This window comes from Protomyctophum parallelum (genome assembly GCF_964188405.1).
Source record: "Protomyctophum parallelum genome assembly, chromosome: 6".
NCBI lineage: Eukaryota > Metazoa > Chordata > Actinopteri > Myctophiformes > Myctophidae > Protomyctophum > Protomyctophum parallelum.
The window spans coordinates 19,946,105-20,016,892 of NC_139701.1; the positions used below are offsets into that span (position 1 = coordinate 19,946,105).

Genomic DNA, 70,788 nt, shown 5'->3' on the forward strand with positions numbered 1-70,788 from the left:
TGCACTTTTAAATACTTCTAAAAGCATGTAGAAAAAAGTACAAATTTGATAGAGAAACGTTCTTTGTAGTTGAGTAATATGTGACTGACTGGGAGTATCTGCTGCATACTTGGATTCAAGTACTGGGAGTGAGTACTTTATCCACCACTGGGTATTTCTCTCTCCCTTGCTGCAAACGTGGGTACAGTTAGTGTGAACAGCAGAGCTGTCATTCTCTCTTCCCTTGCTGTAAACGTGGGTACAGTTAGTGTGAACAGTGGCAGAGCTGTCATTCTCTCTTCCCTTGCTGTAAACGTGGGTACAGTTAGTGTGAACACTGGCAGAGCTGTCATTCTCTCTTCCCTTGCTGTAAACGTGGGTACAGTTAGTGTGAACAGCAGAGCTGTCATTCTCTCTTCCCTTGCTGTAAACGTGGGTACAGTTAGTGTGAACAGCAGAGCTGTCATTCCATCTCCTGTTTCCAGCTCCTTTCATTTGATTAATTTCAATCGATCATGCAGTGGTTGAAAGTAACCAAGTACATTTACTCAAGTACTGTACTACAGTATACACTACAGGTCAATTTACTTTACTTTGCGATATTTAAAAATTCTACTCCAACATCTCAGAGCCAAATTTGCACCCTTTTGTCTACTTCAGCTTGTCTATCTACAAGCTTGCAACTTGTATTTTCGAAATATTAGTACTTTTACTTTGGTACAGTAAGTATCATTTTGATGCCAGTACTTTTGTACTTTTACCCAAGTCAAATACAGTAATTTTACTTGTAGTAACAGAGTGTTTTTCACTTTTTTGTGGTATTGCTACTTCTACTTAAGTAAACATTACTTCTTCCACCACTGCGATCATGTCTCATGATTCACACCGCAAAGCATTGCACATCCATGCAGAAATGTTGTACATACACACTGCACACAGAATACCTCTGATACCCTTCTAGTGTGTTTGGAATGTGAGCTACAGTATGAAGATTGATTATCTGATTGTATGGGAGCTGTGGTTATCACAAATGGATTATATGTGTTTTTGTGTGGTTGGGGCAACAGAGAGGAGGCGACAGGGCAAATTCCAGCCCTTCAAACGTCTGTTTGGGAAGAGGAAGAAGAGGCAAGCGGAGAGGGGCTTCGATGCAGTGGAGCTCAAGGCCTGTTACTCCACCGGAGAGGTGTGCAATGGGGTCGTGTCTGACGACGAGGACACCAACCAGAATTTGAGGTAATCACCACAAGAAATGCACCCTTCTTTATAAAGGACCCCGAGGGGTGGTTCCATGGGGTTCCCAGCTAAATTACTGATAGCCTTTAACTCAAAGGCCTGAGTCACAAATGTTCAAATGGAATCAAATGGACCCTACAGGGGGAAGTGTCCATTTGGTCCCTACCCTGGACACTGCGTGGGGGGGCGTGGGGGTTGTTTATATACTCCACATGACATTACAAGCAAGAACTAATGGATATAACAGTGTTATTCTTAAAGGATCCTTCCCTATGTGCCCTACATTGAGCTGTTCCTACTGTGACTTCTTGTTTTCAGCTCATCTATCACGACAGATTCAGATTTCTCTTTTTTTTTTGCAGACGGGTTGCCAGATTGGTTTTCTGCTGATGCAAAGTACTAAATCGGGCCTTATCAATAATTAATTGTCCATACCTCGCAGAACATTTTGACCTTAATCTCTTTTTAGCTGATCTTATTCCAAGCTGGAGAAGCTAGTTCCCTGCAATCTTTTTTGCATTGGAGACTCGACTTGAGTGAGTTACACATTTTAGTTGGTTGTTTCCTCATGGGAAGAGAAGAGGGAAAGGCTCAGATCATAAAAGGCCTTGTCTGGATCGCAGCCTTTAATTGTCGGATTATACAATGGTGTTGCCTGTGCAGAGATTCTTTCCCTTTCTATTTGTGCAGAAATAATTTACAGAAGGATGCTTCCACACCCTGCTCAGAGTGAATGAATAGGTGGATGTGTTGGAAGAGATTTCTTAAATTGGTGCCAACTGGATTCTTATGTCAAATTGACAACTAATTTGAGAGCATTTAAACATCAGGCAAAGGCATGGCTATTGGAAAATGTTTCTTTGCAAAATAGGTTGAATTTAAGTTTTCTTGTTTTGTTCATACTGTAGGTTAATGTTTCTGTTTTAAATGTAGTCACTGCCCTGTTTTTCTGTTGCTTGTGAGAGGACCACAATGGGAAAAGTCCTGGACTTTTTGTGTTTTATGCTAAACTGCTATTAACCTGATGCTTTGTCAATAGAATAGATTGGTTATTACACTAAGCTAAATCAGCTGTCCTGTCCTGTCATTCGTTCTTCTGCAGGGAGTTGAATCCAATTGGTTCCAGAGCTCTCTCCCACGACAGCATCTTCATCCCAGAGGAGCCGGTGGCGGATCCCTGCCTAGAACAGACCATGTCCCAGGAGAACGTCTCAGATAAAGTCAGGAACCTTCAGGTGAGCTCGCTGTTTAGTTACTCTTCTCAATGTCAGGCCTTTTGCGTGCCTGTAACTCCTGAGAGTATACAAATGGGACCAAATGGACCTTTACGCACTGTGACTCTGAGAGTGTAAATGGGACCAAATGGATGGGACCATTTGGTTCCACGCATTTTATGGTGTAGATTGGGGGTCCCAGAGATAAAAAATGGTGTCATGGTGTCATCTCTGTTATCTCTCTCTCTCTCTCTCGCTAGCCTTTATTGGTTTTACTTGTCAATAGTGTTGCTGAAAGTATGACATATACCACAATACCTACTGTAGCAGAAAAACAAGACAAAACAAAAAGACAACTCAAAATGATGTACTCGATCATTTATTGCAAAATGAAGAAATAAATTATACAAATGACAAACATTACATGATGAAATAACAGTGTTATGTCCATCATCGCACAGAGGCAGATAGCACAGAACATCAAGTTTGGTCAGAAACCTCCGTCTCAGCGTCGGAGTGAGGGAGACGAGGGCAGCTCAGACGAGGAGGAGCTTCCACAGAGTCCTCTGAAGGTGGAGGCCCAGATGGAGGCGGCGCCGGCAGAACCCCAGCTTAAGGTACTGACTAAAGAGCAGAACCCCAGCTTAAGGTACTGACTAAAGAGCAGAACCCCAGCTTAAGGTACTGACTAAAGAGCAGAACCCCATCTTAAGGTACTGACTAAAGAGCAGAACCCCAGCTTAAGGTACTGACTAAAGAGCAGAACCCCAGCTTAAGGTACTGACTAAAGAGCAGAACCCCAGCCTAAGGTACTGACTAAAGAGCAGAACCCCAGCTTAAGGTACTGACTAAAGAGCAGAACCCCAGCTTAAGGTACTGACTAAAGAGCAGAACCCCATTTTAAGGTACTGACTAAAGAGCAGAACCCCAGCCTAAGGTACTGACTAAAGAGCAGAACCACAGCCTAAGGTACTGACTAAAGAGCAGAACCACAGCCTAAGGTACTGACTAAAGAGCAGAACCCCAGCCTAAGGTACTGACTAAAGAGCAGAACCACAGCCTAAGGTACTGACTAAAGAGCAGAACCACAGCCTAAGGTACTGACTAAAGAGTAGAACCCCAGCCTAAGGTACTGACTAAAGAGCAGAACCCCAGCTTAAGGTACTGACTAAAGAGCAGAACCCCATTTTAAGGTACTGACTAAAGAGCAGAACCCCATTTTAAGGTACTGACTAAAGAGCAGAACCCCAGCCTAAGGTACTGACTAAAGAGTAGAACCCCAGCCTAAGGTACTGACTAAAGAGCAGAACCACAGCCTAAAGTACTGACTAAAGAGCAGAACCACAGCCTAAGGTACTGACTAAAGGGCAGAACCACAGCTTAAGGTACTGACTAAAGAGCAGAACCACAGCCTAAGGTACTGACTAAAGGGCAGAACCACAGCCTAAGGTACTGACTAAAGAGCAGAACCCCAGCTTAAGGTACTGACTAAAGAGCAGAACCCCAGCCTAAGGTACTGACTAAAGAGCAGAACCCCAGCCTAAGGTACTGACTAAAGAGCAGAACCCCAGCTTAAGGTACTGACTAAAGAGCAGAACCCCAGCCTAAGGTACTGACTAAAGGGCAGAACCCCAGCCTAAGGTACTGACTAAAGAGCAGAACCCCAGCCTAAGGTACTGACTAAAGAGCAGAACCCCAGCCTAAGGTACTGACTAAAGAGCAGAACCCCAGCTTAAGGTACTGACTAAAGAGCAGAACCCCAGCCTAAGGTACTGACTAAAGGGCAGAACCCCAGCTTAAGGTACTGACTAAAGGGCAGAACCCCAGCCTAAGGTACTGACTAAAGAGCAGAACCCCAGCCTAAGGTACTGACTAAAGAGCAGAACCCCAGCTTAAGGTACTGACTAAAGAGCAGAACCCCAGCCTAAGGTACTGACTAAAGGGCAGAACCACAGCCTAAGGTACTGACTAAAGAGCAGAACCACAGCCTAAGGTACTGACTAAAGAGCAGAGTCCACCAGAGCTCTTGGGAGGCGGGGCACGTGTGTGCCTATGGTGTGTGCCATAATATCTATGGTGTGTGCTAGCAGCAGCCACCACCAGGCTCCGCCAAACTTCTCTCTATGTATTTATAATTAAATTTTACCCCTCTGGGCCTCAACGCAGTTGCGTTGTCTGCGTCACGGTTGTTACACCCCTGCATACAGTACCTACTTCAGCTCTATTTAAACTTTGACTATTTGAAAATAGCCAATCGACAAGCTTGCAGCGTGTTGTTGTGAGTTTGTAGATCTGCTATTTTCTCTATAAGCTCCATGGTAAAAATGTCATGACACCTAAAGGAGTAGTTCACCCACACAATTACTTATTTGAAATGAATTACACACCCCATGAAGCCTTGAATTCATGGAGCTTATTGGAGCCAGTCACTCAAAATTTGAGAGGACCTGTGATGTCATGAGTCATTTTTTATTTTTTTCTATTCATTTGGTCATTAAGGTCCACAGAATGAGAGGTCTGCTCTGCCGGCCAAGGAGTGTTTTTCGTGCAAAACTAATGCTTTAAATGGATTCAGAATCATAAAAACCCCTTAGTTTGACAAGCATGATGAAATTTGGAAAATAATTCCGTATACCGTAGGTGTCTATGGTGTGGTATACAAAAATGGCCGTAACATTTGTTCGTGATGTTTCCGGCAGAGAAGACCTCTCATTCTGTAGTGTAGACCAAGTGAATAGAAAAAACACAAATAAAAGGTATGTCATGACATCACAGATTAATCTCTATTCCTTGAGCTTTTGGGCTTGTGGCTCCTATAAGCCAATAATTGGCCGGCGGACACTGACTAAGTCTCCTATTGACCGATGACCCGGTCATCAAATAGTGAGAGAGTGTAAAAATCAAACCAAAGGGTCCATTTGGTTCCATGAGTACAGTCATGATTTGAGATATTGCGAGATAAAGATTCTATCAAAAGGGGGCTTAATGCCTTTCAAACTGAGAGGTCCTTGAAATGAAAAAGGATTGAGAATCACTGATAAAGATGTTATCCACCTCCTCTGAGAGCAGCGTCTGCTCAGTGCTGTGCTGTGGCAGAATGCCGACGTGGCAGGATGTGGTATGGACACATTATGACTCATGTTGTGTTTGTGTCCACCTCCACCAGGAGGTCCTGGCAGTCCAACCGCCCCCAGGAGCCCAGCAGCATGCCCACGTGACCCAGCAGGCCCAGGTAGGCCTATTAGGCCTAATAGTGTCGGGTGCTTTGTCAGAGTACCCGGTGTTGCAGTGGCGTGCACAGACATTTAGAGGGGCAGGTGCTCACGTGAAAAAAGGGCACCTTGTGGAACTGGCCGGTTGCCTTAATAGTGTGAGATTTATAGATTTTGGGGCATAAATAATAAATTAGAAGCTTTTTTTTAATTAAGAATTGATCAATGTCACCATGGTCCACAAACTGTACACTGTACAAAAATAAATTTAAGGGAAACTTTGACAGAAAAAGATTCGCTCACCGTATAGAAAATAGAAGTAAAACTCCTTGGACTGAGACTTAAGAAAATATTTTTTATTTTATTTTATCATGCTCATAAAGTGCTCTGTGCAATTCAAAAGCAAACGTTTCGGTCCTAAGACCTTTGTCAGTGCTATGATAGCACTGATTAAATAGCAAACGTTTCGGTCCTAAGACCTTCATCAGTGCTATGATAGCACTGATGGTCTTAGGACCGAAACGTTTGCTTTTTAATTGCACTTTGAGCACAGAGCACTTTATGAGCATGATAAAATAAAATAAAAAATATTTTCTTAAGTCTCAGTCCAAGGAGTTTTACTTATATTTTCTATACAGTGAGCGAGTCTTTTTCTGTCAAAGTTTCCCTTGTGTTTTTGAGACCACCGCTACCGTAGTCAAGTTTGGAAGAAAAAAAGGACGAAGAAAGGCGCAACAGTTTTCTCAGTGATTCAAAAATAAATGTGCCATTTTTTTCAAAAGGGCACATTGCTGTCCAGAGGGCAAGGGCAGGTGGTGCTCTAGCACCCCCTAGTGTATATCTGTGCACGCCACTGCGGCGTTGTACCCATCTGTCTGTGTCCCTTTTGTGCCCATATATGGAAATCTCTGTATCCGTCAGTCCTTTTACCACCATTATATGGAGATCTCTCATATCTCCCTTATATTGTCATTATATGGGAAAGTCAATATAAGGTATGCCAATATAACGTAGTTTATCCCAGAACACCAGCAGCGCAATTGCTTCCACACTATGCACAAATAATAATGCCATGTAATGGAGCCAATACACTACATTTCATGCTTTCATATTTACTGTACACTTTGTGTTTGTATGAAACAACATAATACTTATTGTGCAATACTTATTTGTGCTCCTACGGGATATGTGTCACAATCATCGAGTTACACAGCGCATGTGTCTCGACACTAATGAGACGACAGCTGCTGCATCAGAGATTTCCATATTTGGCCATATCAGTCGGATCAACTGTGTAACATACTGTACCCGTGGAAGGACCGCATAGTGGCCTGAACCTCTAGTTTGTTTCCAAAGCCTAAAAGTAAAACGGAAACATAATTTTTATTTATTCGTTCCAATGTTCAATGCCAAAAACACAAGTAAATGGTTAATCACAAGTATCCGTACGACAACTAATCGTCACCCCTATAGGTCCAGACTCCGGGCCAGCAGGTGACGGGGGCACACAGCACTCCGGTCCGGTCGCCCAGGTCCAGGCGAGTTCTTACACTCGACGGCACTATCGAGTCCATCAACCTGGACTCCGTTCCCCTGTCTGCCCCGCGCCTCGACAACACCGCCGCCAAGCACAAACTGTCTTGCAAGCCTAAGAATCAGAGGGTGTCCCGCAAGCACAGGCGCTTTACCCAGGTGAGTCCAGTAAAACTTTGATTGAATCCGGGGCTGTAAAGCTTCCCTACTCACAACTCATTTTCATGCTTCTCAAAGTGAGGATAATATAAATTGAGTTAATATAGTATCCACAATCAGTTTAACTACTAACCCTATATACATGATACATCAGCTATTTCAAAATAAACATTGTATGGAGGTCCTTGGCCCCCATTCAGGGTCACTTGACATGAAAAAGCTTTAGAACCATTGCTGTAAGAAGTAAAAGTGTAGAGCGTATTAATCCCACTGCAGGGTTTGAGCTTCATCCAGCTGATGTCTGCTTAGGTGGGCATATTGAGCTTTCTGGGCACAGTTGGGGGTTAATTATCTCGCTCATGGACACCTCAACAGATAGCTAGGACCGGGACTCGAACCTGGGACCTATACGTTTCCCAGGTGGCAAGTGTAACCTGGATTGTCTTTCTCCTAGGAACTCCAGGAGGTGTCTCTCCCCGGAGTCCTTCAGGAGGAGAAGGAGGCTGAAGAAGGCCAGCAGAGGACAGCCGCCGAGGAGCCTCCCTACGGGTCCCCGGAGACCTCCAAGAAACAGAGACTGCAGGAGGAGGAGAGACGGGAGTCCCGGCGGAGGAGGGAGCAGGAGGAGCACAGACTCCGACGGGAGGAGGAAGAGGAGAGGAGGAGGAGAGCGGAGGAGCTGAGAGCACGTGAACTCCAGGAGGAGAGATGCCGCAAGCAGCAGGAAGAGGAGCGCCTCTGCAAAGAGGAGGAAGAACGGCGACAGAGGGAGGAGGCGGAGAGGATGAGGAGAGAGGAAGAGGAGAGGCTGAGGAGGGAGGAGGACAAGAGGCGGCAAGAGGAGCAGGAGCGTAGACGGAGGGAGGAGGAGGCCAGGAGGAAGCGAGAAGAAGTGGAGGAGAGAAAGCACCTGGAGGAGCAGAGGAGAAAAGAAGAGGAGGAGAGGAAGAGGAGGGAGGAGGAAGAGGAGGAGAGGAGGCGGCTAGAGCTGGAGGAGAAGAGACTGAGAGAAGAGGAGGAGGAGAGACAGAGGAGGATAAAGGAGGAGATGGAGGTGAAGATGAAACTGGAGGCGGAGGAAAGGAGGAAAGTGGAAGAGGAGGAGCAGAAGCCCTCCCAGGAGAGGAAGAGGAGGGCAGAAGAGCTCCGCTGGAGGGAGATGGAGGAGAGGCAGAGACCGTTTTCCTTCAAGGTGTCCTCTGGAGAGAAACAGATCCTGTTCCAGAAGGTCAACCTGACGCCCGTGGCGGCACCCTCTGGACATCACAGCGGGCCCGCAGCCGAACTGATGGAGGGCGTCAAGACCTCCTCTTCTGAAGGAGGAGACGCCCACCTGCCGTCCTCACAGTATGTCCCCCACACAGCCATCTTGGTGACGGGAGCCCAGCTCTGCGGGACGGCCGTCCACATGGACCAGATCAAAGACACGGCCTGCAAGTCTCTGCTGGGCTTGGGAGAAGACAAGAGAGCCATGGGGTCTCCGCTGGCCACGGTCAAGATCTCACCCGACCGCAAGTCCGGCAAGACAAAATCGCTCACCGAGACCTCGCCTGCCACTGACCAGTCCAGCGCTGCCGTCCTGGCAGAATGGGCCAGCATTCGATCGAAGATATTCAAGGGCGCCGAGGAGGGCAAGTATGACGATTACCCGGAATCCGGACGGAACCAGACTCGGCCGAGCAGTGAAGACCTGAACCAGCCTCCCTTCTCCCACACCAACCTGAGGAAGACCATGTCTGCCAACGCCAAGTTCTCCATCACCCCTGCGAAGAAGAAGTTCGGAGACTCGAATCGCAACTCGGAACTGTTGAGTTTGGACGTTAGGGACGGCGGGAAGGACGTGTCCGACGCGTCCGAAGCCCCCTGCAGCTCCCCATCGGCCTCACCGGGCCCGGGCGGTAGGGCTCAGAGCAAAGCGGCTAAAACTGTTCGCATCGCAGAGAGAGGCTCAGAGGAGTGTATGTTTGCCAAAGACCTCCCCTCCTTCCTGGTACCCAGTCCCGGGTCCAAAGCTGAAGCAGCGGAGGTGAAGAACGGGAGCCAGGGGGAGGACTCAGATTACAACGAGGAGGAGGAGGAGGACAGAGGGCCAGAGGGAGGCGAGGACAAGCACTCTCCTTTTGGCATAAAGCTGAGGAGGACCAACTACTCGCTACGCTTTCACAGCGAACAGTCCACAGAGAAAAGGAAGAAACGGTACAGTGCGGGGGACAGCTTTGATGGGGTCCCCTCCCCACTCACGCCCATAGAGCCGGACTCCGACTGCTCCTCTGTGTTTTCAGATAAATCTAGCCCTGTGTCTCCTCATCCAGAGAGTGCAGGCAGCAGGCTCTCGCACGCCGCCTCCCCTGCCGTCCTACGGGCCAAATCGGGCAGGTCTCACAGCGCCGCTGCAATGCACGGCGAGGGCGAGAAAGCGCTTTCCAAACCGGCACTCTACCAAAGACCCACCGTGTCGCCGAAACCCGCCACCCCTCCCCCATCGCCGCTCCCCAAAACGGTGCGAGGGGTCTCCAGTGACGTTACAGCCCAGAGGGTAGGGGGGCCGTCAGAGTCGCCCGGCCTGGATCAGGCAGAACGGGGCGAAGAGTCCTCTTCGGCCGTGGCCCAGCTGCGCAGGAGCAGCCATGTCCAAGCGGATGAGGAGCCCAAGGAGAAGAAGTCCTTCTTCCCCTCGATCAACATCCCCTGGAGAGAGAAGACCGACAGAAAGACAGAGCTCCAACGTAAAGGTCAGTGTCCCTTTATTTAAGTGTGTTGTCATTTTCTGATTTAAAATACATGCAATATGCAAAAACATTTTTTAGATGTTTTTAATTGCATGACTTAATTGTTAAAGGTTCAATTAATAGGGTGTCATATTGAGCTGCACTAAAGCAAATCCCTTTCAGTCACAATTGATATTGCAATAAAGTCTATACGATACTTGAACTGAGCATGTAAAGATTGCCTCTAAATAAATGCTAAAATACTCCAGTAAATGAGCATAATTGAGCATACCATGTGGACAAAATTCAACTCAAAGGAGTTTTAATGTCATATAGGTTAGGCCAAAATGCTTTTCTCAGGATGCCTTTCTGACCTTGCAAAGAGAAATGTCCTAAGGAAAGTGTATACTCTCCAGTGTACACTGACTGAACTGTTTACTAAGCTGTTCCTAAGCTGTGGATCTTTATCAAGGTCAAGGACCTTTGGTGAATGAACACTTCAGGGCACTTCAGGTTCTAGGTCGTAGGACAACTTTTTATGCTACAAACATTATGCAAAGCTCGGCCAATCACAGCGTTAGGTAGGTTACTCCAGAAAAATAATAATAAAGTGTGACAATAATAATAATATAATACATATAACTATAGTCTGGTTGAACCACACTAATAGTACTACTACTACTAATAATAATAACTAGAAAAGTCACAATTTATGAAAGATTGCAAAGTGTGGTTGCCGCAGTCGCTTACATAGGCCCGGTCAATCACAGCGGAAGTTAGATTACTCCGGAATAGTAGACGTAATGAAGATATGTACCAATGCCGGGGTATAACTGGCTCTCGATGGTGACGTAATAAAGCTATGTTTCAGTGTCGGGTGGATTAAAGGTAATATTATTATTATTAGTAGTAGTAGTATACTGTATATAGGCCCTATGTTTTGTTAACTGTGTCATGTCATAATGCAGTAATAGTAGTATTAAGGTAAAGGAACGTGACACGGTCCACATTGTCTCCTTACAGAGAAGCCATCGTTACAGAGTAGGCACTCTCTGGACAGCTCGCGGGCCTCGGAGAAGGAGGTGGGGCCACTGTGGATCACGTTGGCCCTGCAGAAGCAAAAGGGCTTCAGGGAACAGCAGCAGAGCCGTGACGACAGGCGTAGCCAGAGAGAGGCCAAACTGGCAGAGAAACAGTCCCGAGACAAAGACGGTGTACGTATCTTTTATTTCACCTGAGTGAGGAGGAGTTCCTCCACCGTGGTGGACCAAGCTATGCAACCTGGTTCTTCTCCCTGTTTAACCCATTTTGACCTGAGATCAGATTTAAAAAATGTCTTCTACATCCTGACAGTTTTCTGAAAAAGCTATGTTTCTATGTCAGTCGATTTTTCAAAAATAGCAGACCTACAAGCTCGTAGCGCGCCACTCGGTGGCACGCTATGAGCTTGTAGATCTGCTATTTTTCAATAGCTAAAGCATAACATAATGCTAACACCAAAAGGGGTTCCCGCCCAAAATGGGACCAACCTGTATAGTAGTTGCTAGTGCAGTGACAGAGATGGTCCTCCTCACCTGGCTGAGCATGGCCAATTGTGTTTGCTGGTGCATCCGGCTTGGAGGATGTGGAGGATTCACACCAACACTCTCCATTAATTAATTATTCATTCATTGTAATCTACTTTAATGTTTTATTAATCTTTCATTAATCTGATTTAAGAAATCTTATCATTTGACAGCCCTAATATAATATATTTTTTTACTCTTGCAACATTCAGTGCAATGTTGTAACAGACCATGCCTGCCTAGTGCCTACCAGGACACTTAAAGTACATAATACCCAGTTCAGTTAGACACTTTCGTCAGCAATAACCATTTATTGCAATATTGCATTCAAAGTTTGGTGATGTGACTCCTGTGATATTACAGATTATCTGCACAAGCAGGACACAGAATCTGAGATCACAAAGCCCCAATCAGAGCATAATATACAGTTATGCATCAACACAAGGGTTAAAGTTCATATACTGATTAACAATACCGGTAATTAAGATAGGCTACACATCATACAACAAAATCATACATTTAACATAGATGGCACGCCACAGGAGGACAGAGTTTTATAACAGACATTAATTGTGTTATTGTGTGAACATTACTTATATGTATGACTACAGGCTACGCTGGGCAGTCCTACAGACAGCAAAGTGGACAGAAGCCCCAGTCCTTCTAAGCCCCGAACACCAGAGGAGCCCAATAAGAGACCTGACAGTCTCCTGGGGCGCTTTGACCGCAGAGACCCCCTGAAGAAAGCCAACACTCTGCCCAGCTCTGTCACAGGTACGATATGACAATGGTTCTCAAACCTTTTCATGTAAAGGACCCCCAAATTGACACTTATTAGCCTGTGGACACCTATTTGAAAATATATGCCCAGAGCCCCCAAGATTTATACGTCTCTAGCAGGGATCTTCCACCATTTTCATTTCAAGGACCCCCAGTTTTACATGCATTAGGCTACGGAGGTCTTTTTAATGGCATTTCCATCTGTCCATCCATGTGTCTGTAGTCTGTACGTCATTCTGTCTGTGGACAGCTAATCTCCGGCACTTTTTTTGGGGGGGCTTTCGCTATCGATAGAGGGACAGATGAAAGTAGGCTGACAGGAAATGGGAAGAGAGATGGGGGTAGACACGCAGTAAAGGCCGTCGGGATCGGGAGTCGAACCCACGACACAGTGCCAGACTGGATTACCAGCCAAGGTGCCCAGAGAGCTACACTAGCCGCCCGGGCCTCAAATCTCCGGCACCTTTGATCGCAGTGATCAAGTACACAGTGGCCCTTATTTATCAATTGAGTGTAAAAATCTGCCCAAATTTGAGTGTAGGTTTCGTAGTACACCCACGTCGCCACGGCATTTATAAAGTGATCGCAAACACAGTACGACCTTGGAAACCATAGTTACATGACGAAAAAATAAAATAAAAAAAGTTTCCCCCTGCCTTGCTGCCCGCCTTAAATGGAATACGTTTGTAGGCTAGCCTACTATATTAATTTTACCCATTCGTGCGCAGTGCACGGCGAAGGCGATCAGTGAGACTGCGCACTGCTGTGATAAGTGCTGTGGGTGAGTGATGCCGGCATGAGAGGGTGTCGTCAAGGCAGTCATAATCAACGTTTATGGGGTGATTTGATCATTGATGAACGAATCATAAACATATGGATGAAGGCTTGCATGTGTGCTGGTATGTGCTGGCGACGCACGCCGCGGTCCCATGACGTCCTCCCGACTCCCGAAAATGATCTCGCTTTTATCTGAATGATTGTCAAAGCACTTATTTAAATGGTGAATAATTAAGCCCCTTACGCCTTATATAGCCTACAATTGCAAATAGGCAAGCTGTATGCTTGTCATTCTCACTTAATAATAAAGGCGTGCAGTCCATTTATGCCTAAATATTTATATAGGCATCTGATGTCACACTCATGCGATCCCAAATCATCTCACAAGTGCGGTCGCATATAACCAGGCCAGTAAAGCACTGTTTGATTAAGCACAAACTAGTACATTGTAAACATGTTATATTGTTTTCAATTGCGCAATTTTAATTGCTTGTAAAGTTGGAAATCTCTCTTTTTCTTTTTACATGTATATACATACAGTTCTATATTAACATTTTAGGAGTGAATACATATGCTTAGATGCCTGTGACAGCATGTCAGCTGGTCAAACAATGCTGCTCCGCTTGTGTACGACAGAAAATAGCTGAGGACAAAGCCTACGACAGCTCCCGACCTAACGTGATTTTTGTCCTGGCTCACATTCAAGTTCAAGGTTTTGCGGAAATGGTAAATGCCGGTAATTGCGGTAATTTCGGTGTGCACCCATATTTTGGCATACGCCGAGTTGATAAATGAGGGCCAGTATCTCTATAGCCATTAAACGAAACTGGTTGTTCAGATTTTTCATATTCCATCCTGATTGGCTTCCAAAGTTTGCAGGAATGTTCGTTTGGAAAAAAATGACTCAAATCATGAACACAGCGTGCAGTTTTAGTGAAATTTTGCACGCATGTGACATTCCCACTAGGCAGAGGAAGAAATGCCAATGGCAATTTTTGAGATTGTATCTAAATTTCACACAAATCGGTACACATGATCTCTATTAGTCATGTGTTCAAGACGGATCTGTTTCATTTGTCATATTCCATCCTGATTGACTTCTAAAGTTTGTAGGAGTGGCCCGTTTTGAACAAAATGCAAAATGCAAATACAAAACACAAATCATGAACGCAACGTCCGATTGCAGTGAAACTTTGCACGTACTTTCGCACTACATTGAGGAACAACATTGAGGGACAGACCTGGACGATTTTTGAGGGGCGCTAGCCCTTCCTATATACAGCTTGTCCACGCACGTCTCAAATTTGCCATTGACAATGAAAGAAATTAGGTCAAATGTCTGCCAAATATGACTTGCAACACAAACATTAAATGCCATTAACAATGAAGGGAAAATGTACGTCCTATGTAGACGAGCAAATCGGCTAACCAATCACATAAACTCAGTTGTTCATGAGATGATGTATAATGATAAGAGCGCCCCTCACTTCACACAGGTGTGATTTTTCATATTCCATACTGATTGGTGAATTACGAATATTGCTGGCCCACAATAACCTACCTGACCTGGTGGAGACCTGTGCTCCGAGGAGCACTTTTCCTAGTCCATCTCTATTTTTGCAAGTTTTCCATATAATGATGGGGACGCCAGGTTGAAAGTGGTTAAAAGTCATTTTTGTTTGTCATTTAGTTCTGATCTTGACTGACGCTCCTCTTCCTGCGTTTTAGTTGAGATATCGGATTCCACGCCATCACCCAAGGAGGTCTCCAAGCGCTTCCCCTCCACCGATTCACCGCAGGTGTCCACGGAGCCGGCCTGGCTGGCCCTGGCCAAACGCAAGGCCAAAGCCTGGAGCGACTGCCCGCAGATCATCAAGTAACACCCCCCAAACAAACTCCACCCCCCCTGGACTCCCCCCCACCACCACCACCACCACCAACCCCTGGGCTTCTACCCAGACTGCACACTGACCCACACGTGAACACTTTCATCAAACCCCCCCCCCCTTCCCAAATTCCAGATCTGGGATCTGTGGAACAAAGCTCTCGTCCTCCAGCAACCCTGTATCCATACACTGGCTGTCATTATGTACTGTATTATCAAGTTAAAGTGAGCTGCACCTATACACATGTATACATAAGCAAATACTGCAAGCATGCACTTAACTGTATACAAACACATTAAAGCATTACGTCCCAGCAGGACACACATTAAGACGTAACTAAAGGTGAAGGCTGTCGACACCAAAACACGCTGCAGTCAGGGACAGCGGAACCCTTTCAGCCAGCCAATGACGAGGTGCCGTGACTGACCAATTGCAACAGCCAACAGCCCAACCCCCACCCCATTCCTCGCTTTTGTAGCCAATGGCGATCACCGTGGTTGTAAATAGGTCATGCGCGAAAACACAACGCAGTTATGAACATGCATTCAGTGACAGAGAAGAAGATATTTACTAAGCTCTGGGTTTATCTGACAGAGTAGTTTGCAGAGCAGTGTTGGAAAAGGGCTGACAATAACCCGACACCACAAACCACCCTCAAAGGGGCAATTTAGACTTACTTTAGTTGCGTGCCAGTGTCGCGTAACGAAAATAGACTATCTACAAGCTCAAAATACTGCAATGCGTTGAGCTTGTAGATCGGCTATTTGCGCTAGAAAAGCAGGAATCGCAACTTGTCTTCATGAAAGCACCGTGGAAATGTTACAAAACGCCTTCTCTGTTAAGTTCTCTCCTTGGTATTATTTCAAGCGACAGATTTACTACATGTTGTTGAAACAACGGACACTGTATCCCTTCTCTGAGCCTTGTTTGTGTGATGTACAAAACAAAAGCCTTTTTTTTTACTCGTATTCGAAAACCTACTTAATCTAACAACTCTCACTGTGTCCGTGATGACTGTGACAGCTGTCAAAGACGCGTTCATTACAATTTGCCATGATGAAGTTATTAGAATCTTGTTTGTATAAGTCAAACTCTGCGACAAAAAAAAAATCTGTCAAATCACATGGATGGGTGCACTGAAAACACAGCATTGAAGACCACAAGTGTTATTGGGCATTTAACTGTGAATTGCACATTACTTTCACTTATTCTGTGGTAACGTAATTTTTTTGCTTTTGCTATTAAGAGAGACTACCTGCTTGCTAGGGCTGGGCGATATGACTTCACATCAATATCACGATTATTTCAAACTTTTGATTGATTATAAAACAAAACAGTCAAAATATCAGATCTACAAGCTGAAAGCACAGCACACAACTGTACAATGAAGAATAATGCATGCAAGAGATTAATCAGACTAATCAATATAGTCAATTATAGACAACTATTACAAATGTTTTCATATTAATTCGTTGATATATAAGAAAACAAACATTAAGAAAAAAACGTTGATTATTCACTTATAGGTTGGTTATCGGTTCTTAAATATCAGTTTTCGATACATTTTTCGGTTAATTGCCCAGCCCTACTGCTTGCTGCAACATAACAATACTCATAGCTGTCCTGCCGTAACACATGGTTAGTAGGCGTAGCCGCGTAGCATAGGCCCTTACCTTTCATAAATCATCTCTGCCAGGTGGAAACCTCGGTTACTTTGCAGGATTTCAAATTCAAAAGTAACATATTATCCACATGCTCGAAATGAGCTTGTGGATCTGCTACTTTTGATACTTGTGTGTGACGCTGTATGATCAAATTCATTTAAAAGGAGGAAAAAAAGAGAGACAAGAAAGAAAAACACATACTGTACAACACACACTAAAGGTTAGAATATAGAGGTTTCTGCCCAGATAGTGACAAAATGTGATTTGAGCCTGTTGGTTTTGGTAGGACGGTGTTCCTGCTACTGAAGGAAGGCCAACGTGTTCTCATCTACAAATCACAAACCTTCTCACTCATCAGTGTAATGATATGTATGTATGTATGACATGTAAGTATGTATGTATGTATGACATGTAAGTATGTATGTAAGTATGTGTGACATGTAAGTATGTAAGTATGTATGTACGTATGTAAGAGGCAGGATTTACCCCAGCTTCGGCCAGAGATCGAGGCACCTTAAAGGGTGATTTATACTTGGTTGCAGCGTCAGTGTCTCACAACCAAGTATAACTCTGGCTTATTAAGGAGAAGTCACTTTTGTCATTTTGTTTTTAACTTTGGTCGTGCACAATAGTGTAGTGTACACAGTGTTGTATGTAACAAAACAAAGAAAAAAGGAAAAGAAAAAAAGTTTGGTAATAATTGCACTTTTCTTTTTTGTTAAACTTAGAGGGTATTAATGAGAAAATTCTTAAGAGATGCAAATGTTATGGATAATGTAAATTAAATACTGATGTCTGAAGCTGAAGGCCTGTCCACTGAATCGTTACACACACACACACACACACACACGTTTTTTTTTGTTTCAAGTCTTTATTACAGCTGTCCTCAAAGTGGGGTCCGCGAACCCCCAGGGGTGCTTGAGGGGGTTCCGGACAGGCCAGGGGGTGTCCAGCTTAATGGCTGATAGAACCAAATGGATAAAAGTTCTATAAGAGTCCATTTGGTTAAAAAAAATTGTATACTGTCAGAGCTAAATTAGCACAGATGATTTTATAGTGTAGATTGGGGTCGGTGAGATGAAAAACAAATTAAAGGGAGGTCCATGGCGTAATGCATATCTAACTGGGCGTCCTTGAAATGAAAAAAAAAAGATTGAGACACTCACACAATTTCGCTGCCAAAAGGAATATCTCAGCTGTTCCTTTGTGATTCGCTGCCGACCGTCAACTCCATACAGTACACGTAGTCGTTGCGACACCCCACCACAAGGGAACGCCCCCACGCCACAGGTGAAGAGAACAGCTCTCCGGGGAGAGTTAGCGAGGCCGTCAGTGTTCCCTTCTCAGCGTCCAGGAGCCACACGGTCCCGTCCGTGGAGGCCAGGGCCACCAGCCAGCTGGCAGCAGCAGCAGCGTCCAGCATACAGGGACTGGAGTAGACCTTTGCCGAGGTGTGGAAGCTCCAGACCAGGGAGCCGTCGCTGCAGTCCAGGCAGTACACGCTGCCATCGTGGGATCCACACAGCACCCTGCGCTGGTCTGGCGTGAAGCACGGCGATGAGAAGACGGGTCCTCTGGTCAGAAATTGCCAAACCTGCAGAAAACGTGGATTCAAGTAAAATAAAATATCCTAAACAAAATTAAATACCAAATAAAATGTATTATAATAAATATTCCTGCTGTTCTACGTATACTGCCAAATGGGTGAAGAAATCACATACTAAGGCTTTAACCTTTGTTTTTAATATCCGAGAAAAAAAAGAAATTGCCCATCTACAATGTGACACATTGAGAGATGCCCTATTTTATAGTGTACTTATACAAAAAGGACAAAATGCTTCAAGAAGAGAAAAAGCAATATTTGTGAACCATTTTGAAACCATATTTTGATGTATTATGAAGTAGAGAATTAATAGATGTTCACGACGTTCGACATGGCAACTCCGTCGTGGTCTAAAACTATACTTTATCGGCAATATGTATTTCCCACCATGGAGTAACCTCCGTCAGTGTCACCAGACTATTCACCTCGGAGGTGGGCACGGCGGCCAGTGGAGTGGGGAGGCAGGGCTCACGGGAGCGCACGGCCTATATAAGAATAACAGCGTCCATCTCACCGGTGTGCCTGTACTCGTGAAGCAGCAGATGTTGCCGTCCACAGAGCCCACCACAACGAGACCACCAGACGACACGTTGGGAGAGGAGAAGAAGGGTCTTTCTCTGCTGTGTGTCCACAGCACTTCTCCACTGTCCTACAGCAGGTCACGCACACGCACACACGCACATGCAAACACACACACACACACACACACACACACACACACACACACGGTTAAATTACACTATAACAGCACCTCTCCACTGTCCTACAGCAGTCAGCACACACACAACCAGGGTTAAAATACTACCATGTTAATTTGCTGATCTGAGGGCAGCTTTTGAATGCTGGTGCCAGTGTTCTACAACAGGTCTTTGCAACTGAAGGGCTGGAAAATGGAAATTGAGAGTCAAGTACACATAGCGCATGCATAAACTTTCCTTAATGATTATATCTGGTTTCAGTATTTATTTATGATGTATTTTCTCTATTATTAAGGCTATTGTAGCGGTCAATTTGTATTTGGGGTTGGGGAGGGGGGTGGGTTGCGAGACATGGCCAAAGCATTTCCGGGGGTCCCCAGCCTAAAACGCTGAGAACCCCTGGTCTACAATACATTTATACTACAGTATGTGGTCGAGTAGGACACCTACTGGTTGAGAAGAGGTATTGCATGAAGCTCATAGCATAAAATGTTGCTCTTGTGCAGGAGACCTGGGTTCCAATGATATGACAATTATGGATTGCAGAATTACCTTGAAATGAAATTATACTTATTCCTTAGATTTGTATAAAAAATCAAAATACCTGGACACTTGACTGGGCCAGCACGTTTTATCTACGTTACGACGTATGTCTCTTGTCTCTTTCTTTCTTTTTGTCACACTGTTGAGCATGGAGCCCTTCAACCTATACCTACAACTGGCCAAAGCACATTGGACTTCCGTTTGTGGATATATATTTTAACGTGGCTTGTGAATGGATAATATGGACTCACTGCATTGAGACAGTTGAGGTGTCCTCCCAGTGACGCCACGTACACTCGTCTATGGGAGGAGTGGAGGCACGGAGAGGAGAACACAGCCCCGCCCCCACAGTGACGCCGCCACACACACTGACCAACCTGCAGATAGATCAGTCATTCTCAAATTAAATAAAAGGGTTGACATGCATCATTAGGTCATGGAAATGCTGTGGATCTCAAAAGTATAAAAACACTGGCAGTGAAGCAGGTAACACATTAACCGCCGACATCACCCATTTCAATATATGTTTATACAATTGGTCCTCACGAATGCTGAATGATAATATGGCACCATTTTTTGAAGATACTAAGTCATATGATGACATCACACAACGGAAATAGCAGATGTACAAGCTCACGAGTCACAATGCGTTCACATGTGTAATGTATATCGTCTATTTTGGGCGTGTGACACTGTACTTCGACAGAGCATACAGTACATTAGGGCCGATTCATACTCCTATTTTAGAGCCGAATAAAAGTCGGTTTGGCTCTGTAGAGCCTACAATGTGACGTCATTTGAGGTTCGGGGGGGCGGGTACCGTCCTAAAGTCGGCTCTTCGGTGCTACTGAAAATTTCTGACGAGCCTAAATCATTTCGGCACTACAGCGCCGAAACAGCGGTAAAATAAGAGTATGAATCGGCCCTTAGTCTGTCTCTCGTGCATATCTGTCACTGAAGTACATCAAACAGTGACACTACATAGTGCATCCTTATCCTTCGTCACCTGTGGGTTCAGGGCGTAGACGTGTCCATCATGTGAGCCCACGAACACCAGGCCTGTGAGGGGGTCCACGGCAGGACAACACTTCACAGCGTCCCCCGTCTCAAACACCCAGCACGTCTCCCCGGACGCCACGCACAGGAAGTACACACAGCCGTCGTAGGAACCTGAGAGCGCCATGACAGCATTGCACATTATACATGACTTACTGTCACTTACAATAGAAATGAGTCCTGGACAGTTTTTTACTTGAACCTCAAGTAGTGCTGTTTTTATATTAACTTTTATTGTTACTTTTGCAATTTTGTTCATTGCATACCGGTAATTAGTTAAAGGTAATTTTCACGCATTGAAGTTAATAATTATACTAAACATATTTGTTTATATTTATTTAATTGTTTCCTTATGGAGATGTTCTCAAATAGAAACTTTCATTATTTAAAAAGTTATAAAGTTTTTCAAATTGATTCGAGGTTTTATGTTTTTTTACATTATATCATTCAACACTTGCTTACTGTAAATCGCTCTGGATTAAGAGTCTGCTAAACGCCTAAATTAGCCCTTCACCAAGTCCCTCCCCAACCCATCCTTGTCCAAAAGGCACGTTAGCAGTGAAGAAAGCTTGACCTGCATAGCAACCGTTGCTAAACTATTTGGATTGGCATTGGACAGTCGCTTTTTTTTCTGCTGATTTAGTGAAGGGCTAATTGTAAATTGTAATCGGCGGTCTCTGTCTCTCCAAAATCAGGATGAGAATTGGACCCATAACTCTGGCATCAGCCAGACTCTAGTATAGAAGTGATAGAGATTGACAAACCCTGTGTATTTAACAGGCAGGTTCATCATGTTGTGACACTGACCTACCACCACCAGTCTTCCACAGCGAGTCACAGCGGCGGAGGACTCGATTCTGTCCCCCAAGACTCGCTCCCAGAGGATCTCCCCGGTGGCCAGGTCCAGAGCCTGCATCCTGTGGGAGTGAGAGCCGATGAACACTGTGGCACGCTCTAGGCTCTGACCTGCCCCTTCTCCCTGCACCAAGATGACCGGTGAGGCGTCCACACACCTGCCCGTGTCCGACCGCCAGCTCACACTGAGGCCCACAACACCAGTCTCTGTCAGTCAGGGAACAGCATGGTTAGAGTTCACAGGTTCTCAAACATTTCAATTTTTTACTCTGACAGTGTGTGTGTGTGTGTGTGTGTGTGTGTGTGAGAGACATTTTAGTAAGTTCAGAAACCTTCAGTTCAGGAACCTGCTAATGACATCATTGTGAGGCAGGTTTGGTTATTTCCAAAAAAAATCTAAATGATTTTTGTTGTTGTTTTTTCATACCAACCTCATTGATGAGGTCATTGGTAGGCAGGTTTCTGAACTGGCCATAGCCTACCAAAGAGACATAGTGAGTAGAGAGAAATTGTGCCATCTAATAATTGATTAGGACTTGTTGAAGGTTGATAATGAGTGGATATAATGTATAATAACCTTGGTGAAGAGTGTCATTAGCACTGTGCTGTCTGGGTCCTACTGTGAGGGAATGACTGTCATCGGTGTTCACACTGGAGTCTTTACCACTGATTTGTCCCACTATATTTGACTGAGAGTTCACAGCTGCCTCTGTAACGCTGATGTTCATTTCAGACACCTCGCCTGCCCGCCTTATAACTTTAACAGAACAGATGTCGGCTCGGCGCATCTGCTCTGCAGCTGCAGGGTAGTGGGTTGACCCGCCATTTTTGCGCTCTCTCTTGGCCAGTGTCACGGAGAGAGGCGCTGCCAGACGCTTCTTGGCCCCTGGCGTGGAGGACGCAGCGCCGCTCTCGTTCTTGGCCCCTGGCATGGAGGACGCAGCGCCACTCTCGTACGGGAGTGCCAGGGTTCCTCCTGCAACGTGGCGAACCGTGTCGGCAAACGTTCCGTCCAGGATGACCTCCAACAGTCCCGCCAACGTCACTCCTGTAGCGGTCGTGATGTCGTCACACAGGCGCAGCGCCTTGAGGGAGTCTCCTCCGCTGAAAAGGAAATTTCGATCCTCCTCAATGTGTTTGTCTTCACTGACACCTAGAGCATCCTGCCAAATATAAACACACAGTAGAAGAATGCAGACAGTATATTAACTAGGGATGCACCGAAAGGGAAATTCTTGGCCAAAACCGAATATGATTAATATTATATATCTTTTTTCCTACCATTGCTGCCATGGCCGTACCTTAAAGCTACCTGATTTATGGCAACAGAAATGGTTATAGTAAAACTTAACTTAAATAATAATCACTATTATGGGTCCATAAAACATTTATTCAGCTCTTTTGAATGCATTAATTTCATACACTATTCGGTGATATATTGTCTGCCTATTCGGGCCGAAACCGAATAGGCCGAAAATGCATTTTTAGCTATTTTCTGCGGCCGAATATTCGGTGCATCACTAATATTAACCACATACAGTATACCTTAGAAAACCTTGAAAAAAAAGTTAGTGATGTATCCCACGGCTATTTGGGTTTCGGGTCTCTCGACATGGAAAGACTAGGCTCTGTGGGTTGACTCCTGTCCAGGCCCCTCCTACTTCTCACCAGGTCCACTCCTGCTCTCACCAGGACCAGAACCTGTGTGTTGCACCAGACTCGCAGCAGCAGGCAATTCATTCAGGAGTGGTGGATTCTTGAGCCGCAATGGTTCTGCACCTGGGCAACGGTGGTGCTGCAGGCTCCGTTTGCGGCTTAAATGGCCATCCTAAAGGCCTCACCGTGGGTTTGTTGGGCTTCCTCCTGACGGAAGACACAGGCTGGGGCACCAACCCATACTGCTCCCGGGCGCCGTCTACATTCCGGCTGTCTACATTCACCACCAGACTATACTCACATTGCTGAATTATGTTTAAACTGAGTTCGGTAGACATGCCGGATTGCTTTATACCCCCCTCGCTATACCCCGCTTCCAATCACAGTCAGGTTTTATTTCTCATTAATGACCGGCTCCCCATCGATTATCCTTTGCTTAATTAGCCTACTCCTAATTTATATCTTGCCAAGTATCTGATATGCTTCATTTCCTAGGTCACTGATGAAACACATTGCATTATTCCGCTATAAAGATGGAATCAAAGCAGACTGTCTCACAATTGAGTATTCAAATGGTAAATTCATATTTAATATTAATTGGAATTAATTGGAATTAAGTTCAATTAACTTGCCTCAAAGACATTAACATAATGCTGCCTTTCATCATTTAGATTCTTGGGGGGTTGTTTTCCTTTGCTGCTGCCCATGTGTGATATAGAGTTTAAATGGTTAATGTCGATTATAAACAGTCTGTACCTGCCACAGGAACTGAAGTGTCCGCCTTAGTTTGACCAAATCCCAAAGTGTAGCATCGGATTTCAAACGTTCCCTCTGCAGTTCGTATATCTTCATGAGTGCAGCCATGTCTACCTTACCTGCAGAAGAAGAATGTTTGTGTAAACAACAGGGCTACTGGACATAACTCCCAAATTAAAATGTGTCTCCAGTGTCACGAGATAATTAACTGAACGTAATTGAAAGGGACCGACTGCTGCCTGGTGCTCATCGGTATGGGTACAACAATGAATCAAACAAATTGATTTAATAAACAATATATATATTATTTATCTCTCTCAAACAAATCAATTAACCACATGAGCGTTATTTTATACTTTGTCATACAAAGTGACGTTTAAAAATAGTGAAAATAGCTGATCTACAAGCTCACAGGTGGTTAGGGTTTGGGGAGGGTGTCTGACTGAATGGTGTGTCTGACTGTTCTTATGTCTAACTAAACACATGCACCCGGGGCGAGTCTGTGTCATGTTGTAGTTTTCCCAACCACTGCTGTGGTCACCTTATCGCCAAAAAACTGCAGTATGATTAGAAGAAGAAGATAACAGACAGTTTTGGCCCTACACACCGTGAGAAGACAGTGGCAGCGCTGGGACAAGCACCAGTGTGTCTGGAATGCTGGGACCAGGGAGGAGCAGAGAGAGCTGCTGAAGGATGACCTTCTGCAGGCTTCTGTCTGAAGTGATGAAGTGATGAAGATCTGTGGAGGAGGGCGGATCCCCCTGGTGTTCAGAGGAGGCCGGGGATCCGTGGCGGTCAGGTGGTGGAGGAGGGGATGCTGCCCCTCCTCGGGCCCCGGGCGTCAACGGCACCACAAAGGCGACCAGCCCAGAGCCTTGGTGTTGTAGACCCACAGCACACATCTCCACCTGAGGGAGACCGTTTAAGACCTGGACAAATAATAACACAGATCATATCATCAAAAAATAGGAATTAAAAAAATTCCAAAAAGGTAGCACATCCAAAAATTCTATAAACGGCGGACAAAGTACTCACATTTCCATTTCTTTATTGGCACACACCAAAAAGGAACGCAAAATGTATACTGGATTTGGGTTTGGCACAATGAAAACCATTGCTGATGTGCAACCTCTTTTTCTCATTTAGTTATCATATCGCTGTTGTCAGGCAGAAATCATTCTAATTTTTGTGTGTTTTTTTTCTTCTTTTTAATTAACGCCCTACTTGATCATATCAGTGTCACACAAAAGCATCAAAAACACAACAGATCCACAAGCTCGAAACAAAACTTTACCTCGTAAGAACAACTTGTATTTGTAATAAAATATATAATAGTCTCACTTGCTGTAAGTTGTCCAAGTTGACCCGTTGTCCGTGGCGTTTGACCAGTGTGTCTCTTCGTCCAAGGTAGTACATGTGTTTGTCCCTGACGTCCACCCAGTCTCCAGTGGCGCGCATTGTCCCAGGGACAGCTGTCACCTCACTGTCCAGGAGACATACTCTGTCCTGTCCTCCTGCATGAAGGTCATTGACAACTGTGTCATTTATGGCAGTGATTCTCAAACCTTTTCAAGTAAGGACCCCCAAATTAATATATAATTGGCCGAGGACCCCCATCTGAAAAGGGACAATTTGTGTCAGGGACTCCAAGAAGAGAACATTTTCGATGTTTTTCAAAAATAGCCGGCAACATATAAATGTATTTAAGTGATTCATTGTAAAGCTATGTAAAAGGGACACTTCACCCATTTTTCAAACATTGGCCAAATTGTCAAACAACATAAAAAGAAATGATCTACAAGATCTGTAGATCGGCTATTTTTACGATATTTATCTGTGGAACCAAGTCAAACGAAACATCATAATGCCTCAACTCCTACAATTCCAAGATCATGTCAGAGTGGGGGTGGTCCCCAGTTGAAATATGATTATTTTGGGTGGTCACGGTCTCATACGGTTGAGAACCAAAGATCTTTCCCACCTATGAGCACCTGTCCTTCTCCCTCTGTGACAATGCAGCCACGGTCATCTCTTACTTCCACACTGGTGCCCATCAGAGGGGTTCCTAATGGCATGGACAGCTCTGCTCTGGGAAATGTAAACAGGAGTCATTTGTATTTCTTTCTAGCAAAGTTAACAAGTGTAAGGTTTGTTTTACAAACACAGGATATGATGGTATTACCCAAAATAAAGTACCATGGACTCTGCATGGCAGGGGCGTCCTCCTCCCTGAGCCAAGCTTGTGCCTGACCGTATACAAGTCTGTGTCTGTGTTCAACATGAGATTAATCTCGTGTAGCCAGACAACTATTCCACAATCTCCGAATGCTATATATAGAGTCTGGATCTGGAACTACAGCTCCCGAAATCTGAGTAAGGAAGCTGCCATTTCCATTCACAAAAATATCTTTAAAATATCTTTAGAGCAAATCTTTTTAGAAAGTAGAAAGCTATAATATGCTTAGCTGATTTTAGTCTTTCAGGTATTATGAGGAAAGCCTTGATTTATAGAAGCTGAAAAAGGTAGGATGAAATGAAATCACATAATGATGGTGGAAAAACTCAAATGAAAATAATTCTACATGCAATTCTAGATAGTTTTAGTTCGTTTTGTATTGTTACAAAAGTCTTTAGTTGTATCTTTAACCACAACAACCCTAGTAGAGAGAGAGAGAGAGAGCACACTCACTGGCTGTTGGACTGCAGCAGCAGACTCTCTGGGACTCGGTAGCAACAGGCCCAACAGGAAACCTCTGTGATGCCGTAGATGTTGTAAATGCAGGTTTGGTTGCCCTCCTGCCTCCAGCTCCTGAGCAGGGCCGGAGAGGGGCAGGCCTCACCACCCAGCGCCAACACACGCACAGAGGAGCCAGTGCACAACACCTGCTCCCGCAGAGCACGCCGACCGAACCGGCCCAGCAGAGTAGGAGTCACCTGTTGGAGAGCAGGAAGGAAGAATGATTTCTCTGCAGGGCCTGGGTGAAGTAACACGACAATCAATTACAATTCAATTAAACCCATCTTGTGGATAACGTGTAAAATCATCCCTGTTGTTAATTTAGCCATTTGTAACTCTGTGGAATGAAGTTAAAGGGGGGGGTTAGACTAACCTAGAATCCCAATAGAATGTAAGGGACGGGGAAAGAAAATGTAAATGGAATGGTGGTCTTTGTGGAGTTCACTCTCCTGATCAGATGAAATTGGTATCCTCCTGACCTGTCCTAAACATGTGAGACCCCTTTTACTGAACAAACACTATATAGCAATAGGATTACTATCCAAATATAGAATGATGTATATATTTTTGAGCGGTGCAGCCACTCCGCTCCTATGTCTGTTTGTCTGTCCGTTTGAGCACGGAATGTCTGAAACATTATGTTGTTGACATCATCAGACGTCATCATTGTGATGAAAGGCACTGCTCACTTCACACGAGTGTGATTCTTTGGAGCGGTGCCTCCGCTCCATCCGTAATTTACGGAACTATATGTGTCCGTCCTTATGTCTGTATGTCTGTCTCTGTGTCTGTATGTCCGAGCACGGAAAGCTGCAACACCTAAAGTGGCCAGTACCGTACAGCACAGAGTAAAGTGGCACAGAGTACACTACAGTACGAGCCCTGGGCCGTTCCTAGGACTCTGGATGTTCCGGGGACCCCCACACAGACCCCCCCAAATGGTAAATCTGTCATTTCTCAACCGCTTAGGACGCGGGTGGTTCACCGGACCAGACCGGCCCCCTGGGCGTGTTCCTGGGGTCACGGATGTTCCGGGGACCCCCACATAGTACACTACAATACAGTACAGAGTACAGTGGAGTACAGTAACTATAACAATAATTGTATAGTTGCACCGCTCAGTTCACACAGGTGTGATTTTTTTTACATATAGATTGTACTGTGTATTTACCTGTAGGACAGTTGGCCTGTGATTGTTAAACAGTATTTGAGCAAGTCTCTGGGGCATTTTCCTGATGACAGTGGGGACAATGAGGAGGCAAGCCCCCGATGACAGAGCCAGAAAAATCTCCACCACAGACGGGTCAAAGGTCAACGGAGAGGCCAAGAAAACCACATCTTCTACAGTCATCTGGAACAAGGATCTGAACACAGAAGAAAACCACATACTCTACAGTCATTAGAGGGGGGGGGGGGGGGCGTTGAACATCGGAACATACAATAGCCTATTTTAGGCTTTTTTAAGGCTATTGTACACAAGGCAGATATGACAAATACTGAAATATTTAAATTAAAGAACGACTTACAAAGACACCAATATTAAAATAACTAGTCTACTATGGCCAAAACAGGCCATAACTTCATTATTTCATACTTTCAACAATGTTTAACTAATCAGCTCAAACAAGCTCACAATGTGTGTCAGTGCAACATACATAATAGGAACACCAGGCTGAAAGATGGAGTGCCGTGATTTTTGTAACATTAACATTACTTTAATAGACACTCAGGTGTGGTTAGAATATTGAAATATGTCTTCCCTTCACAATCCATCTCTGTCAACCCATAGTACTCGTCTGACACTGAGCGTTACTTACTTCCGCATTATTTTTGCTCTAGTTGTTATCTCTCTAAAGCACCTAACTTTATGTGAACACCAAAATAATAGCTTGGAACGAACCTGAGATGTAGTATGTTGGGTACTATACACTTGTGCGGCACCCTCACAGTCTTTGGAAGCCCTGTTGTTCCAGAGGTGTGGAGCACATATGCCAAGTCCTCTTGTCCAGTGTCCTTGGCCATAACATCAGCATGATGCCTGCTTTGGCCTTTAGTTCGCGGTGTTGCGTTGTGGTCCGCAACGGAAGCTGCTGACAGCAGCTGGACACGTACGAGGGTCAGGTTGTAGCTGGACAACTTCACACAAACCTCCATCTCCATTAGTTCGGAAAAGACCGTCTGGAATCGCTTGGTGAGGAAAGTAGAAACATAAAATTAAACAGATTAGGGCGGTGCAATATATCAGTATTATATTGATATTTTGCAATGAATATTTTGAACATGCACTGGGATTTTGTATGTTGTAAAATTGTTATTAATTGTGAATATCATCATAATGGGCGAACATTCAGTGAAAATAAGCAAACCTATTTGGAAAAAGAAAATCATCACAATGTGATGCATTGCTACTATCTCACTTGTAAGCTTGTTGGCTAAGAATTTGGTGTACAGGGAAAAAGGAGGAGACAAAGTCTAGGATGCCAGTCAACTGAGGTATAGGGTTTCACTGGTTAGCGTGTTCCATAAAAAAAAAAAAAAATCATCGCTTTTGAGGGGTATGTGTGTACACACAAATATTGTCCTTAACACAAACATTAAATGCCATTCATTGACAATGAATGGACAGTTTTGAGTGTTTGTGTAAACACAAGGAGGACGCAAACTCCGATTGGCCGGAATGAGATGATGAATGATGATGTACGATGATAAGAGTGCCCTCACTTCACACGGGTTTGATTTATTATTGTCAAGTTAAATAAAGTAGCCAACCTCCAACAGATCACTTTGCAGAGCACAGTACTTTAATCCACACTGGTTCATAACACGGGCTGACAGAAGTACTGGGCCATCTGGGTCAAATGGTACGTACGCAGCAGGCAGCTGGAGGATTCTGTCAAAGAAAATCATGTTAGTTGGTCTACTATAGGCCTATGTTCTTTTAGATTAACTTTTATGTCATTACCTTGAGGCTTCATACATTACTCAACAATATGATACAATATGTATCTGAACGTAGGGCAATTAACCGAAAATAAAAGTTAAAGTTAAAACCGATATTTAACTGAACAATCTAGGTTAATCGAATAGAAATTTTAATCTTTTCTTTATTTATTTTTTAATAAAATAGAATAAATCGATTAGTCTGCTAACCAATGAACCCTGTATGATACCTTTTGCATAATGGTGGTGCACACAATATCGAAAATAACCGATCTACAAGCTCTGAGCTTGTAGTTGAGAACCACTGGACTAAGTATGGAACATGTCATAAGGAAATGGACAGCACTTAGAAACAGACACAAACAATGTAAAAACACAAAACAGCTAGAAATGTGAGTGTTAATTAAATCCCATTCTTCACAACTTCACATATAGTATATCCTTGCTGTCGTGCATAAACCTATCTCTGAATTAAAATATTTTGTGTTTTTTCATAAATGAATGCCCTACTTGATCATACTACTAACAGCGTCACATGAAAGCATACAAATTGGCAGAATGCTGTGTTTTCAGCTTGTCGAGCTGCTACTTTTGATGCTTTTAAATGGGGTTTTTTGTGGCTTTTGCCTTTATTTATTTTTTTATGGAGGGACAGACAGTAGGCTGACAGGAGTGGGGTGAGAGATGGGGGGATGACATGCAGTAAAGGCCGTCGGGATCAGGAGTCGAACCCGCGGCACACTGCCAGACTGGATTACCAGCCAAGGTGCCTGGACTGCTGAGCCACGGCCCAGGCCACTTTTGATGCTTTTGAATTTGAACCCTGAAAAGTCTTGAACATTATGAGGTTCCCAGTTCCCACCCGACAGAGACGAGCTATCATGATATGTAAACTCACCCCAGAATCCAGACTGGCAGATATAAATCGGTATAACAGTATAATCCAATCACTCCTCCATTTCCAGCACAGTGTTGCAGCAGAATATGTGACAATGTGTTCCCGAGCTCTACGACCTCTCTGTAAGACAGAGACACAGAGCTTCCAGAGCCACTGTCAAATGTCACAGCCGCTCTGGTGCCGCCGTGCAGTGAGACAGCTCTGACCACCAGGTCCTGTAGGTTCTTCACATCCATCTCCTGGCGGTGACCCCATGCAGTGTCCAGTGTTCAAAGCTCTGAATGGATCCTGTAATCCTAGTAAACAGGCAGGGAGTAAAGCAAAAACAAACATCCCCACTGAAATTCTTTGACAGGTCCAAGTCCCAATCTGTGATTTGTGAAATTACACGAAAGGAGTCCCCCACACTAGCGGACGTAACACTGATTCCTAAACAATTTGAACCAGTTGAAGTCATTGCAGATTGAGGCTTTTAACATTTGCTTTTATTATATATCCCAGATCTGTAGGGTTTTATGGAAGATGCTTCGGAACATGAATTTAAATGTGCATTTTTAAGAAACAGATTAGAACATAACATATTGCTTTGCCATTTCTATTACTCTTGACTCTAACCTAATGATTGAAATCCGTCGTGGTGACAGTTCCATATGTGTAAATTCTTCACATCAATCCATACATCTGCATTAGCTGCAAGATACTTATTTTTTTATATTTGGTACTGCGGTGCCAGCATGCAGTGTGCCTGTGACAGCTCTGTAGCCTCTTCATGCATCTTCTGGTGGTGCCATGCCACCTAGCCCTAGAACGGCTCTTGTTGTTACATACAGTACAGTATTTCACATACATGAAAATTTACGAAGTATAATTAAATGATCACAGGCATTCTAGGTCTACCATGCCACCTAGCCCCTCTCGGAACCCTCCATAAAGCTTTTCTGAAATTTGGATGTCGCTTTGTGTAGGGTCCCTGTTCATATTTATATTTTCGTATGGGCATTTTGGAACGCGGACATAAATATGCTCACTAACATCGTATCTGCGCCATTTGACGGCCTGTTTTCCTTTGAGGGCTTCTGAATGCGTGAACTATAAGTACCTATACATACCGCTGTGAATATCTCCTGTGGTGCGGAAGCCTTTAAGTATTTTTAATCTTTGTTTGACCGATTTGGTCGCTTTATTTCTTCTTGTTTGTTTACCGTTTATTGTACCGCCTCCCGGTGTGCGGTTGGCTTGTGCGGCTATGTCCCTGCCTCTGATCTGCTCTGTCATAGCTATAGCGCCACTAGCTAGCCAGATAGGCGGTACAATGAGGTGTCAATAAACAAGGAAGGAAGAGAAGAATCAAAGCGACCAAATCGGTCAAACAAAATACTTAACGGCTTCCGCGCCACAAGAGATATTCGCAGCGGTATGTGTAGGTACTTAAACTTCACAGATTCAGAAGCCCTCAGAGAAAAAAAAGCCGTAAAAGAGCGCAGACAGGCCGTATTCACGGTGTTTATGTTTTATTTATGTCCGCGTACCAGGTGGCAGGGTACTCCTGGAACAGGACCCCATGGTCTGGGTCTAAAAAAATGTCAGAAACTTCAGTACCATTGGGTTCTGCTTGGAGGGTAGCCCCTTTCGGGACCCTACGTAAAACTTTTCTGATATATTGTTGAGTTTTACGTTGGGTCCCTGCTCACTACTGTATTTTCGTATGGAAATTCCTATATGCGGAAATGGAGATTCTCTCTAAAATAGGACCCGCGGCATGTGACGCCATTATTTTCCTTGAGTTATTCTGAATTCGGTAACTTTAAGTAGCTATACATCCAGCTGCGAATATCTCCTGTGGCGCGGAAGCCGTTAAGTATTTTTAATCTTTGTTTGACCGATTTGGTCGCTTTATTTCTTCTTGTTTGTTTACCGTTTATTGTACCGCCTCCCGGTGTGCGGTTGGCTTGTGAGGCTACGTCCCTGCCTCTGATCTGCTGTGTCATAGCTATAGCGCCACTAGCTAGCCAGATAGGCGGTACAATGAGGTGTCAATAAACAAGGAAGGAAAAGAAGAATCCAAGCTTCCAAATCGGGCAAACATATATTAAAAATACTTAACGGCTTCCGCGCCACAGGAGATATTCGCAGCGGCATGTATGGGTACTTATACTTTACATATTCAGAAAGCCTGATACTGAAGAATATCGTCAAAGAGCGCGGGGAGGCGGTAAACATGTAAACATGAGCCAGTAAATGTTTTAATCAGGTGGCATGGACGACGTGGAACAGGACCCAATGCACTGGGTCGAACAAATGTCAGAAACTTCAGTAGCATTTGGGTTCTGCTTGGAGGGCTACTTGGAGGGCTACCATGCCACCATGCATTGTAACAAGGTGTTGAAGATGCATATTTAGATTCAGAATTAGTCAGGCCAGTGATTTAAACAGGAACAGTATCCAGTCCATACATTGATAGAATACACAAAGATCCTGTAGGTTATTTACATGTGGTCTTCTGGAGTCTCCATGCAGTTGTTTGACAGCAAGTCTGACCACAAGATCCTGCTGATTCTTCACAATCCATCTCTGGACTGGATGTCGGACGCTGACCGTTACTTACTTCCGCATTCTTTTTGCTCTAGTTGTTATCTCTCTAAAGCACGGTACCTAACTTTATGTGAACACCAAAATAATTGTGAGCTGTTCAAGGAACATAAATTCATGATTATTTATTTTTACGACGACGGAAGCCTGGTGTGTCCTGTCTGAAAGTCAGAAAATAGCAAATCTACAAGCTCACAACGCGTCACGCTGCGACGGGCTGTGAGCTTGTAAATCTGCTATTTTAGTATTTTCAGAGCGCTCAACCAATCAGGGCACGGATTCCTCTCAACCAACCATAGCACAGCACTGCCAGTTTGGACGTCGCAGAAACATGACGCAATCCACGACGAAAGCCTTAAGTCGCCACCTCCTGGTCCAATCAGGTTTCTCCATTTTCAGAGTTTCCACTTTTTCAAATCTACACTGCAGCGCCTGTCAGAGCGTCTGTTTAAAGATTAACGATACTACTATTGTTATTAATGAATAATACTATATCAAACTCAAACTGTTATATTTTAAACATGGACGGCAACCTGGACTACAAGTTTAGGTTAAATATGAAGAACTACGTGCGTGATATGGATAGAATCACGAGGAAGGTATGTATGAGTGGAGTAATAGCTCCGTTAGTACGACATTATATTATAAAAAATGTCACGTGATAATTTTGCGTTTGATTTTAATCAGACAGTATTAATGCAATGAAACTTTAGACACATTGAGAACCTGTCCATTTGACTTCACAGTATGCAGGACTGAGTGATGATGTGAATTTGGACCTGCGAAAGACGTCCAATAAAGGTGACCAAATGTGAAATGTCTACCTACCCTGTTCCTTCTGCTACCGCGTCTCAGTGTCATTATGTAGATGCTTTTAAACAGAGCCGATTCTATTACATGGCTCTGTTTTTAAAAAGGGACTAAAGAGTAAATACCTTCCTTTTTAGCAAGGCATTTGCCTAGTTGGACTTTTATTTTAATCTTTTAGCTGTTTAGGTGATCACAGAATGTTTTCATTGTTTTTATTCTTATTATATATTTTTCTGCTTGTAGCACTGAGATTTGTTTCAAATGTAAAGTGCGTGATAAATCAAATGTATTATTATAATAATAATAATTATTATTATTATTATATGATTTAATGCGCACAACTGCATGTGTTGTGTATAGTCATATGTTGGAATATACTTTGAAAATGTCATGACGTAAATTGGGTAAATTTCGGCTAATCAAAAAGGATTATTCAAGGCCAAATTTACAATTGGAATTGATTTGTACCGACATGTACATTACTCAGTGGTTGTTTACTTGTCTGTTCCTACTATTCTCTGTTTTGTATTTCATGTTCTGCCCTGTCCTTGGATGATGAAGTGCTCTGTCGCCACATACACGAGTGCCAGTTGAAGATGTCACTGTTGGAACCAAATGTAAGGTTTGTGTAGTAGCGGTAGTCGTGTGGTTGATGTAAACTGCCCAATTTTCAACAACTTATCACCACACACACTTGCTACAGATCTTAAAGACTGCCATGCTAAATGTGATACTGGTCGTCTATACTGATTTGTACTTTGTCTCTAATTCCTCAGACCTCAATAGATTCTGGAGAACAGTCACTGAGAGGTAGATGTCAACTTTTATCTTATTACACCGATGTTTACATCTGTGTTTATGTTGTCATTTAATGCCATCACATGTGTTTCTTCTCATTTCAGCACAGGACACAAATGACAATCAGGTAACTTGCAAAAATATAAAATTAAAGTCATATAAAAATGGTGATGTTTATTTGCTAGCAATAGCACTAAACAAAGTGCATAAAATGCAGTGAACACCAAATATGGCTTGGAATGAAGTTACTAAGTAATGCCATGCATTGCTTTTCAAACTCGCTCTTCAGATGATTTTAGCCTCCTTTAACTTCCTGAATGTACCAGATTTTTGTCACTCCTAAAAGTGTATTTTTTATATATATTTCTTTTTTGAATGGTTTTTTTTGTGGCTTTCGCCTATATTTTTTATGGAGAGACAGACAGTAGGCTGACAGGAAATGGGGAGAGAGATGGGGGGTAATGCAGTAAGGGCTGTCGGGATCGGGAGTCGAACCTGCAGCACACTGCCAGACTGGATTACCAGCCAAGGTGCCTGGACTGCTGAGCCACTAGCCTGGCTACTGAGCCACGGCCCAGGCCTAAAGTGTATTCTTTCTTACCACTATTACTTTCAGCAGTGGGACAACACTTTGCAGGAGTGTGAGGCTGATGAGACTGATCTTGGCAGTAATCATTCTGTGCAGGATGAGGGTAAGACATTTACCAACCTATCAGTTTAGTTTTTCTTTCCCTCAATGGCACATTGCACTCGTGGATCAATTTTGTTAGGGCAGATGTATCAAATAACTTAAATATACAAAGAAATTACTGACATAATAATGACAACTTTATACTCTTAAAAAAATCATTAGTAGTGGAAATAGACAATCTGGATCAACAAGCTCACAACGTGTTGCATCGCAGCTTTGTTGTGAGCTTGCAGATCTGCCATTTCCACAATTTGTTGAATTTTACATCGTTACATTTTTCAACATGGATTATACCAAAAAAAAAAAAAAAAATGTAATAATTGTGACAGGCCTACCTTGAGTTGGCTATTATTTCATTACTTATTTTGTTCTATGTATCTCTCACAGTATCTGGAATTAACCATACCCAGCTGAGTCAGAGCTTCTTGGATTTGACTCAGGGAAACCAGCCTGAGGACCAGGATGAGGAACTTGAGAATACACTGAGTAGTCACGGCACCTCTTTAGTGGAACTTTACCCCAGGATGATCGATCAACTGTCCAAGGCCGTACATAGTCAGCAGGTCTTTGAGGCAGCTGACTCTGTATTGAGGAAGTACCGGAGACATAGATTTCTGCCTAATGCAAGCCACGCCAACCACACCCTCAATGTCGTGAGAGCACGAGACCTCACGAACCCAAAGAAGAACAAAGGAAAAGTCATTCGTAAGAGATCCCCCAAACGTTCATTGCTCATGAACTTAACACCAGGGAAAACAACTGAAGCGGTGAAGCATTTGCACGACGTTACCAACCAGCAGGATCAACAAACAGAAATCGTGTGTCGTACAAAAAAGGCAGACCCTGTGGAATCTAAGTACAGGCCTGACGTTCTTATTGAACCTTCTTTTGTCACTAAGATTTTACAGAGGCAACAACATCTTGAACCAACGGAGAGCCAACATCAGAGGGATCAGCCTACTGGCCGGTCTCGCCATCTCACGATTGATGGATTCAGGAGCCAGTCCCCAAGGTCAGGGAGAGAAGACATCCGTCCTCTGCTGACAAGCACTGCACATGAAAAGGAATCATTCACAGTCACAGATAGCTCTGCTGCTTGCTCCTCCCCAGTCCGACGGAGTCCTTTCAAAACTTGGCTGAGGAATTTGGAAAGTCAAAGTGGAATGTCCCATCATGCCCTCTCCCCAAGCCCCAAGTCAGACACAGCAGGAAGTCATTGCAGACACCTGGGGGAATCCAGGTCTAGGTCTGCATCTCCACTTTCTTCCCCACAGAAGTCGATCAGGAAGCATCACTACTACAGTCCTTCACAATCAAAGGTCAACTCATGCCAGTCACCCTCCAGAATCCCCAAGTTGCACACTGCACAAAGGCAAAGCCATTACAGACACCCAGCGTTGACCAGATCTAGGTCTGAATCTCCACACTCTTCTCTACAGAAGTTGACCAGATCACCAAGGAAGCATCACCACTGCAGTGACAGTCCCTCACAACCAAAGATCTACTTGCGTCAGTCCACCACAGGGACTAGCCATTCTGTTGACATATCCACCTGCCACGACAGCAGCAGCATCCAATATTCTACCAAGAAGATTGACATGGAGTTTCAGAGAGTCTACCACAGATTAGTCTGCCTGGGAAAACCTGTATCCTTTTATGTTCCTCCTTGCAGTGTGTGCACAAGTCACATGGATGCCAACAGAGCTATGGCAGCTCTTGCCTTGTCCCCTCACCGATCCCTTCTCAGGAAGCGCCACAGGGAACTGGACTCTGAAAGCCCCTGCTCTAACAAACGCTTCAGAGACCGATGCAACGTAAACTCCCCCGGTTCTCTCCGACACCTGAGAGAAAACCTAAAACCCTCAAGCAGCAAGCGACTTCTTTACTCAACTGGACCAGATGCATCTACTGATTATCACACGTATAGGCACAGCAAGGCTACCATGACTCAGGGACCCGGGCCACAGTTGCGTCCATGTCAGGAGTGATGGGTGACTGGGTGATGGTCTGCTTCAACATAATTCTTCAGCCTGGGTACGTCGTCTTCCGGAAAAAGATTGATACAAACATAGCATGACAAGCTTGGTTTATAGCTTGGTTTATATTCAATCAATCAATCAGCTAGAAAATAGAAATGTTTTTTGTTTAGAGGAAGAAGAATGCTGTTGGAAAAGGTTTGTTTGTATGCAGATTTCTCTAATTGGTTAACAATTAAGCATTTAGCAGACACTTTTATCCAGAGCAATTTAAAACATTGTGTATCGCCTAATTACAGGTTCTTGATATGACAAAATGGCTTTTACCGTACTTATGTATCCTGTATGACTTATCTCTCTTGATAAATGGATATCCCGAGTCCCAACCTGAAAATGTACTTCTTTTTTTACTAAAGAGCTGGAAAGTTGGGGAGACCCCTGTTACTGAACAATCGCTATATAGCAATTATTACTATCTGAATGTTATTACAAATAAATAAATGGGAGCTATAATTTAAACACTTGCAGCTAAATAAATTAAGAATATCACCTTTAAATAATTAAGGTGCTTATGGCTATGTTAAAGAATAATAGAAGTCTGCACACTAACATTCCAAGAAGCTCCCAATCAAGGCTTATTGTAGATTCACGTTTTGACACATTAAGCCTTGACTGGGAGCTTCTTAAACTTAGTGGAGTTGTGGAGTGCAGACTTCTATTCTTTATTTTATTATTTGTCCTGCACCCTGCCGTTTAGCTCCATGTGCCAGTTTTATTGTTCTGTAGTTAATGGCATGTTGCCTGTATTTTGTTAAACAATTAAAGCTTCATTCAGCTATGTGTATGTTGCCTGTGTTTATTACCTGTATAATGGTCTCTTTTCCAGGCTTTCATCAAAGGAATATATATTTGGTCCCTCAGGAGTCTATACTTGGTCCCCCATGACATCCAAGAATGGATGCCTTGCCTTCTTGTAGCAGTCTTGTAAATGAAGACTACTGAAGTCATGACAACCCATAGTTTTTCTTTATGGCATGGCTCTGCATGTGCACAGCCAGAAGTTGTGCATACCGACAATGGGACAGAAGTACCTCCACTGCATTATTCACACATTTAATTGTTATGATGCAAAACAGGCTGAAATCTTGCCCCAATTTTGAGTCAGATGACTGGTCACATGGAATCCATGAACTACTTTACTTTATATCCGAACTGCTTCAAAAAATGATTGGACATTATGGTTACCAAACAAACCATGCCAGAAAAGTACTCAATTATTCAAAGAGGTTGAAATCCGATGCCACCTAGTGTGAAGTTCTCGTTTATGGATTACTTGGACCCAGGGTTTGACATCAGACTGTCCCAGAAATTCAAGCCATCAAGATACATAGATTTTTATTCATGAAATGTTTTATTGCAGTTTTGAGAAAACCATCCATGGTTTCAGTCAACACCTTTCAGACATACATCACAGCAACCATCTGTGTACATTGGTTAGTGTGGTTAGGGAAAACAACTTCTGCCATGCAACAAAGAACACTGTACCTCAAGTAAATCAGGCTTTATAAGTAACAGCAGTTACAGCAAAGAGTTTTCAGCTCAATTTTGGTCGAAAGAGTTGTGCGTCTTTTCACTTATACAGCATCTTGTATCAAAATATGTGTGAGGTTAAGTCTTGGAAAAACACACATAAGGTGCAAAATCAGACCCAATGATTTTAAAGAGGTTCAGAAACATTTGGTTTACATGGGGCCATGAAAGGACCGCCACAATAATAAGAGCACTAAAGTCTGACATCACGGCCACTAGAGGTCACTATCCCCTAGGTCATATTTGTTACATGGGGAATCTTAGGGCACGTTCGGAAATAGCACACTGTGCAATGCAAACTAATAGATGAGTGCGCATTTCCGAACGGACCCTTAATCTTCCAAAAATAAACACATCAGCTGGGTGATTTTACTCATATGAAGCATCAACTGGCGGTTGAAAAAGTACAAATGTATCCATAGAGTAAGAAAAAATATATAATAATCTCCCTAAACAAGACGTTTGATCAAATGTAACTCAATATAAACTAAAGTGTCACATACTGTACTGTATCTGACAATCACTGCCTGGGCTTATTCGTTTATTTTAGGAACACAGTTCTTATGCGACAAGATCTAAGATTCCCCTATGGGATTTCCAATGTAACAAATATCTCCGTGACCCAGGGGTAGCGGGAGTGACATCAGGACTACGGTACTCCATTGTCTAGTAGTATAACGTGCAATATCACCCTGTTTGAAACAAAGCATACACTCCTGCTTCACATGTTTTTTGAGTAATTGTCATCGACAGTCATCGAAATTGTAAACTAGAGCAGTGGTTCTCAAAGTGGGGTCCAGGGGGTTAGGAATCAAATTGGCCCATATGGTTCTGTAACTCAGTGTACAGTGTCAAGAGTTACATTAACACTCAAAGAACTCAAATGAGGCTCCGTGGCCTTCCTAATGCAGTGGTTCTCAAATGGGGTCCAGGGTTCCTTGAAAGGGTTCCAATAGACCCCTCACCTGTCTGTAACTTAAGAGTTATGGGAGACCCTGACATTAAAAAAAAAAAGTGCCACTGGCTTAATTCATATCAAAGTTAGAGTACCATTGGCTTAATTCATATCATTCTGGGGGGGGGGGGGGGGGGGGGTGCTGAGAAACACTGCCTTAGAGTCAAGGGTCAAGATAGCATGAGCGCTGCCTTCCAGCTCGACTGTGCTCTTGCCGTTGCACGTGTGTGCAGCGGCAAGCAGGCAGGCGGTCACCACTCCAGCTCCACAGGGTATTTCCCTGTCAGACAGGCGGTGCAGTGGCCAACTCTCCGGCGGGGTTTGTTACTGGTGTTGATCATCTCGTCCTTCTCCTGCATGGAGGCGATTCCCCCCTGGACTGCTGACAGCAAGCCCTCCACCGTCAGATACTGTACACTGTCGGCACCTGCATGAAGCATGGTTGGACGAGACAAAGTCTGTTGTGTGCTTCGATTTATTTATTTTCCAAAAGTACATCTTCAAGGTGATTGTGGAATTAAAAAGGTATTGAACGTATATATATACACACACACACACACCGGTATATATATATATATATATATTATTATTTTTCTTTCAATACCTTTTTTTAACAAAATAGATTAGTACGATAATAATCACTGCTGTAGAATGTTTGTTCAATAACAGGGATCTCCCCATCTTTACTAACCAAAAAAATACATTTGCATGTGGGTTGTCAATTTTATCCAAACAAGAGAGAGAACCCGTCTATTCATATCAGCTTCATCACAAAAGTTTGCTCATTTCTTTGTGTCATCATTTCCAATTTCACTCGTTTGTCATGTATCCCGTTCCCGTATCGAGTTCCCCCTCTGATTAGATTAAATTGGTATCCTGAACTGAACATGTATTTTCAGTTTATTAAAGAGCTGTGAGAGATGGGGATTAAAGGGTGCCAGTAACAACGTACTCACCAATGTATCCAGCAATGTCCTGGAACTCAGGCCTGTTGGCGATGAGCTCTTCCTTGGTTGGAATGTTAATACCCATGTAGCACGGGAACCTGATAGGTGGAGAGGCAACTCTGATATGGACCTGAGAAACGACGTAAATATCAATACATACAAAGTGAGTTAGTGAAGATTTAGACAATATCGCCATATCACAATTTAACTTTGGTTCATTGGTTAAATATTTATAAACCCCACAGACAGACCTTTCAACCTGGTGTTCCCATTTTTGACATGTTTATTATAGGCAAAAGAAATTCAACAAAAAAGGAAACAAATCGTGAGGGACACTATAATAATTATTTATTGACATACTGCAGGTTGCACTCACTCACCTCTTTTGCCCCCGCTTCCTTTAGCAATTTTATTATGGGCGAAATAGTATTTCCCCTGACAATGGAGTCATCAATTAGCACCACCCGTTTCCCAGCAAAGTTGTCTGTTAATGCTCCAAACTTCTTGGCCACACCCAGCTGCCTCAGACGGGTGTTTGGCTGAATAAACGTTCTCCCAACATAGCGATTCTTACATAGAACTTCAATGTATGGCAGCCCCGACTGCAGAGATGGGACGGAAGAAAGCAGAGAGAAAATAAATACAAATCCTTTCCAGAGATATGCGGTTGGACACAGGCCATTCTCATTCTGCATTCTTTACTTACCGGTAATGATTTCATTGGCAAATGCTGGTGACCCAGATGAATCATTGCTCAATGATGCATTATATACTACTACTAAGTGACCTTAGCATACCTGTGGCATTTTTTATCCTTTATTTGATAGACTGTTGAGAAGGACAGGAAACAGTGGACAGAGTGGAACGATTCAGCTATTGGGTCACCCCTGTGGGGGGTGGGTGGGTGGGTGTATATATATATATATATATATATATATATATATAAAATATTTTTTTATATATATAATTATTATTATTATTTTTTGCGTTTTAGACACACAAACACAAAAATAGACCTAAAATAATCAGACAACTTCCTTACTGCGCTGCAGTAGTTTGCTATGGACGAATCTGAGGAGGCATTCTTGTTGCGTGCAGAACACCACAGAAGCAGTAGCTGCTGTGCTGTGTTGCTTACCGTGTGCGTTCAGGTAAAAAATGTCGTTATGCAAAGTAGTAGCTAGCTAGCCATTTTGATTTGGGTACTTGACCCAAATCGTTCAAAAAAGGCTGGTGACACGAGGTTAGGTGCGTCTTCTCTTGAATCTAGGGGGACGCGTTCTAGCGTGCACCGTTCTGTACCTGCACGTCTTTTTTGAGTGGTGCAACCACTCCTACAACCAGCAACGTCTGTGTTCACCCGCCTATGCGCCTATGTGTATCTGAGCACCAGTATATGACTATTAGTACCAGTAGGGGCGCTGTGCCAGAAACAGAGAGAGAGAGAGAGATAGTGCTGCTCTGTTGCCTGCTAATATGAGAGAGAGAGAGAGAGAGAGAGAGGAGGAGGAGGAGGGGGGGGGGGGGGGATGGGAGAGGGGAGTTGCACCACTCAGTTCACACAGGTGTGATTTTTTGTACAATGCCGTGGTACTGTGTTCTACAAGCATGACACCACTGGTTGTGAGCTTGTAGATATGCTTTTTGTTGAAAATGTATTCAAGCAAAAGTGGTCAAGGACATACAAGTGTTCCACCCATAGTCGGCGAATCAATGTTTGTGTGGGTGTGAAAACAAATCTAGTCCAGCGGGGGCAGGAAATAACTATCAATTTTGTGTCTTTGTTGGGAGCATTAAGTGGCATTTGTGGAGAACAATGGAAGCGGCTTCCACACAGTCACAGACCTGCTGAGCGTATCCCAGTGCTGCTGGGGTGGCAGACTCTGGCACGGTGCCGACCACATCTGCGTCTGTCGGCGCTTCGATGGCCAACTGCCGACCGCAGCGCTGGCGGACAGTATAAACCATCTGTCCTGCAACACAGTGAGTCAACAAACTTCAAACTATGCAGCACACACACGGGGGGTGAAATGCTTTCACTGCACATGAAAAGGTGTTATTTTCCAGATACTACTAAAAAGCTGTGATGTTAGAGCTGGACGATGTGGACAACATGAAACGTTATTGGCCAAAATTGATGAATGATGTGAAGATAATTTTCTTTTAAATGTTTCAATGTTTCAGTATATTGTCAATTACTTCCATGAGACGGAGAGAGGTGGTGGAGTTAGGTGGTTTCCTGCCGACAGCAACGATACAGTATAATAAAATAAAATAGTTAAGAATGACCTTTGCTATCAATACAATTTAAATATTCCTACCTTCAAATATGGAGTCTGGCCTTGCAAAGTAAACGTATTCAAAAATGCAGAAAGCAGGGAGGTCTCCCTCGGGACGAGGAACAACGGTCAGTGTTTTGACTCCATGTTTGGAGATCTGTGCAATCTCTCCAGGCAGGATTTCCCTGTAATACCTGTCGACCAAAAACAAAAACAGTTCACCAATATATACCTCAAATGACGGACAGTGTTGCTGACTGAAAATAACAGATTTTCGTGTAGTGTGCAGACCTTTTTCTTCACTTATAACAAGCGGACATGGCAACACCGGAGAAATCCATGAAGAACTCTCGTTTTTAACTATGGCACTAAAACTATGCCATCACATTATCAAATGAAATAGTGTTGTATAAAGTACTGAACTTTATTCCTACAAAATCACGACCGTACGTTCAAAGTGAATGAGTGGCTGTCGACCGGAAGTGTTCTGGTGGCCCAAACTGAACGCGGAAGTGTTGGCTGCATAGAGCCCATTAGGAGTTCAGCGTCTTGCTCAAGGACACTTCGACAGTAACTGTCGGAGCCCAGGATCGAACTGGGAACCTCGCGGTTCCCATCCGGCCGCTCTACCGGCTACTCTACCCCTGAGCCACTGCTGCCCCTCATTTTTGGTCACTGTATGGTCACCGGTATTTTGTCACTGTACAGTTCCACATACATGACATTTGTTCTCTGCATTTAACCATCTTAAATATGATACTGTATAGGAATGACTTTTGTGAATGCAAAGAAAAGACAGGAGAAAAGTAAGAAAGACAGAACCTGAGGAGCAAGAAAAGACAGAAACCTGACGAGCCCTACTACAAAATGGGTACATAATTATACATTATCAGTTATCACTGACACTAGTTAACCACATAAACCATATGTACCTCAGTTAACCCCAGGATGCTATACTCCTTTTCGCCCCTCTACAACAAATCGCTTTGCCAAAAACAGCCGATCTTTACTTTTGACAAATGTTTACCAACTATAAGTTCCCAGAGTAGGGGAGATAGGGTTTATTTGGTTAAGGGACATGTTTGTGTTATGATCTCAACCGTGTTAACCGTTGTTTTTGTCTTCGCATTTTTGTGAGACTACTGAACTGTGTGTACATGAGTAATGGTGGAACTCACTTAGCTCCAATGGACTGGAAGCTGCACGACTCTGATGACACCACCCAGCCCTCCGTGTCCCCCTCGCCTGCACCTGAAAGGGTCAGAGAGGTCAGTTAATGATTCACCTGCCTGTGCCATTAACCCAGTGACCCTTGATGAAACAGTCCTGTTTACAGCAGGGGGGGATGTCCCCAATCATGTGATACCCTTGTATACAACAGATAAGTGAGGCCTCTGCTGAATGCAGTGTGATATATGCACTGTAAGGGACCGTGACAAGTAGGTTAAAGTGTGTGGCTTGTAATAGCATGTACAACTACACAAAGTTCCCCATGAATTCTCAGCAGCACGTTACATGCAGGTAACAGGTGCTTACACATGCCATGCTATTCGCTCCATGCTGCATTGATTTACACTAGCAGTGTTGACTACTGCAATACACTTCTCATCGGGAGCCCTAGCAAGAGCATCTAGAACGAGAAGCTCCAGTACATTCAGAACAGTGATGCTAGGATCCTGAGTGTGGAAATACGATCATATCACACACATTCGCTCCACTGCCTTCCCGACTCCTTTAGGAGAGAGTACAAGGTCTAACTCCTTACCCATCAGCAGTGCATCCACAGCAACAACCCCTCCTATCTTATAAGGAACTCATCGAACCCCCGACCTCCACACGCTCCCTCCGCTCTGGAAATTCAAACACACTCAAACCCCAAAAGACGAAGCTCTGCACCATGGGGGACCGGGCATTCTGCTCAGCTGCTCCTTGGCTGCGGAATGACCTCCCTGACCATCTGAGAGCAACATTGTCTTTTGACGCTTTTAAAAAGGGGATTAAAAACCTTTATTTTAAACAAAAGCATTTGCCTAGATGGAATTGATGCCTTTATATGCTTTTTAACTTTTTCTATATATAGGTATAGGTGCCCAACCGCTCCAATGAACAGCTCTGTGTGTCTGTCCGTATGTCTATTTGAGTACGGATGTGTGTATGTCTGATTGTCTGTATGTCTACTCTACTTAGTACGGACAGCTGCTGGGTGACCTAAAGTGGCACTGTTGCACCGCTCAGTTCACACGGTGTGATTTTTCTTGCAAGTAGCACCTTGAGATTTGTGTCAAATATAAAGTGTGTTACAAATAAAATGTAGTATTATTATTATTATTAGCAGTGACAAGAGCTACAAATCGTTAGCCTGGTTAATAAACCAGACTAATATCGCACGGACCGCGGGATATTAGTCTGGGGAGGCTCAGCTTGGATTTCATTTCCAGGGGGGGGGGCGGGTAGAAACATTTTCTCTTTGACGCAATTGGTCAGAGCTACTGTCAGTCAAAGGTCTCAAGCATTGAAAGTCACTGTACCAAAGCCCGCCCATATTGCATACCGTGTCCCGATTGGCCGCCCCATTTCTCTGGTGTAGGAAATGGGCGTACAATTGAGCCTCTCCAGACCGTAAGACCGTAAATTTATTTTTGCCAACGGCTGATTCGGTCTGGTTTATTAACCAGGCTAACAAATCGTGTGATGAGCTACACAGTCTGAAGTTTTGCTCAATGCACTTGTGTGTGAGTGCGACGAGCAAGAAAATGATGAAAGGAAACAGCTTAGGTTCAAAAGAACAGGGAACTAACTGGCTGATGGCAAGAATGAGTCCCCCCCCTTTATAAACAGGAGTTGTGCAAAGAGAGAAGACAAATGGAATAGGGGAAACAAAACCATATGATTGGCTGACGATTCACAGTGCCATGGCAGCGGTGAAAAAAAGGCTCAGGGTCAGGGAATTGAACCTGTACATTCTGAGCCACTGTCACTCAAATACACAAAATAGTACCGGAATTGTGAAGTTTAGAGACGGGGACGAGTCGTCCTAGGCAGAGGGGTCTGTTTCCGTATGGATCACGGACAGCGTAGATGACGTCTTTGTGCATCACCAGCAGAGAGTAAGACGTAGGAGTCTCCATCATCAGATTCTTAATTCTGCAATATAATTAAGAACAAACAAATTATTTGAAATATGCTATATGCAGTAGGTTAAATGGACTGGATGTTCAGGAAGGTTCCCCTGCAAAGTGACTTGCTGTGACAATTGCTACTTTTAAACGATTTAATTTCTTTGTGAATAAATTGCACAGGGCAGACAAGACAAATAACTGAAATATTGAAGACATGACTAACATATTTAATATGTCAGTCAAAGCCAATCTTGGGGTGTTGAACATTTTTCACCGTGGAAAGGAAAGCCCACCTACCTGGCGACCCAGTCAGGTACATCCAGCTCCTCCATAGGTGGAGTCAACGACAGCAACTGAGTGATGAGCTCACTGTCTGAGCTAGTGGACAGGCCTACACCATGACGCATCACCTGCAACACACACACACACACGCACAACAACCATAACATGTACGACGGTAATTGGATATTGACTATCAGTGAGGAAGAACTACTCAAGCTTTTTAGCAAAACCACAATGTATGTAGATATTTTACATATTAGTAGAAGTAGCAAAAGTACAAAAGTATTGGCACAATGCCAAATAAACATTCTTGTTATGCAGAATGGCCGATTTCACGATCACTGGATTGTAATTAGTAGTGGCACTACAAACCCATTAACACATCAATGGACTACTGTAGTGTAGTGCATTGATGTGTTAATGTTTCGGCTGGTAAAGGTGGGGATGAATTTAATTACAATGTGCGGCTGTGTAGCTTAGCCTGTAACAATAAACGATCATTTATCACTTAAAGGGTCAGGACAACCCCCAGTAAAAAAAGTACAAGAAGTATCTGTGTCATTTTACATGTTTGCGTCAGCTATTAAAAATAGGAGACATAAAAGATCATTGTGCTGCAAGCTTATATATAGATATATCAGCTATTTTTTTTTTATCTTGAAAATGTGAGAACTACTGATTTAGAGGGCATTCATAGAATCGGCCTCAGGTCTTAATGGGTTAGAATTGTACTAAGTAGTGTGCTTGTGAGTAAATGTACTTGTTTACTTCCCACCACTGCTGATTTCATAGTGATGCATAAGCATCACACCATGACTGGACCATACAACGAGACGTGTAAGCATTGCAGGCTGCTTTGTCATACAATGCACATGTCCAAGCACCTTCTAAAATAGGACGTTTCAGTTTTTACGATGTTCCACCAAGTGGTAAACTAGGTATACAATGTGCAAAGAATGTCATGAATGCAGGCTAATGGCAGAGCTGTGCCGTGCATCAGGCTCTGAATTCCAGACAATGCTAACCTTTTTGCGCAGTGCAGACGCATTGACCAGCTCTCCGTTGTGCGCTACAGCAATCTTGCCATGCAGAGTGTCCACCACAAAGGGCTGGCAGTTCTGCAGCTCCGAGTTTCCCGTGGTGGAGTAGCGGTTGTGGCCTATTCCCAGGTTACCATTGCGAAGTTTCAACAAGGCTTCTGGTGGGAAGGCAGTGCTCACCAGCCCCATGCCCTACGAGAATGAAAAGGAGGTGCAGTGTTAGTGGAGTTGGACATGCAATGCATAAATACATTTGAAGCTTACGCACTTTCAACCCGGAGACCCTATTTTGGGGAATGCCATTATATGGAAAAAATGTCCACAGATTTTGGCAAAGTTTTATTTACTTTTCACACAAAAAAAGAAGCAGATTTACAGGCGCAGAATGAGTTGTAAATCGGCAAATTCTATTTTTGGCCTAGAGCTTTACAAAATCTCAACACGTCACGTTGTGTTCTTGTATATCTTTTATATATTGCCCTTTTAGCTGAATGTTCGCTGAAAAGGGAAACTAGGGATCAAATGGTAACCTATTGTGGTATATTTTCAAAGTATCCATCCACTATCCTGCACATTGAACAGTAAAACATTAGCTTATGAATTTCAAGTTTTAAAGCAACACAGTATAATGTCCAAAGCTTTTAAACAGTCAAAATAAAAATCAATCCGGAATGTGCAATTGTGATTCACATGAAGCGATGGTCGATAAGCTCACCATCTTCATTGTGACCGTAGTTGTGCTAAACTTTTTCTTACGCGAAATGTGAGTCCATGCATTTATATGTTGTGTGTTTCCTCTGCACTCAACACAATCACTACACACAGACACATTTGAATGTGATGGCATGCCTGCAAACTGCAGGTTTACCTTGAGGGCTGTGTATGTTGGTGTACTGGCTCCATTACATGTGACAATTCCAGCACTTTCCTGGCCCCTATGAAGGCACAAACATTCACATATAAATGAATTATTATCGTTATGATACATTGTGACATTATTACAGTTAACTTGTATAATATTCCAAGCTTTACATTTCAGCCATTTAAAACTGAAAGCATGAAACTCAGATACTAGGGGGATGCCATACTGTGTAGTGTGTCATAGGCTGAATAGTCACCTCCCACTTCACATTCAGTTGATCCCATGATCTTTTGTGGCCAGATGTAATTTCCTGCGGTCTAGTAGGACTATAGTAAATAAAGAAATTGCCATAACATTTTGTAAATAATACATATTTATCCACTTATTTGAATGCCCCAACCCCTCGTCAAAAATAGCTAAAATCGTTAAAGTGAAAGAAAGCTGCAAATGAAAAAATGTTAACACTCATCTTTTACTTTCTCTAAAACATGAACCATGGTTGAAAGAAAAAAAGAAAGTTTTCTTTAAACACGTGTTTGTGTAAATAAATCTATGGGTTATCCCACTATAAAATCATGAAGTGCATGAGGACTCTTGCAGAGCCCTTTATATATCCTTTCCATAAGTCAGTCTTGTGCAGCCTGTCATGTTTTACCCTGCTGTCGTTTTATAACCCGAACTGGAACTACTAAATCAGCCTAGGGTAATATCGCAATTTAATCTGCCTCCTTTAAGCCGACACACTTTTCGACTGTGAGCCTTAATAACAGGCGTGTGAAGATTCAAGGAGGCACACAAGCTCTCAGCGATTCCAGCAGTCTGAACAAGCTTCTTCTTGCTTCATGCCAAACGTTTGTGGTTCACCAAACCAGTTTGATGAGTGTGGTATCCCAGTAACGACACAGAGCTAAGCGGATGTTTGTGCAATGCGTATGTGAGCTGCAGAGTGCAGACAGTGTGCCTTATATAGAGAGCCGTCTTGCTGCAGCTCCAGGCAGCCTATTCGCTGAAGCTATGCTTCTCAGATTACAGTGGTTCCCGCCCCCCCGCACCACACAGCTTAAGCCAGTAGTGAGGCCGCTCCATTCCACACAGGGCGTTCCTTACAGGCTTAACCGCCCGGTTGCCTAGGGAACCGTGCAGCAGAGAGGGTAGAGAGGGCGGGGGGATGGGGGGAGAGGGGGAAAGCGTTTCCAGGTCAGCTCAAAACATGGAGAGGCGAGCAGAGACACAAAGAGGAGGAGGTCTCGAGGAGGTTATGGAAGTGAACGGCGGGTCGGCGGCCGAGAGGCAGTGGGGGGAGACGGAGGCTCTCGCCCTGCTCTCCGTGTGCGAGGAGCTGGGAGCTGCGCAGCACGCCGGGGAGAGCAGCAGCAGCAGAGCCACGTTTGAGTTGATGTCAGAACGCCTGAGGAGGCTCAGTGTGGCACGCAGCTGGAGGGAGTGTCAGGCCCAGTGCAGGCGCATGGGGCTGCCGCAACAGAGCAGGAAGACTGCAGAGCTATCAGCAGCCACTTCACAGCAGCAACAACAACACTACAGCACCCATCCCCCGCTGACCTCTGCTGCTGGGGGGTCAACAGAGAGCTGGGAGGAGGAGGAGGAAGGAATAGCGGCCTCAGGGGGCGCTGTTACCATGCAGGAAGGTAACTGTCAACACAAACACTCACTGGCATCCCTTTTCTGGGGGTGAACTTTTGGTTAAAAAAAAAAGCAGATCGAACAAGCTCACAAGAGATATGGTGTAGAGTATACATAGACTCTACACCATATCTCTTGTGAGCTTGTTCGATCAGGTCAGCTGAGTATCCCCAGTATTTGCCTCTACAGTCTACACTGTAGACTGTAGAGGCAAATACTGGGGATACTCAGCTGACCTGATTCTAATGGATCTTATGGATTTTACACTGTACCATCCTGGGTGAGTGTAAATATGACCCATAAAGGTTACAGTCCAGGTTAAATTGACACTCAGGATTTTGCAATATACTTAAAATACAAACTTTTGATTAAAGCTGCACCATGTAACTTTGCTCTTCTGCCCTGGATTTGAACCCAAATTGACTGTATATTTTATTAACATACTGGACAAATTTAAATTTTATTAATTCAAAAAAGTTATACAATTTTTTTAAAGATCAATCTTTTGCTACAAATGTTTACTAAATTATGTACATCATTATGTATGTCACAGAAAACATTTGTTTGTACAGGGATCAAAGCTCATGGCCACGGGGGTCTCACTTACTCTCAGTACGTGGCCAGAGAGGGAGGCCGGCACTGGACCGACGAGGAGGTCCGGGCGCTGCTGTGTGTCTGGGCCGACCGGCGGATCCGGCAGCGCCTGAGGGGCACACTGCGCAACAAGTCTGTCTTCCAGGAGATGGCCCGCCAAATGCAGAGAGGCTTCGGAGTGGTGCGCAACTGGAAACAATGCCGGACCAAGTACAAAAACCTCAAGTACGAATACAAGACAGCCAAGAGTGCTCAGGCGGCCGGAGGCGGTGGAGCTGGAGGCCCGGGGAAGTACATGAAGTTTTTTGATGAGGTGGAGGCCATCCTGCTAGACAAAGAGCTGGAGAACGTCCCCCAAGAAGACCTGCATGACGGAGAAACGGCAGCAGGCAGGTGGAGGTTGCCGGCAGAGACCACCACAGATACAAATGAACTGGTGATAGAAATTGATGATGGTGAGTATTCAGTCTGAAAGGTGCAAGTACACAGACGATTGTAAGACAATGTCTGCCTTCATGCTCTGTCTGTACACATTCTCATTTCAGACGACAACAGTGACGAGTACGACATTGATGTTGAGACAGAGGGAAGGTGGAATGGAGCAGGTAGGCTGAATCAACTTTGGCAAATATCTGCAACAATCGATGCGTTCTCTCATTATGTTGCACTCTGCTGCTCTGAATGCCAATCCCTCATCCACATTCCATCCACAGATCTGTCCACCTCTGGCCAGTTCCATGTGGTCACGGTGTCGGATACAGGCCGCAACTGGAGCGACCAGGAGGTGCGGGCACTGATCCAGGTTTGGTCCGAGGAGTCCGTGTGCAGACAGCTGGAGAGCTCCACCAGGAAGAGGGACATCTTCGTCCAGATCTCTAATAGGTTGATGCAGCAGGGCGTTGAGCGCGACTGGAAACAGTGCCACACCAAATACAAAAACCTCAAGTACCTGTACCGCTCCCTCCAGAGGGGAAAGGCGGATAGCACCCATAGCACAGATCCACGACGCCTCATGAGGTTTTATGACGAGGTGGACGCCATTATGAATCACGCAGATAACACATCGTCACCCCGCGCAGGATTTGTAGAACAAACAGAGTCTTCCGGGTTAAGTGTGTTGGCCAGCTGCGAGAGCAGCCTTACAGAGGTCAATATGGCCCATGTGGATACAGCAACTTCAGTTGTTGAAGTAACTGAAGGAAGAACTGCAAATCCTGAGTTCAGCACATGTCCAAGCCTAGAACTTTCACTACACAATGCAGAGTCAAAGCCAAACAAGGGAGGCTTGGATCAACAACTACAAGGATTCATTTTGAGTGAGACCCATTTTCTAATTCATCCCTATCCATGCCTAATGAGAAATAAGTAGTCATCATTCTAGCCAACCAGAGCAGAGGTGCCATGCTGGGTATATTTGCCACAACAATTAGTTTAGTTCAGTTGAGTTTATCATAAAGGCAAAAATAATAAGACACATGCACAATATTTCATAACATTAGTATATATTTTTAACTTTAGTGTGAGGAGTGTGAAATAGTTTACATTGACATTTTAACGTGAGATTATACATTATTCAGTGTTATGTTAGCATCCCCAGTATCACATTTTGTGTTTTGTTGAAAAGTTGAAATGGCCCGCTCAAGACAAGTTTACAACGGAAGAATTCTTGACACAGCTCCAGTATTCATCTCTAGGGTTCATGAATAACCACTAACCCTCTAAACACCCCTGAGGATCCTTACTACAGTCCTCCTAATATTATGCAACTTCAAAATGAAAATTATTAGCCCAAAGCCCCTAAAATAGTTGTGCGTTGTACTTTGCAGAGAAAGCTGAAACTAGGTCAGGAGATGCCATCATGCCAACAGTCAGAGGTCTGAAGAGGAAAGCTATGGACCAAGGTATGACCTCATTGACCTGTGCTCTTCGTGTTAAAAAAAGGTTGTAAGTCATGAGAAAACAGTTATAGGGTCACAATGACCCCCAGGCTTTATAATATGTAAGTCATGTGACTTGCCCTACATGAAGCCTGCTAATCAAATGATGGTATTAAAAGGGGAGGGTGACTCTTAACTTCTGACAAAGGGGGAATAATGTACTGTAGTTCTTTATTACAGACCATGTACTCTGAACTTCACTCATGATGGCCATTCCTACCGCATTATGTTGGCTCTTTATATGCATTGCTTAAATCTAAAGGAAAAAGGCAATTTCTGCCTTGGGGTGGGACACACAAATCGATATGTCGTACATGCAATACTATTTGAGGTAGCCTATGTTATGAATATACTGTACTGTATGATTATTTTATGAATTAGCCCTTGAGAAGCTGCTGTTAACATGTAAGGGGCCAGGATGCACATTTACCTCTTATCAGGTGCTCTGATAATTGCATACATACTTATGTTAGTAGTATTGTATTTCTATGGCAAAAATAGGCAGAAATATGTAATATCTTGTTCTTTTATTTTCAGATGCCACAAACAGAAAAGTAAAAAGAATGGACAATGGGCCTGTTGATGCTGAGTCTGTGTGCAAACTGGAACAGGAGGATCACATCCCTATAATAGAGATGAATTCAGTTTGTTCAATGGCAGCGCCTAATCATCTAACAGAGAGACAGGTATGACAGCAACTGATGTTGTAACACAACATGACACACATCCCATCACTGTTGTTCACATTAGTTACACCATGTGAATGTCATCATGTTTCCCACGCCAGGCAACACAATTAGCACACAGTCTCTCTCTCTCTCTCTTAATATGAATTATGAATTATTGCAAAATGTGAATGAAAGGACAGTTGTTTTCTTTATTGAGAATGGGAGTTATGGCACCAAGGGGCACATTGTGAAAGAAAGCATGAGTAAAAGTTGTGTGATTGTGTCGTTTTCAAGACTCAATTTAACTCATCAGAATGAATTTCATAAACCATGAACCTAAATGCTCGGTTGTTTGAGTTCAATCATGTCGTCCTTTTAAACCAGTGGTCCAAGGGCCAAATAACTTCCAAAACAGAGGTTCGTCAACATTGTCATCATTTTTTATTTTATTTGAATAGCCCAAAAATAAAACATAGTGCCTAAACTGTTCCTCCTGGACCTGTGGAGTAGCTCTAGTCCATGTGGGGACCCCTGGACCCCCCCCCCCCCCAAGGGCCCGTGGAGGGTCCCCACTTTAAGAACCCGTTTTTTATTATTATTAACAACACATCAGACACCCCCGTCCATTGACATACCTGTGTTGTAAGGCTATCAGTCCCAAAGTGAGGATCTGGGCCACTTCCAGCTGCGTGGGCCACTCTCCAGCGGCCACGCATCCGAACACGCCGCACTCCTCTGCCATGCCCGACTCCTCGAACTCCGACTCCTCGAACTCCATCCTCGGCTTGTCCTCCTCGCTGCTCCCGGCCTTGGTCCTGGTTGTCTCGTGCTCCTCTACCCTCCTACCGTGACAGATTGTTAAGAGTCTGCAAGCGAGCCACGTGCTAAATAATAGACACCACAGTTCACACACTACGTTCTACGCACGGATACAGGACCACAGGGACATCTTTTTTCCCCGACTCAAATACTTGACTTATCGTTAGATAAACCAATTCGACCCGGCCGCGAGCATCGTTGGTCTTCCTCGTCCTGATACAATGTATCGATTAACAGGTTGAGATGTAAAACCCGTGGCGGCGACAACACAGTCGCCCGATGGAAGATAAACACATACAAAGCTGCCAGTTCTGCCACATTTGTGGTGGAAGTGATGGAAAAGTTTTCACCCCACGTGTCGAGCAGTGCGATGCCGTGATTGGTGGCGTGTGGGCCGTCGGTGGGTTGTGATTGGAGCGGTGTGTCGACGGTGGGCTCTGATTGGATGAGACCCACATCCCGCACTACTACACTTCCATGTTCGCCTAGCGTGCAGCAACTCTCTGCTTTCTTCTCATCCCCCTCGCAGGACACCATAACTTTTTGTTTGCACGTTCTGAACTTTTTGTTACGGTATTTGATATTTTAAGCTTTTGTGTGTTTTCTTCCAGCAATACAGATTTTCCAAGACTACAATGGCCTCGACACAAGGTAGGCTTTAAGTTAATTTGCTCGCCTCAGGCATCCTTCCATTCAAGCCAGTGTGCTTGTTTTCTCCCAGACGTTTTCTGTCTGAAACCAAAAGTATTTTGTTGAACATAGCTTGTAGATTGACTACTTACGGGACGCGGCATACTGCTTAACCAATGTAGGACCCAAGTTGACAACCAGTCATTTAATGGTGCAATTTATGTATGGCCTGTGTTTTTATTTCTTCTTTAGAACTGAGAATTGGCGAGAAACTGAACGAGGGGAAGACTAAACAGATCTTCGAGCTCCTGGACCAACCCGGGTCGGTGCTGGTCCAGTCCAAGGACCAGATCACCGCCGGCAATGCCGTAAGAAAGGATCAGATGGAAGGCAAGGCCGCCATCGCCAACAAAACCACCAGCTGCATTTTCCAGTTGCTGCAGGAGTCAGGTGAGAGAGGGACTGGAATTAATTCATAACTATTCGCGTTATCAATGTAGTTTTGCACTTAATCTATAAAGAGTATCTAAGAGTTAATTGGCTAAGTGTAACCCATGTGTCCTTCATAAGTGTGGGTCCATGTGTCACCGCGATTGTGGCAATTGCTTTCTTGTGACTTGAGACCTAGCTGCACATCATTAAGAATCAGAACGTGACCAGTAGTTACAACACTCACGCTTAATCTGAGAGCAGGCATGGCTTTCATGGGCAAATTAGCAATCCTTCAACAATTACTGAGAGTAAATGTCTGTAATTGAAATTTTAGTGTTTGATTAAAGACTTGATACTCTTCAATTTGTTCTATATCGGTCATGGGACAAGAGTCACAGCATATTACGACTGCAAATCGAGTATTGTCCGGTTGTAAAAGACTGATTTGTAAAGTAAACTTGTGGCATGAAAGTTATGGTGGAGTCAGGTGTGTGTGTGTGTGTGTGTGTGTGTGTGTGTGTGTGTGTGTGTGTGTGAGTGTGTGAGAGAGAGAGAGAGAGAGACTGGGGGAGGAATAACGTATTTATTCACAAATGTATACATAATTCGTATATAGCCTACACATAATTGTGTGTAAAGTGAAAGATATGATTTATCCTCAGGAACTATTTACTTTTTTTTTTACTAGATGTACAGATCGTGTATGTAACTACGTATGTATAGTAACAGTTGAATGTTTTTGTTTTAATTTGTAATGGTCCACAGGCATTAAGACTGCTTTTGTGAAGAAGCACTCGGACACAGCGTTCATTGCGGCACGCTGTGAAATGATTCCCATTGAATGGGTGTGTCGCAGAGTCGCCACCGGATCCTTCCTCAAGAGGAACCCAGGAGTGAAAGAGGGCTACCGCTTCTCTCCTCTCAAGATGGAGATGTTCTTCAAGGTGTGCAAGTCGTGCATCATTCCCTCTGGGCTGATACAAATCACTGTGCAATTTGTTTAATAAGTCTTTGACATTTTAAGATCAGTTTTTATCTCCCCCCCAAGATTTGCCTCGACTTTTCAAATAAGTCCAATGTCCACCACCCTAAAATGCATTAAACACTACCATAATTGCTGGTGTGTTCAGAGCCAGTTTCTACAACCATTAGACTCTGGTTTAAACCACACCACACATCAACAGGACGGTGAAATAGACCAGACCACAGAGTCAGTGGCTGGACAAGCACTGCTTTCCATACATTATGAAGGAAACAAAAGTAACTGGACGTTTTTGTACACTTTTGAGTAAATGAACACTGAGCATTTTACACTGTAGATTGGGGTTTCAGTATAGTTAAGTTCAGTGACTCAACTCTTTATTTTTTATTTCAAAGACGCACAGTTTGATACACATTAGCCACTTGACTTCAAAGTAACTGTCCCTGTGAATTCAACCTCAAACCTTTCCCCCGTGCAACGTGTTGCTGTAGGATGATGCCAACAACGATCCACAATGGTCGGAGGAGCAGCTGCTGGAGACAAAGTTTTGCCTGGCTGGGATCACCATTGGCCAGTGTGAGGTGGACATTATGAATCGCAGCACAGTGGCCATCTTTGAGATTCTAGAGAAGGCCTGGGCCACCCAGAACTGCACTCTGGTTGACATGAAGGTAACTATGTGGTTATTCACTGCCCTCTACTGGTCAAGTGGGGTCATGGTGCCTAAAGCTGAATTCCAATACCCCAAATCTCAGTCACTCGCTCACTCACACTCGGTCACTCTGGCATGGTGGTGTTCCGGTGAAATTGGTGACCTTCTGAAATATGTGACAATCGTTTAGAGTAGAATTTATATAACGTCATTGTCCCAACATAAATCATTGCAATTTCTTTATTAGCAGAGTTCAACCTATATCGGTATTTAGGCCACATATTTAAAGACCTCCATGTAAGTTATGTAAAGTCCATGAGATGATCACAATATTTTGGCTGGTCACCAATTTAACTGTAACACCGGCATGCTGGAGTGACCAAGTGTGAGAGAGTGAGTGGCTGAGATTCTGGGTATTGGAATTTGGCTTAAGCATTCGGTTAGCTGGGAACTGGGATGACCCAAGAAACTGATGTGCTGCTTTTTGTCACAGATTGAGTTTGGAGTGAATGTGACCACTAAGGAGATCGTCCTGGCTGATGTGATTGACAATGACTCATGGAGGTTGTGGCCAGCGGGAGACAGAAGCCAGCAGAAAGATAAGCAGGTGAGGATTTATGAATGTCCTTATAGTCTGTCATTATATCGTTGTGGCTTTCACACTAAGCGATTGGTCGCCGACTAGGCATCACACTGCAAGAGTTCACCAAGATAAGATCCAGACCCGATATAGGCTACACCATTTGTTTTTTTATTCCAATTCATTTTGACATCTCACGCACGTGCAGGATACAAGCGTGAGACCGACACAGGGCGCTGAACGCATCTCTCTCTCTCTCTGCGTGCATGGCTGCACGCCACACACACAGGAATAGCCAGGCTACACAGGGCGAAATGTTTGTGGTAGCCTACGTTCATAGCGAGACAGGACGTTAAATCTTGATTTTCATTAAATGACTCTCCCTCCGTATGTGTGCGCGTGCACACAGCGCACAAGGTCCAAAAGTTTGCTCTGCACTGTTTATTCCGATGTGCTTTTATCAACATTATTCAAGTGAAATGCGTTGGTTTTATAGACTATTTAACAGCAACGTGGGCTAATATAGCTTGCATGTACGACACAGGAAAGGGATTTACCCAAGGAATAAAGGTTATATATATATATATATATATATATTATCATCTATCGATGCAGTCGACACGACAGACAGACATAGTGTCAGTGAGCACAGCTGTCCTGTGCTCTCATTGGCTGTAATGCAGGACTTCTCAACCCATTTCATACTGTACGATGTCCAGTCGGTGACGGAGCCAAATATCAACCCTGCTTGATATTCAGATGCGGTTGGTTGCCTTTCACACACAGCGAGCAAAACCTCTGCAATCAAAGCCCGATCCTGCGTCAGATCGGGAGTTTTGTCGGCGAGCTCCAAAAATGGCCCCCGACAGCATAATCGGAGCAAATATCGTACAGTGTGTACGAGCCATTAGCAAATCGTTGCTGTCGGGTGAAAAGTTGAAAACCTTGTATGTCCAAAAGCGTTAATTTTCAGGAAATGGAAAAAAATTACATTAGAATGGATCCAATGTAGTTATTTAGTGAGACACAAGCTCTTGTTAATACCGGTACTTTTCATTGGTTCCGTATTTATTTATTTTTCAAAAGTGTTAAAATATAGCAAAATTAACCACTCTACAAGCTTGTAGATCACTGGTTATTTTAGGTATCCTACTTTTGCGCGACAAGTATAACAATGGCAGTGGTTGTGGTTTAATGACAAACTAGGGCATTGATTTACAAATGTAAAAAGTTGAAATATGAAGAGCAAGGTTTCTGCCCTTCAGCAACAACATGTACTGTCATTGGCTACGTTTACATGAAGGGTGATCATTCCGAATAAATACTTCCGAATAAAATACATCCGATGTAATATTTTTTGCCGCGAGTTTACATGGGAAATGGTCATTCCGAATGAGTGTTTATATGGAGAAGTGATAGAAGACATGATACATGTTAAATCACGTGAAACTACGCCATCTGTTGGACACATAAAATATAGGCAGTGCATTCATTGTGACTTTCAGACGAAAGACGACACTTTGAAATCCCATCATTTCATTCCGCAGTAGTTTTGAGGCTGCTGCTTGGATAGGGACGGACATACATGTTTACCGTCTTTTTTTCCCCACCTGCTCCGCTGGGAAGGTGATCATCTCGTTTTTATGTGTAGCCTACTTTATTATCTACAGCACGGCCAGGGCACGCAACACACTGATTATTATTGTATCGGGTCGCTCGTTATTTTTGAGAGAGAGAGAGAGAGAGAGAGAGAGAGAGTGTGAGAGAGAGACCGTTGAACACACACACACACACACACACACACACACACACACACACACACACACACACACACACACACAAAATTCACGAAATAACGCGCTCTATGTGCAAACTCCTCGGCGCGCCTTGGATATGAGGCTTATGAGCGCCTTGGAGTTGGAGCGCAATGGAAATGAGCATGCTCAGAAAGACCAGAATGAATTTACATCCGAAGCAGTGTATACATGAGTCCAATTTTCTTTCAATCGCATTGAAAATCGGAGTAATCCGGCCAGTGACATCGGAATGGTTTTTAGATCGCATCGAGCGTTTTCATTCGGATGTAAGTTTTTGTAGGTGTTTACATAACAACGTTTAATAGGATTGAACTTCTATTCGGAATGAAAAGGGGATTTAACTGCTCATGTAAACGTAGCCAGTGTTTGAGCTACTTCTCTATGGAGACTGTCTAATCAATGACGTTTCTGCTTCCTCAGGTGTACCGGGACCTCAAAGAAGTGACACCCGAGGCCATGCAGGTGGTGAAGAGAAACTTTGAGTGGGTCTCTGAAAGGGTCAAGGTACACTGACTGACTAAACCCAGTTAACCCCCTCCCCTCTCTAATATTGCTGAGCAGTTTTCACTTTAACCCCAGACATGAAATTATCAGCTTTGTTTTCTTGTCGGAACAGGCCCCAATGTTTGCCCAGAATCAACATGTTGTAATGACATACTGTGGTGGAATATTTACTTGGCCAGATTTGTAGTACTATTTCAGACATGACACATATGACACAAGTGTCCCCAGCGACCCACAGTCAACCTCATTGACCTTATTTTTCGGGAGGTCAGGGAATCGAACCCTGACCTCCCAGTCTCAGGGCGGACACTCAACCGCAAATCCACTGAGCTTATAGACCTTTCAAATAAGTACCATGTTTTTCAAATGCATTAAACACTATTGCTGGTGTGTTCAGAGCTAGTTTCTACAACCATTAGACTCTGGTTTAAACCACACCACACAGCAACAGGATGGTGAAATAGACCAGACCACTATCTGCAGAGTGGCTGGACAAGCACTGCTTTCCATACACTATGAAGGAAAAACAAACAAGAAAAGAACATAAAGGAACTTCATATCTAGGAGACTAGATATTATCTGCGATTTTGGATATCATAGTATCGTGGCATAATTGTTGTCTTTCCTGGTTTAAATTACTTAAGCCCCATTTTATACTTTGAAAAGTCGGGTCCAAAACTTGCTTTTCAGGATTCAAGTAAAAAAATGGCAAAGGTAGTAGATCTCCAAGCAAAGAGTTCTATGCAGCCCCTTTTGAGCTTGAGGATATGCTACTTTTTGTGACACTACTATGATCAAGTAGGGCATTCATTTAAACAAAAAAAAGTTGGCGATAAGAGGTTTCTGCTCGACAGCAACGATCTGAACTCAGTAGTTGTAATGAGGACTGTGTTTTGGTGCTGGTTTCCTCAGCTGCTTATGGAGCCCCAGGCCAGTGGGCGGGTGGTGGTTCTGATGGGTTCTACCTCGGACATGGCTCACTGTGAGAAGATCAAGAAGGCCTGCACATTGTACGGAGTCCCCTGCATCCTGAGAGTGACCTCTGCTCACAAAGGACCAGATGAGACGCTTCGCATCAAGGCTCAGTACGAGGGTGAGCAACCTCACGGTGCACATGTGCAACAGTTAACTAATCGATTCAATTGATTATGAACAATCGATAAAGTAAGTCCATAAATTGAGTAATGATCTGTCCCTGTTTTGGGCATGTCATTATAGGTGAAATATATGGTGAAAATACTATAGACTAGATTATATATGGTGAGAATAGGCTTGTAGATCGGCTATGTAGCATTTACACTATTTTTGCGTGCTGTGATTAGGCCCTTGCAGCCCTACAACACTCCTAACATGAAGAGGCTTTAAGCGCACAGCCAAAAAATAACAATAAAAGCCAGCGCTCGATGTCCTTTCACAAGCGTACGCTATTGAATGCTGATTGTTGTTTATCCTGGTGAGGAAAATAAGATTGAGAAAGGACATTATTGATTGCTGGCTTGCCTTGCTCTTTTGTTGATTGATTTCTACATTTGGCTTCTGTCAGGTTATCAACAGACACCACTGTCAATAAGCCAGTACTCAACCCCTGACCTCAACAGGGAAATAAGATGTCACATTGTTAGAGGGACCTGTCCCTGTGCAGAAGCATTCTCAGGGGTGGGCCGTGAACTCCTTTGATATTTTCAAGTGGGCCCTGATCCAGGAAAAGGTTGAGAACCACCGGTATATTCACCGCTGCACTGTTTTTCAGGTGATGGTGTCCCAACCGTGTTTGTGGCTGTGGCAGGCAGGAGCAACGGGCTCGGTCCTGTGATGTCGGGGAACACTGCTTATCCTGTCATCAACTGCCCACCACTCACTCCAGACTGGGGGGCACAAGATGTCTGGTCATCTCTCCGCATGCCAAGCGGTAAGCACACTGTACTTATGTTATAATGTACAGAACACTTGGTACATTTGTCATTTTCACAAGCATATCGTTGCTGTTGAGCAGAAACTTTCTATTTCCATGTTTCATTTTTTTTACTTAAGTAAAACAAAAGCTTGTGCCTAAATTTCTTCATTGGATCCATTGAAACACATGTTTATTTTTTCCATTTCCTGAGAAGTACCGGTAATGGTTTTGGCCGTGCATACACGGTTTGTTATGATTGAACCACCTGGAAAAAAGAGAAATTAAGTGTAACCTCCAATTTCTCCTGTGAAGGTCTCGGCTGCTCAACCGTCCTCTCCCCTGACGCTGCTGCCCAGTTTGCAGCCCAGATCTTTGGGCTCAGCGACCATCTGGTGTGGTGCAAGCTGAGGGCCTCCATGCTCAATACCTGGGTGTCTCTCAAGATTGCCGACAAGAAACTGCAAGCCTGCAGCCTCTGAACCCAGAACCCCACTCCCATTTTAGTCCTGAATGTTTACAACTAAAGCCTGATTGACGCTTATTTGCGTGCTGGTGTCGTGCACCGAAAATATCCAGTCTATTTGATATTTTTGAGCTTGTATTATATTTACGGTACGGTGTGCAACACCAACACGCAGCTAAGCATAAAAAAAGCTTAGGCGCTTGAGCTCTTAGGCGTGTTCCAGTGTCTGTCTGCCTCGTCTTTTTTTGTACCATGAATAGCTCACTAACTTGTGGATCAGAAGTCCCGACATGCTTCAAAAAAATCATTCCATTAAAAAGAAAGTTTATTGAACTTGAGTAGTTCTTTAATGTAGCAATATCTTTTGAGAATTCAACAGATCTTAAAGAGCTCGATACGTGGTTGCCGATACGATACATGGATGATATTCGTCAATAAATTGGATCTGTGTGAAACATATATGCGGTATATATAGTGCAGGATTCGATTTTTAAGGGGAAAATGTATTATGGATATAAATAAGTAAACAGTGATTCAGTGACAAATAGAGGTTTCATTTGAACACATCAAACTCGCACCTTGTCATGAACACAGATTCCACGCATTTATAGATGGATCAGACTGTTCTTGCTGTAATTATAGCCCTCGAGGAGACAATCAAGAAATGTAATTCAAACTGAGGAGTGCCAAACTAATCTCCCCAGGGTTCTTTTCTCAGACGGAGTAGACAAAAATGGTACCATATTATCATTAGGGTGAAGTTGTCCTACCCGTTTAGACACCTCATAGCCTTTAACCATTATTTTAAACTTAAGCTGTTGGAAAAGGTATGCAAATCTTTGAATATATATATATATATTCTTTCCCAGCGTAAGTTTTTAACTAAAACCTTTGCTTCTGGTGGGGGTCCCTGAAACGACATGGGGTCGGCGGCCAAATACGTATGTCTGGGGTCCTTGACATGAAATTGTTTGAGAACCACTGACAACTGAAAACTAATTTTGAAGATATTTTGTAGAATCTGGTCTCAGGTCTTAAAGGGTTAAGGTCCCTGGGTTGACTCATCCAAGATTCTGGAAAGCCTATGCTTATCGGTAACTGCACATGGAAATGGAGGAACCTGATGTAAACAAGTCTTGCTTGGTGCTTTTCTGGTTTTATCCTCTTAGCAGTTTTTGAACTGACCTGTTATGTACCTTCCTTGAACTGTACCCATTCTGCAATCTGTTAACATTTTCAATCAAACAAATGTTTTAATCCATCCACTAGAGGGAGCCTGAGTCCCAGTTTTTGTTGGTTTCAAAACAGCAGCCCAATAAAGTGATCGGGAGCCAAGGGAATTAATGAGTCATGGATGCTAGCATCTCATGACACCATTTTAATTATCGGGTGTTTTAGTTCTTAGGATCTCTTTGTGTGCTTTAATATGAAGTGATGGTAATACAGTAGATAACTATAGTCTGAACTGTTTAACCATGTGTGGGAGGTAGTGGGTGCATGGACCGAACAGAGTCCATTTACAGAGATGAGTGGCTTGCAGCTGTGTAAGCCTTAGAACATCCTCCACATTGTGAATTGAAATGTGTTTTATAATTGACCATGGGCCAGGGACAGAATCTATGGAACCAAATGAAAATGTGGGACACTGTCAACTGGACACAAATGCATGCAGTGCATGGTGAAAAGTAGTAGTACTATAAAATAAAATAAACTCAAGTAAAATTGGCAATACTGCATATTGCCAAAAATGTTCAAATATTAAAAAATGTACTTGAGTAAAAGTCCAAAAGTGGGCCTATTGGTATCAAATATACAGGCTGCAGAACCCAAAGTAAAAGTAGGCTGTCTCAAAAACATTCAAATCTTTTTGACAATCATGATTGAGCTTGTATAATTTTCAAATGGGCGAAGTATAAAATATTGTTTAATTGGGTAATTTATGATTTGTAATTATCTAAATCAGCAAAGAAACTACAAACTATACTGTTAAATAATCGTTAAGTAAAAACTACATTTTCCTCCGAGATGTAATGGAGTAGTACAAAATGCAAAAAGTCAAAATACCTCTAAAATGTTGTATTTTACTTGAGTAGCTACAGTAGAAGTAATGTACTTGGTTACTTTCCATCACTGAATGCATGTCACAGTGACCCCAGGTCTCCTAGACGACTGTAACCTGGCAACATATTCCAATCACTCACTCCATACAGTACATACAATAATTGGCACTTTGTCTCCTTTCTAATCTTGCTCAAGGACAGGGACCCAGCAAAAGTATTATAGCATCACAATCCTTTCAACCACTTTAGCCATGTATATGTTGGCTATTCAAAAATTTATTTTATTTTTGTTGAAAAAGTTGAAGTTAATATAGAAAATGTTGAATGATTTGGAAATCTTCTGTTCAAGGTGTACCTACCTGGCACAAAGCATTTTCAGATGGGGGATTCATTCTGCGGCCAAATGTATAACTGTTTGGGCATCTTTAACTTGAAAAAGTTAAAAGAACCACTGGCTCTTCTCAACTACAAGAAAAAACTACAAGAACTATTAGCCAACCGTGCTGTATTTCAGGGGTTCTGTGTGTATTTCCATTTAGTTTCCATTACAGGATTGGCCCGTTTTGAACAAAAAGCCTCAAATCATGAACGCAGCGTGCAATTTACGTGAAATATTTTCCTACTAGGCTGAGGAATATGCCTGTTATGGCACTGTTGGTGCCACTACATAATTAGTTTGCCAGCAAAGTATTTTGGACTTTCAGGATTACAATGGTTGTTTAGATCTCTTTAGAGAGCACTTTAGAGCCAGCCATGTCTAAGACATCATGTGGCCGATAGAAATAGTGGGCGCCCGTCACACAAATGTGATTTATTTAAGAGAGAGGGGTTAGGTGTCCTGTTTGGTCCAGGTAAAAATACTTAAATAGTTGATGCATTCAAATGTGCCTGTCCAACAAAAATGTTGTGCCTTTGAAATTTCTTCTGTTCTGTCCAGCTCATGAATGTAGCCTGTGATAGTGTGATTAGTGAGTAACAAGGAAGAAAAAGAAAACCTAATCTTCTTAACCCATAGAATGGTGCATGAACCCCCACAACTATTGTGGCAGGTGGGTCGATGATAGACCCACCGACACAATAGTGGTTGCTCTTAGTCAGGATAGTGGTCCCTGGCTCAAAATCATTTGAAAACCCCTGCTATAGAGTGTTTGTTCACAGGAGTTTCCTTTCCAGCTCTTCAGAAAATGCAAAATGCATCAGGTTGGGATACCAGTTTTATCCAATCAGGATAGAGAACTCAGGGAGGAATGGATACAGATCAAACAAGTGACAATGGAAATGATGACGCAAATAAATGAGCATAATAAATTGTAACTTGAACACAATAAAAAATAAGCTGATAAATGGGTGCTCTCTCCTGATTAGGTTCAATTTTGCGATATCCACCTGTGTATTTACTCTTTATTAAAGAGCTGCAGAGACTGGGAGATCCCTGTTACTGAACAAACATGCTATATAGCAATGACAACTATGAGGATATAGTGCTTTAACCGTATAACAAAAAAACACGATGTTTTAACTTTTAACCAAAAGTCACACCCGTGTGAAGTGAGGGGCGCTCTTATCATCATACATCATCTCTTTCCGGCCAATCACAATTTGCGTCCTCACTTTTGTCTTCAATGTTTGTGTTTACGTAATGTTTTTGTTTGTGTTTACACGCACCCTTAAAGCTGGAATAAAAATATCACTTGCCCGTCCTTTAAGCCCTATATAACTTTTGTCGTACAATGAACAGTGGAAATAGCCCATAACTGAACTTGTAAATCCTTTGGAAAATGTTGGCCTATGATGACAGCATGACACCAGGGTGAAAGTGGTGAGTGAGGCGAGACACAAAACATGACAACTCTCTCAAGACATCTCCAAGTGTTTACTTTAATTTTTGCTCTCAAAATGGTGGAGGTGTCATTTGTAACTACTACAACGGTGTATATTTAAAAGTGTTCTAAATCTAAAACAGCACCTGTACAAACGTTCTTCAGAGCCTTGGTTCTCTAGCACAGCAGTTCTCAATGTGGGGTCCTTGAGGGGGTTCCAGATGGTCCAAAGCAATATTAGTTGATATAACTTCGAAATCAAGACTTTAACCCTGTTTTATACTGTTGCAGATCTACAGGGTTGTAACATGTCACACACTGATGCGTAGTGGCCTTGTAGATCTGCAAATTTGGGGGGAAATTTACCCTGTAGATTTGCAAATTTGGGGAGAAATTGTGAATACATTTCAACAACACAAGTCTCTTGTTGGGGTTCCTGGCATAACATATTTTCAGATGGGGATCCAGGGCCAATTATTTTTTTAAGAACCACTGATCTACACATTTATCTGTATTAAGCCATGATAAATATCATCCAAACCCAAACCCTATCTCCATATTTCACATTGTAACAAGACTAAATAATAACTACATTGGATCCATTGGATCCATTTTTCTTTTCATTTTTTTTTCTTTAAAATTTCTTGAAAACGATTTTGGAGATAAAAGATTTCCATTTGACAGCGATGATGAGTAATAATCATCACAATATTCACCTCTCGGCAAACTGGGCTACATTTACATTTGGCCCCCACATCTCCATAATGTGCCCGCGTCTCCGCAATCCGTATCTTAATCATGATATTGCTGTATCGTGTATGGTACGTGTCTGCCGCAGGTCACAGAGCCCCCAGGTCGTGACATGAGCGGGACTTCTGCCTGAAAAACCTGCCCCCCACGTCTCTCTCACGGGGGTAGCGCGGCACCAGGCTGGATAGGAAACGCTTGGCGCGGGAGGTCATGCTCTCTCGCTGGCCCCCGCTGCCGTCCATGTCCTCCCCGTTGGCCCCCGGGGGCCACGCGGCCTGGCCCCGGGCCAGCCTCACGGCGCACTCCAGCAGCTCCGAGGTGCGGTGGTCCAGAGAGGCGGAGATCTCCAGGTAGAGGCAGCCGAACAGCGCCGCGCTTGATGTGGCTTCTGCAGGGTGGGGGAGGGGTTAGGGAAGGACAGGGTGAAGCAGGACCACCGAAACCCCATACTTAAAAGGATCACATTTTCTTTTTTTTAAACTTAAAATGTATTTGCAGGTAAACATAAAATGACAGTCACAGTGCAAGGGTTCAAATACATCATTAATAAACAACGTATTCCAGTCCATTTATGAATGTCCATCATTGTTAACATCGGTGACATTCTGTTGATTTCTATATTCAGTCCATTTCTCCCATTTTTCAACAAAAGGAGCCCATTTTCAATCTTATCTTCATGTAATTGGTCCTCAGCTTCTCACTAATGCTCATTACAAGATGGCACCATTTCTGGGTATTCACCCTGTGTCTCATTGGAGGGCTGCGATTCCAAGCTAATTGAAACGACAGCCTTTCTCTTCCTGGAAAGTTAGCATGCTGAATATAGAAGCGAAAATAAAAAGGTTGAAATTTAGTTTGAAATCAAATTACCTAACCTGCCAACGATGATGTCACTGGTAGGCATGTTTCTGTATTGTCCTTTGTCCACAGGTCTCCTCTGAGACACAAAAATACGTTCTATATTATTTGAAGATAGGTTGAAAATGGGAGAGGTCCCCTGCAGCTATGTATACTTGGTCTACTCCCTTTTTCCCTCTAGTCTACACCAAATATATACCAAAGCTCACAATGCGTCATGCCCCTAAACAGGAACGCTAGGGTTCATGTGGTTTAACAGCAACTTGCGAGGCGTCACGGAGGTGTCAGAGCAATTCGTATCGCCATTCACCAAGATGACAAAACGCTTTTAGCAGCTCCCGTGTTTGCTGAGATGCAGGCAGCAAGTGATCTCACCTCAGTCTGACCTCTGGGACCATAACGTGGTTGCATTACAAGCACACTGTCTCTTCACAGTGCATGCGTCATTGGTCATTACAGAGCGGCTCCAGGCTGTGTGGCCCGCTACTGGCACCACAGAGAGACAAATCGAAACTGATCAGTTTATTCTCTTTCTAATTAGCTGTAATTGGGACCTTATTTGTTAATGAGAGGTTAAATTACCTAATTAAAGAAGGGGGATGTTTTGTCGCTCAGTACACTAGAGTAGAATGCTGCATCATGGCTACAAACACAGAACTGCACGCACCGGTGGATCACAAAGACATTCTGAACACAGACTGTTTACTAGGAGTCAGTGAAGGGATGAAGTCTATATAAATGTACTATTTATTAATTTATTCAATGACGCTTCATAGCAGGAGGGATGGGATGGCAATTAATCTCTCAAGACAGATCCTACGAAAACAGAAAAGGTTTTTTCTTTTTTTTTTTAAATCAAATGTGTTCCCAGATTGCACCTAAATGGACACATTTTACACTGTCTGGAATGCACATGCAACTTTTTCTCTCTTTTCAAAAGCAATAGTTAGGCTTAGATTGTATGGTTATCTTATTCCTTTTTATTGTACTGTTGTTTTATTGTTAAACATTATTATATGTTTAAAATTAATATGTTTTATATGTAATAATAACTGATTCATTATAAATGGGGGTCTATTTCCAAATGAAAGTAAATTTTGGGGTCTGTGTGTAGCATGAGAAAGTTTAAAAACATGTAATTTAGTTCAACGTGAGTTAAAATTGTCTCTCAGAATTGTGCAGTGTATGAGGAGCCTTTCTGTGTGGGTGTTTACCCTCTAACTATAACCAGCTAAATGGATAGATGATGAATAGATCAGATGCTGTGTGTGCACTGAGAGGGAATGGATGAATATGGATGTCTCATACACAGTCAAATCTAAGGTGTAAAAATGAAACCAAATAGAGTGTGTGGTTATTGGTTAACAGCTTAGATTTGACTGTGTGTGTGTGTGTGTGTGTGTGTGTGTGTGTGTGTGTGTGTGTGTGTGTGTGTGTGTGTGTGTGTGTGTGTGTGTGTGTGTGTGTGTGTGTGTGTGTGTGTGTGTGTGTGCGTGCGTGCGTGCGTGCGTGCGTGCGTGCGTGCGTGCGTGCGTGCGTGCGTGCGTGCGTGCGTGCGTGCGTGCGTGTGTGTATACTGTGTAGTGTAGTGGATGTGACTCCACACATTTCTATAATATTAGCTGCAGTCATCCTCCTACACTGTGGTGTATTCTGTGTTCTATTTACATAATTCCACCCTACCCTACACAGCCAGGCCTCCTGCACAGTGTCATCACTCACTGTACCATAAATACATGATGATGAATAGATAACTAACCATTATTTTAGATACATTTGCCTACAGATTTTGCCCGTTGTCCACCTCAGCGTCTGTTTTGATTTGAATCATTGAGTGATGCAATAATAAATAATAATAAACTTTATTTGTATAGCACCTTTCATACATAAATGCAGCTCAAAGTGCTTCACAGGGCAGGACACAAACATATAATACAATAAAACACAAGTAGTTAAAATGATAGAACAATGGCAAAGAACAAAATTGAATTACAAGGAGGCTAATCATGGGTCACCAGCTTCCCTCAAATTTTGGGGAATAGAGAAAATCACAGCCCCGCCACGGGGAGGTGACATAATCAATAAATTGCTCCGCAGAGAAGCACAGTGGATACATGCACTAGACACTTTAGAGCCCAATGGCCTAAACCTAAATGAAGAGCTGAGCCTATCATGCTTTTTATAAACATGCCCCTTTTTAGACGGTCCCTGAAATCTTCTGTTTTTTGCCCTGAGAGTGTTGTATTGTTTTGTTTTCTGATGTACCTCTGTTTTTTAAAAATGTTCTATATAGTTGGCCACAAGGCCCTTAAATATGTATGTGCACTGTTGTTCTTAAATACTGTTTTTTAATTTTGATGGCTTTTTTATGGTTAAATCTCTGTTTTACTTTATGTATTTCACTGTTCAACAGCGTTTTCTCCATAGCCACCCTCTTACATTATCTAGACTGCTGGTAGTAACGGGCTATTACATAGTACCCTGTCATTGGCTTATTGATAGCCCAACCTGTATATAAGACATGCCCAAATGCTACTACTTATGACTCTGATGAAGACCGAAAGGTCGAAACGTTAGTCGTTTTTGTATACTCAGCACCTAAATAAAAGGCTCTAAATGTCCGTGCTGCTCCAGTCTCTTCTCCTTATGCAACAAAATTGAATATAAGAACATAAAATAAATAAAAACAAATAAAAACACCACATGCAGCAAATCAGTCAGGGCAGGGTAGGAACGTGCATAGTAAAACTCAACTAAAAGCAAGAGTGAAGAAGTGAATCTTGAGTTGAGATTTAAAAATGTCTACAGAGGGTGCGTGTCTGAGCTCGAATGGAAGTTTATTCCAGGCTGTTGGGCCGTAGAAGCAAAAAGCTGCCTCACCATATTGTTTTGTGCACATTCTTTTAGGCACTTCAAGTAGGCCAGCATTGGAGGACCTGAGGGGGCGGTTAGGGACATATCTAGGTAGGCAGTCACGGAGGTACGGAGGTGCGAGACCATTGACAGCTTTATAGACAAGTAAAATAATTTTAAAATCAATCCTAAAAACAACCGGAAGCCAGTGCAGTGATGCCAAAACTGGAGTAATATGTTCTCTCATCTTAGTTCTAGTTAAAACTCTAGCTGCTGCATTTTGGACAAGTTGTAATCTGTCAGTCGTTTTCTTAGGCAGTCCTGAAAAGAGTGCATTGCAGTAGTCAAGCCGAGAAAAAACAAAGGCATGGATTAGCGTTTTTGCATCGTCCAAGGACAAATAGGCTCTGATTCGTGAAAAAAGGCAGTCTTTCAGATTCG

At 43.4% G+C, this 70,788-nt stretch overlaps 6 protein-coding genes across 7 annotated transcripts in view; 3 read left to right on the plus strand and 3 right to left on the minus strand.

Moving 5' to 3' along the window:
* Positions 1-1,078: 1,078 nt before the first annotated feature.
* cracd (capping protein inhibiting regulator of actin dynamics) lies at positions 1,079-16,079 on the plus strand. Its single transcript, XM_083766296.1, has 9 exons — positions 1,079-1,215; positions 2,318-2,450; positions 2,891-3,046; positions 5,596-5,661; positions 7,115-7,333; positions 7,788-10,065; positions 11,065-11,255; positions 12,218-12,380; positions 14,892-16,079. Exons 2-9 carry the CDS (start codon positions 2,409-2,411, stop codon positions 15,041-15,043), a joined length of 3,267 nt encoding a protein of 1,088 aa, XP_083622422.1. The 5' UTR covers positions 1,079-1,215; positions 2,318-2,408; the 3' UTR covers positions 15,044-16,079.
* Positions 16,080-16,199: 120 nt separating this feature from the next.
* Positions 16,200-33,050, minus strand: aasdh (aminoadipate-semialdehyde dehydrogenase). 2 transcript variants are annotated; one of them, XM_083766298.1, is made up of 16 exons: positions 32,946-33,050; positions 30,456-30,751; positions 29,387-29,507; positions 28,518-28,804; positions 27,789-27,981; positions 26,570-26,814; positions 25,862-25,968; positions 25,222-25,394; positions 24,488-24,809; positions 23,881-23,999; positions 22,046-22,631; positions 21,421-21,675; positions 20,564-20,727; positions 19,809-19,934; positions 18,831-18,965; positions 16,200-18,307 (listed from the first exon to the last, which is right to left on the minus strand). In XM_083766298.1, exons 2-16 carry the CDS (start codon positions 30,689-30,691, stop codon positions 17,906-17,908), a joined length of 3,471 nt encoding a protein of 1,156 aa, XP_083622424.1. In that variant the 5' UTR covers positions 30,692-30,751; positions 32,946-33,050; the 3' UTR covers positions 16,200-17,905. The 2 variants fall into 2 exon arrangements, with proteins under 2 accessions (XP_083622424.1, XP_083622425.1); XM_083766299.1 differs by lacking the exons at positions 27,789-27,981; positions 28,518-28,804; positions 29,387-29,507; positions 30,456-30,751; positions 32,946-33,050 and having other exon boundaries at positions 25,862-25,963; positions 26,570-26,602.
* A 473-nt stretch (positions 33,051-33,523) lies between these two features.
* On the plus strand, positions 33,524-36,823 carry LOC310859898 (uncharacterized protein; the record flags this gene model as incomplete). The annotated part of the gene is made up of 8 exons (XM_083766664.1): positions 33,524-33,643; positions 33,791-33,845; positions 34,416-34,471; positions 34,631-34,664; positions 34,757-34,779; positions 35,269-35,344; positions 35,731-36,048; positions 36,783-36,823. The coding sequence occupies 8 exons, from the start codon at positions 33,524-33,526 to the stop codon at positions 36,821-36,823; spliced, it is 723 nt and encodes a 240-aa protein (XP_083622790.1).
* A 2,448-nt stretch (positions 36,824-39,271) lies between these two features.
* Positions 39,272-54,366, minus strand: ppat (phosphoribosyl pyrophosphate amidotransferase). The gene is made up of 11 exons (XM_083766527.1): positions 53,869-54,366; positions 48,400-48,466; positions 47,517-47,723; positions 46,507-46,619; positions 46,089-46,234; positions 44,269-44,341; positions 43,133-43,284; positions 42,657-42,784; positions 41,192-41,413; positions 40,821-40,941; positions 39,272-40,291 (listed from the first exon to the last, which is right to left on the minus strand). Exons 1-11 carry the CDS (start codon positions 54,009-54,011, stop codon positions 40,116-40,118), a joined length of 1,548 nt encoding a protein of 515 aa, XP_083622653.1. The 5' UTR covers positions 54,012-54,366; the 3' UTR covers positions 39,272-40,115.
* Positions 49,597-62,465, plus strand: paics (phosphoribosylaminoimidazole carboxylase, phosphoribosylaminoimidazole succinocarboxamide synthetase). The gene is made up of 15 exons (XM_083766526.1): positions 49,597-50,039; positions 50,607-51,083; positions 51,174-51,233; positions 51,342-51,944; positions 52,455-52,529; positions 53,103-53,251; positions 54,664-54,703; positions 54,935-55,132; positions 55,880-56,058; positions 56,588-56,767; positions 57,242-57,355; positions 59,566-59,649; positions 60,562-60,742; positions 61,400-61,558; positions 61,856-62,465. The coding sequence occupies exons 1-15, from the start codon at positions 49,604-49,606 to the stop codon at positions 62,020-62,022; spliced, it is 3,102 nt and encodes a 1,033-aa protein (XP_083622652.1). The 5' UTR covers positions 49,597-49,603; the 3' UTR covers positions 62,023-62,465.
* Positions 62,466-66,725: 4,260 nt separating this feature from the next.
* The window catches only part of LOC310860967 (GTP-binding protein REM 2-like), a gene marked incomplete at its 3' end in the record, with an annotated part of 24,411 nt that continues 20,348 nt past the window's right edge, over positions 66,726-70,788 (minus strand). Inside the window, exon 5 of the mRNA XM_083768190.1 lies at positions 66,726-67,024. Coding sequence (XP_083624316.1) covers positions 66,726-67,024 — 299 coding nt within the window. The remainder of the gene's footprint in view (positions 67,025-70,788) is intronic.

Coding starts and splice junctions, on each gene's coding strand:
- cracd (XM_083766296.1), top strand. CDS start 2,409: ATGTCCCAGGAGAACGTCTCAGATAAAGTCAGGAACCTTCAG. Junction 5,662..7,114: donor ACGTGACCCAGCAGGCCCAG/GTAGGCCTATTA, acceptor TCACCCCTATAG/GTCCAGACTCCGGGCCAGCA. Junction 7,334..7,787: donor AGCACAGGCGCTTTACCCAG/GTGAGTCCAGTA, acceptor TCTTTCTCCTAG/GAACTCCAGGAGGTGTCTCT.
- aasdh (XM_083766298.1), bottom strand. CDS start 30,691: ATGGATGTGAAGAACCTACAGGACCTGGTGGTCAGAGCTGTCTCACTG. Junction 28,805..29,386: donor TGCAAAGTGATCTGTTGGAG/GTTGGCTACTTT, acceptor TTCCTCACCAAG/CGATTCCAGACGGTCTTTTC. Junction 24,000..24,487: donor GCTGCCACTGTCTTCTCACG/GTGTGTAGGGCC, acceptor CTTCTTCTGCAG/GTAAGGTAGACATGGCTGCA.
- paics (XM_083766526.1), top strand. CDS start 49,604: ATGGAGAGGCGAGCAGAGACACAAAGAGGAGGAGGTCTCGAGGAGGTT. Junction 50,040..50,606: donor CGCTGTTACCATGCAGGAAG/GTAACTGTCAAC, acceptor TTGTTTGTACAG/GGATCAAAGCTCATGGCCAC. Junction 61,559..61,855: donor ATCTCTCCGCATGCCAAGCG/GTAAGCACACTG, acceptor TCTCCTGTGAAG/GTCTCGGCTGCTCAACCGTC.
- ppat (XM_083766527.1), bottom strand. CDS start 54,011: ATGGAGTTCGAGGAGTCGGAGTTCGAGGAGTCGGGCATGGCAGAGGAG. Junction 44,342..46,088: donor CTCTAAACTTCACAATTCCG/GTACTATTTTGT, acceptor TGACCCTTTCAG/GTGCAGGCGAGGGGGACACG. Junction 43,285..44,268: donor TTCCAGTCCATTGGAGCTAA/GTGAGTTCCACC, acceptor TTTGGTCGACAG/GTATTACAGGGAAATCCTGC.